Here is a 50,777-nt window from a genome sequence, read left to right on the forward strand (position 1 = left end):
AGACGCTCTGGAGTCGGAACGAGGGGGGGACCTCTCCGCCGCCGCCGCCGCCGCCGCCTGGCTCGGATGCTTCTGGCTTGTTTTTTTTTTTCCAGGGAGTGCAGCTTCTTTCCAAATTTCTAAACCTTTTTGTGAATCCTTCAGATGATTCGTGCATTCAGCAACAAGATCGTCTTGGTGGGGTTTTTTTTACACCTGACAGCTGCATCATCATCCTCATCATCTTCATCATCATCCTGGATTTATGAAGTTGAATCATTCATTTCCCTCTTTTATTATTCATGCATACAAATCTACAGTCTGTCCTCTTCGAGATCAGGCCAGAACCCGATGGAACGTTTGTCTCCTGCTCTGCATCCCAGTCACTGAAAGAACCTTGAGAACACGCTGGAGGCAGAGTTCAAGCTCCGATCCAAAAGCCGTGTAACTGAAAGCCCTGTCGTGTTTAACAAGCTCTGTTTTTTCCAACCTAAATCCTGGTTTCTATAAAGCCGGTGTGACGGCGCTGTGCTGGCCGGCTCTCCCTCCACAAAGCCCTCAGAATCTCAGGAGACTTCAATAAAGCAAATAAGAATGTGTTGATGTTCAGGCAGACACCAGCACGCTGGAACTACCAGCGCCGCGGCCTGGTGGCCTCAGAGCATTTTTACCCCCCACACACGCACACAAGACGACACGTCAAAGTGAATCAACCAAAAGGCGACAGCAGAGGATTTAGGATGTCATTGGCGTCCCTCTTGCATTGATGGAGACTGAAACAGCAGCAGAAAAGGTTTTACATCGGCGGCCTCCCGGGGTCCGACTGCCGTCTCAGCAGCCAATGAGACGCAGACGCACCGTTGGCTGCTTTTTAAGGCGTTGATACTTTTAGAGATTATATTTTAGTTGCAGGGCGTCACAGCGGCACCGGGACGCGCCAGGGGAGCGTCCAGCTGCCTCCAGACGCCGCACATATTCAGAGTTACAGTCACGTGGGAGGATTTGATGTCTGCAGGGAGCGTGATGTCGCTTCCTCCCCGATCTGGAATCCCCGTGGTTCATTTACAGACAGTTTTATTACATGAAACAACAATTATGGATCTCTGATATTAAAATGTAGCTCATCTTCTCTGACGAGGGTCTGGAAACACTGAAGTCTCTTTCATATACATTTTTGTTATCTGTTAGTCTTTATGTTGTGCGTGTGTGTGCTGACTCGCTCTCACTTTCTCTGTTTCCATGTGCAGTTCAATCAGTGTGTGTGTGTGTGTGTGTGTGTGTGTGTGTGTATATATACGGGCTTGTGTGTAAGGGATATCCTCTTGGCCTTGGGAAAAATCAGCATGCGACAGACTGACAGAAAACAGACTGCGGCATTGAGCTTCCTCTCGACTAATGAATTCCTGATCACATTCACTCACACACACACACACACACACACACACACACACACACACACACACACACACACACACACACACACACACACACACACCTTTTTCAGCCGAAAGCCCACTGACTTTAGTCAAGGAGAGTTTCTTTATGTTCAGATGTTGCTGATTTAAAGTAAAAGAGTGAACAATTAATTTATAAGTCGACTGCAGTACTGATTGATATTCATAATTGTAGACTTTTGAACACTCGGCTATGGTCTGATCAACATGTTCGACACGTTACCAACACGTTGCTACATTTAAAAAAACTGTCATAGCATCACACACACACACACACACACACACACACACACACACACACACACACGCTCTGTCTGCAGCACTAATGAGAGCGCTGGTCGTGGTGGGACATTAAAGGCCATGGAGACTCGGCTCATGCAGGGTTCACGGAGGTAATTAGATGAAGGATGCTGCTGGCTTCATGTGAGGATGCTATCAGAGGCAGCTGTGTGACGTGAAACAATGGCCGATCCATGTGCATGCGCCATCCTGACCAACAGGGGGCGGAGTACACCCCTTCTTCAGCCAGTACCAAGGGGCCTTTCATCCTGTGTCATGTTCTGGAGTCCTCAGTGGGTCTCTGAGTCCACCACAGGCCCCCTTTGGAGTGACTCTATATAGCAGGGGTCTGAGGCTGCAGGTTCCTCTCTCCAGCGTTTGGTCACACGCATGGTCTGAAGCTCAAACACTTTGGTTATTGTCTGCATGCGTTAAGCTGTCTATTCATTCATGATCGCTCATCTGTGTTGCTGTGTTTCTTTTCTTATTTTCAGACCTCCTCGTTTTTTTGCCGACGGTCTCTTGCCATTTTTTCAGCAAGCAAATTCAGTTTTGCTGCTTGTGAACTTTTATAGTTCTATTATGGTTCTGGAGTCGACAAAACACAAGAAAACTACAAACATTAATAACAACAACAACAACAACAACAACAACAATAATAATAATAATAAAAAAAATGAGTAAATCCCACTGTGCAGGACAAGTAAAAATGACAACAAATAAAAATGTAAAATGGAATATAAAAGTACAGTCAGTTTGACAACTCTTGGGCAGCCCAGGAGGTGGTGGGAGCCTGTCCCAGTTAAACGTGCCTGGCTAACACACAACCACCAACCCTGATTGTTGCCGTGAGTCCTTCTGAGGAGCGAGAGCATGACAAGCATCTCTGACGCCGTGAGGTGTTCCTGCAGCTCTTCTTTGTGCCAGGTACAAGTTTATTCACTTCTTTCTCAGATGCAGAAAATTATGCAACTGGACAACGCCGGAATACACTGGACCACCCGGTGGGTCCTGTTTAAAAAAAAAAAAAATAATAATTTTAAAAATATATATATATATATATATAAAATAAGCAGTAGCACATTTACCACATATTTGTCATTCTGATGAATTAAACTTCTCTTTTTCTTCCTCTCCCTTCTTCTGAAAATTTACTTAATGAATAAAAAAACCAAGAAGAGACATTGGTAAATTATTTAGAAAATACACAATTTTTGCCTAAAAAGTGTGAAAAGAAAGTAATATAATATAATATAATATAATTTCTCAGAGTCCTCAAGGCCCCTGCTGCTGCTTCTGTTCCCATGGCGACCACAGCCACCAATACTTCTCCTGTCACCAGGTAATCTATTACTAATACTGATATTAATAAATCATGGGCGCAACTTGAGCTCTCAGTACTAGTACTGGTCTACCTGAGTTATCAGTACTTCTCTCTCCCACTGCATCTACAACTCCTCTGAGCTGTCATGATTTCTTCAGGGTTGGAACAGGGAACTGCACAGGTATCAAAGTACTGCTACCTGACGTGATGATGTCACTCTAACTGATGCGAAGTAGGTCACACGCGTGTTGAGCAGCCGTCCAGTCTCTCTCCATGTCGGCGGTTCTTTATCTGGTCGCTTCCTCACAATGTCTCTTATCAAGCCAAGGAGGTCAAAGAAAACAGGGTACATGGAAATGTTCTGCTCATGTTCCATGTGTGGGTGGGACTCAGCTGTGCGGTGGAAAATGGAACCCTGAACTACACACTGATAGATGCTGCGACCCAGGAGCTCCAGGTGGGATCGGATCAGTGCCTGGTCCCGTCCACCTTGTTGGCTGGAGGGTTTTCAGTGCTGTGCGTTTGTCTCTCCGTCAGCAGGAGAACACAAGAACTACCAGAGCAGCTTTCATGACACCAGGTGAAGGATGGAGCACCAGAGGGGATCAGTTTCACGTCCGAGACATGGGTGGGGGTTCGTTCCCTCCTGGTCTCCTGGCTCATGCCGCCTCCCACCAGGGATTTCTAATACCACGCTGATTACTGCCCCCTACTTTCAATTAACCTTCATTTTCTCTTTTAAAATAAACTGAAAACATCTTGAAATAAAGAAAAAGAAAACTACTACACTGCTACTACAACTACTACTATTACTACCACTACTCCACTGAGAGCCTCCCCATCTCAGGTTCGTGTCATATTTTACAAGTACTAAATTCCCATTACATCTCCTCGTTATCGAGAACTTAGATCCCCACATTACTCAATGTTTTTAATCTTGAATAAGCCATGAAAAAGCCGCTGTGGGCGTTGTTGCCTGGGGTTTCTGGGTCGGCTCAGGTCTCGCTCCTGCTGAGCCGCTGCTGCTCTTCTGCCATACATCATTGAATGGTCAAATAGGCAGAACCTCAACAAGTGGAACCCAGTGAAGTCATCAGGTGAGGGTGTTGCCTGACAGACGTCTTTGCCTGACGGATGCTAAACTGGCAGGTTCCTGGTTTGCCCGGCGAGTGACTGAGCGGCTGTTCCTGAGCTGCTCACGCAAGAACTTTGCGAGACGTGTCACTATATTTGATCATCAGATCTACTGCTCTTTTTTCTGGTCCCACGTGTTCTGTCCTTGTCTCCCTGGTGGACTCTGGCTGGCAAGGTTGGGACGCCGGGGAGTTATAAGCCACCCACGCAGGCCAGGGTTTCATCAAAAGTTCTCTAAAGAATTCCGTTAGATCACTTGGGTCAATCTAGTGGAACCCCAGACAATCAGTAAGGCTTTAGTGTGGGGAACAGAGTCGCTGCCAGGTTCTGCAGGGGCCTGGAGGAACTAATAGTCTAGCGGAGCACAAAAGACTGGAGCTAAACTCAAAACAACACGGACTAACACAAACAACCTGAGACGCTGAGGAAGAACAAGGCGATGGCCACAGGAACAGAAAGTCTCAACCAGAAACAGGCGGGAGAACAGGAGGGTAGGGAGGGAGCGTAGCGAGGGGGGGGGGGCAGATAATGAGAGGAAGAACAGCAAGCTGACCTGAGAGGGGAGTGATTTCAAAATAAAACAGGAAGTGACTCGAAACATTGGAAAAACAGGAAACATGGGAAAACCATCCTGATGTGTGAGGCAGGTCAGGCTGTTCTCTCCTCTACAGAGGTGGGTTTCTGTTCCATGACATGTTCCATGTCAAATGTTGAATAAAAGAGTGTTACCCTGATCTGTTGGGTAAGGACATCAACTTTTCAGATTTCTACCTGTCAAAGTAAGAGCTGCATTACGTCAGATAAAATGCCTGATGATGATGAAGAGGAGGAGGAGGAGGAGGAGGAGGAGATGCATCGGCAGCTACACGTGCTATGCTAATAGTTAAGGAAAATTTAGCCTGCTCTAAAGATGTTGAAACGAACTTTTTTAGAGAGAACAGCACTCGCCTCTAGGTCTAGGAATTAGAGATAAATGTTAGAGATTATTAGATTTTGAGTCATCAGGGTGACGCGCCAGGACACGTCAGCGTCGCTGTTACACGTTAGCGGCGTAACACCCACACATTTCTGACTACTCAGATTATTAAGACCTAAATGACATGGAGGACGGCCCCAGGGGGGCTTGGGGACACAATCTAGAGACACAACAATGTGCTGCAGAGATCCAGACCCATACATGGCTGCTCAGTTTTTGGTGATGCAGACTGGGGCCTGTTTGAACCAAAAATTAGCTTTAGTTAGCAGCAACGGGGAAGGTCCTGGGACAAGGACACTCATGTCCTTGGTCTGTCCTGATGCATGAGTGTGGCAAACAGGTGTGCAGCATTGCAACTACTGTTGTGCTGCATTTTCCAACATTTTTACCTTGTATGTGTGTGTGTGATATCTCTGTGTGTCAACACCACCTCCACTCTGAAAGCAACTAATCTGAAGCCAGTTCTCATCTCCAAACACACAGTGTGGTGTGACGGTTCCTGTAAACTGTGCTGCACATTATGAAAGCTAGCGACGACCACCAGAGGCTAAGTGTGGCTGAAGTACGCACACAACTGCAGCTAGCGTCACGCTGAGGTTTGTCGCTGCCTCAAGCATCTTCCAACTTGACTTGTTGCTCCTCCGCGTGGGGACAGCTAAGCTAACTAGCATCCTCCAGCAGCTGTGACGGAGTGTACTAGCTAGAGCCACAAATTGAAAGTGTCATCTACATAAAATGGCCACAAATTAAATGTCTAAATATCTACATTGCTAAAATATCCTTGAAATGCACATAAACAGTAGTAGAACAAGTGCAGCACCAGTACTCCCCTCCTCTTCCCAGAAGAACCTGCAGGCCGACTGCCTCTCATGAGGGCTGAATCATCACCATGAACCGAGTGTCCAAACTAACATTAATGTTTGTCAATAAGTGAGCCAACAAAAGAGAGCCACTTCCTGTGAGGTGTGAACACAGCCCACTGCCCCTGGTCTGCCGCCAGTGCAGAGGCCCTGAGTTTTGCTTCTGTTTAGAGAACAAATCTCTCTTTTCATAAAAAGTCATGTCTGGCGTGTAATTAGCATTAGCCTGTTCACTCCAACCAGCAACTCTGCTCAAACGTCAACAGGCCAAAGGCAAAGCCGGGTCCGCCGACCGCCGACCAGCAGCTTCACGCTGGCACAAGAAGACGTGGAATCTTTTACTGTGGGTTTCTGGGACTCAACTGGATCAAACAGGGGTTTCATGCAGGGGCCTCAGACTTGAAAACACTTGAGAGGGTCTGTGTTAATGAAATAGTTTACAACAAAACTTAACTTTAAATGCATCTTAAAGAAACAGAGATTTGAAAGTACCTGAGATTATGTTTCTGTTTGAAGTTGCCTGACACACACAGTCCACATATACAGGCAAGAACACAAGACCGAGGCCACCACTGCGGTTTTATAACACACACACACACACACACACACACACACACACACACACACACACACACACACACTCACACACTCACACACACACACACACACACAGAGAATGTTTAGGGGGTAGGTTAGTAGCAGTGTTTCAGCTTTAATGGGGTACTTACCAGGACCGGTCACACAATAAATCCTGTGTTCCAAAGGTATTCCATTCAGCTACAGACGCTCAACAACACAATGTAGTAATTATTTACATTTTTTACAGTTTGCACATGTTTGGTTTTTGTCTTTTTTTTTTTTTTTTTAATTTTTACAATGAGTAAATCCTCAGAGGTCAAACTTCCTTCTGCTGTAACTGGTTGGTGTTCTAGTGGACTCAAACACACTTAGAGTAACAGGCCTGGTCTAAGGTAAAAGGTCCAGAGTCTCGACTCAGAGGCTGAAACGGGGTCCTCAGGTCATCAGGGTGCAGGAGGACTCAAGCCGTCCCCCAGTGCAGGGTTGCATCGTGCACCAGAGTCTGAACCCTGCACTGACAAGTTCAGATGGTCTCAGCCTTGCCGGAGGCTGTTGCCTAGCAACCTGAGAGCTACAGTTGACAACAGCAAGCCCTCTCTGGTCCACCTGCCCTTCAACCCACCTGAGCCCAAACATCATAAACACTTTTGGGAATTTGATACGTATAATTTCTGCCCTGCAGCCGTTTGTTGAGTGGTGTGATACCTCCACCTCCCGGCTGGAGCTGAACGTCAGCAAGACCAAGGAGATGGTGGTGATCTTCTCCGGAAGACAGAGGGAGCTGAGGCTGCTGCCGTCTCCACCGTTATCCATGTGACATTGGTGGAGACAGCAAATATCTGGGGACCACTTTGACGACCACCTGAGATTCTCCTCTAACATAGAGGAGATCCTGAAGAGGTGCCACCAGACAGTGTCCCTGCTGAGGAAACTGAACTCCTTCTCTGTCAGCACCAAGATCCTTCTGACCTTCTTCTACACATTCATTGAATCAGTCTTATCGTTCCCAGTGGTCTGCTGGTTCCACTCCATCAGCCTGAGGAGAGGAACCGCTTACATAGCATCGCCAAGGTGTGTTTCAGGATCATTGGACTTCCCATGTGCTCTCTGACGGCTGTGTATGAGCAGCAGGTTCGTGGCATGGCTGCCCAGATCCTGAAGGAACCCTCCCACGCTCTCTTCCTGGCATTCGAGAGGCTGACCTGTGGTCGCAGGCTACGGTGGCAGGACCCAGCAGAGGAGATCCACCCAGGCTGTCCTCCTCCTGAACTCTATAACTCCCTGCACTCTGACCCCCAGTACCACCCACAGGACTGCCACTTGTCATACACAGAGTGTACGCCTGTACTTCCTGTATATGCTGCAACTATATTGATATTCTATTCATGCTATCATTCATCCTGTACATACTGCAATATTTGTAAAGTACTTCTCTTTTATTAATGTAATTATGCTTCTTATCTACTGTGCACTACTACTTCTTCGGCAGTACTACCTCTACTACACTACTACTTCTATCATGCACTTTACAAAGCAACTGCTGCGAACCCTGGGAGGTGTAGACTTCCTTACCTTATGTATGTTATTGTGTTGTTGTTGTCGTTGTGTAACCAACTGTACCGCTCTCTGCTCCCTTAATTTCGCTCCTCGGGGATAAATAAAGTTTTCTGAATCTGAATCTGAATCTGAATCGATGCTGCAGGAGTTTGAGCCTCCAGTGTCCAACTCAGTAGTTTTCAATGTTGCTAATGAGAACCACTATCAACGCTTCTTAATATGGTCAATTTACTGCAAGTTTTATATTCGGACTGGGACCACTGCTGCCACACAGGTTCCGCCACACCTCGTGACCCTCCTCTCAGACGTAACATCTGATTATGAATCTTGACTCACACTCACGCCAATGTTTCCTGTTAGATGTTGTTTCTAACGGGCTAACATTCAGACGGTTATCTCGCTGTTCTTCGGTCATTTCTGATGGATCGTCAGTCGGGAGGAGGGTCACCAGAGGGAGGACATTCCTCTGATGCCTTGGACTCCTGCAGGTGAATCAAAGACCCTCTTATGCTTTGACAAAAGCAGCGTCTGTCCACCATGGTGCTTGTTTTATTTGTGGTTCTTATTATGTGCCTGTGCAGCCGCTGCCCCGCTTTAATGAACTCGGCAGACAAAGACACAGAAACCAGTCAGTCAGTCCCAAACATCTGTTAGAGTGCATCTACAGCTGGAGGTCTGCTGCTGAGCCACTGCACATAAACCCGTGCACAAACACATGCAGAGAGACGGGATGCATCAATTACATCTTGACCAAATTCAGTTAACCTTTTGTTTCTCGGGCCAGAGACACAGGGCCAGGGCCAGGGGCCAACCAGGACACAACAAACACACACACACACACACACACATACATACACAGCACAATGCACACACATGGGCTCTTTGGTACACGTTAAGTGAATTAACGATGGTCCAGATCCTAGTCTGGACATCGTCATGCAGGCATCTGGTCGGCACTGCTTCTCTCTGCGGATGTGCCTCTTATTTGTCTCTTGTTTACCCAGGCCTACATTCTCCAGATAAGCCTGTTATCTCACGTTAATGTACACCACATCTCTCAAAACAAGCTGAAAGGGTTTGGCTTGTGCTACTTCTGTCTGAGCGTATATGGATATTGTGTGTGTGTGTGTGTGTGTGTGTGTGTGTGTGTGTGTGTGTGTGTGTGTGTGTGTGTGTGTGCTGGGAAAATGTTATGATGAATGTATTATTATTAATTTAAACAATAAACAAGGAGGTACGGAACGCTTGTCACCTCCACCAGTGACCTCAGGGACTTTTTGTCATCTCAGCCACTAATTCAATCCGTCTGCATTCTAAAATAACAGGTAGGTCCTCCATGCTGTGTTAGCTACAGCTAGCAGTGATTGTACACAAGACTGAGATGCTTCACGTGTGACGTCCGCTGGGATGCATCAAAAAAAAAAAAAAAAAAAAAAGGAAACAAGGTACGTTTACTAGCAATGGGAACAGAATCAACCGGCTTTTATGAGGGGGTTGAGAAACCCACACGAGCTCGCCAAACCTACCATGTTTGTCAGCTAAGTTTTAGAAGTGAGACGTGTTTTGAATTCATCTGCCTCACTTGATTACTTGGTCTGGCGAGTGCTTGCCCGTGTTTGTTCGGCTGAACCTGCTTTGTCATCTGTGGCGTTTATTTCCAGCTTGTGTGGTTTCGTCGTGGAACAGTTACTCCTCCTTTGAGCTGCTTATCCACAAAACGGTACCTGAAACTGGAGTGCCTGCCACTTTCCACGCAATTGTCATGATTTATAAAAACAAACTTGGTGGGAGAACATGCATACTGGTATGTAAACTCTGAAGCAGGCGGACCCCGGAGCACTTCCGTTGTGGCGGCTGCATTTCCAGCGTTTCTACTCTTCATGTGTTTTGGCATTCTTAATTTTTAAATTTGCATGTTTTTCCTGTAAGGAGTGTTTCTGGTTGTTGCAGCGTGTTCTAATTCTTGGTTGTGTTATGTGTATTTGCAACACATTTCCTTTATGCTGGTGTTGGTTTCTTTGTTTGCTGGTGTTTTCTCTCTGTGTGTTTGGCCTCTCAAGCCGCAGCACGTTAGCACCTCTCAGCCACCGTACAACTGAAGTGCAGCAGAGCCTCTTCAGGAGTTTGATCGCTGGATCAGCACTTCACCACTCACTAGTCTTCTCCTCTGGGGAAGAGGAGATGAACATTGCCACTGTTGTACTTTGTACTGTTCAGGTGAGTTGTGTGTTAACAATATAACCTTCTGTTGGTTGTGTTATGACAATAAACTACAAGTTGCAGTTTTTTTCCCTTCTGTTTTGAAGCTGCTTTGAGTGGGAAAAAGCCAGAAGCTGAACGATCAAACTAAAGAGACATTAGAGACATTGTGGTAACTTGTGCATGTATGTGTACTGATACTGTCAAGATACCAACCCACATATCAAATATTTGAACGCTATGCATCCTCGTTATGTTTTTTTTTCTCCTATATTATACTCAGTGCCTCACGTTTGCTCGTAGAATACTTTGAAAATGAATTTGGAATATGACCAGACAAGGCATCAGCTCTTGGGGTCATTATAGTTGGGGTTCCCCATCTTCGTATTTATCTTCCCTTCCATGCTCCACTTATTGGTGAAAAGAAGAGTAGACTGGAAGAGAGCAATGATAGTCGAGTAAAGAGTCAGACACTCCTGGTCGGCTACGAGGCAGCAGCAGAGATGTTCTGCATGTGATGCGGTGAAAGAACTCGTAAAAATGAATGCAAGCAGCTGGTTGAATTAGGCGACATCTGCATGTGTGGACCTCATTTGTTGTTGCGGTTATGGGAAGTCAGATATTGTTATTGCCGAGCACCATCAAGTATTTTTAATGAGACACTGTTTCCAAGGATGCTTGATTGTTCTACAAATATGGCAGAGTCCTGAATGTGGTTGAGCTAAATATGGACAGGTTAAATTCAGGGACCACCGGCCAACCACAAGGTTTACACATTACTGTAAGTCTTAATATGGAGTGTCACTGTTGACGGGCGTGCATGTGTGGGCGTGCATGCGTGGGGGGATTCGGGGTCAAAATATTTTATGCACAAACTTTGTGCCAAAGTAAAAAACTGAGGTTGTGTGTAAGTTTATGTTTCTCTCTCTTTAGTGCGAACACACACACATACACACACACACACACACACACTGTGGCACAGTGGCAGCTTAAAGCGTTTAAGTGTGTATTTGTCTCAATGCCAGTTTCCTTCCATTAGAGAGACAAAGCCTCATATTCCCGCAGCACAGAGGACTCAGTCATCCGCGACCCGGTGAAACCTGCAGCATCAAACTCCATATAAGCTGGATCAGAGCGACTCGGAGCCCTGGATCCAGCTCGTCTGGCATCACTGCACTGGTACCCTGTACGGTTAGGACGGTGTAAGACTTCAGACGCTGCAGTGAAGTTAAATCGTGGATTTCATGGAAACTGCCGCCAGAACCCTTCCAGGCAGTGGGCTGGGATGTGCCGCTAACATTAATAGTTCATATTGAGGTCACGATGTGTGTAAGGCAGGGGAGCTGAAGACCTGAGCCATTTCACCAGCAGCCATTTGAACTGCCCCCTCAGTCGCTTCATCCTGCTGCCAACCGGGTAGAGATGAAAGTCTTTCAGTGTTGTGGGTGCGTGCGAGATAAACCCACAAGTGATAGCCTCATGCCTGGAATACTCCGGAACCATGCGGCATCAGCAGGGCGGGGCGGTTTCTTTTACATCCAGTTCTGTTTGTTCTGCCTGCACAGCAGCGCAAATGGAGCAGGATCTGTGGAGTTTCTGTCGTCAGATGCAGACTGAGTCGTCTCGCGATGAGGAAAACCAAAAACAGTTCATCCTCGGCTGCACGGTGGTGCAGTGGTCAGCACTGTGGCCTCACAGCAAGAAGGTTCCGGGTTCGAGTCCCGGCTCGGACACGGGATCTTTCTGTGTGGAGTCTCCATGTTCTCCCTGTTCCTGTGTGGGTTCTCTCCAGGTACTCTGGCTTCCTCCCATCATCCAAAGACATGCAATTGGGGACGAGGCTGATTGAGACTCTAAATTGACCGTAGGTATGAATGTGAGTGTGAATGGTTGTTTGTCTCTGTGTGTTGGCCCTGCGATGGACTGGCGACCTGTCCAGGGTGAACCCTGCCTCTCGCCTGTTGACGCTGGGATAGGCTCCACCCCCCCCCCCCACGACCCTTAATAGAAAGGAATAAGCGGAAGACCGTGAATGAATGAATGAGTTCATCCTCAAAATGACACGCGTCTCAGGTGATGGGACAGAGGTCGCAATGGTTAGCGACTGCGTTGCTGCCATTATGGCCCAGTGCATCTCAGCTTAGAGAGCAACATCTCCACTCATACAGTCTGGAGTTACGTCACATAATCAGCCCAAGTCATAGTCACCCTAGTAACAGAAGAGTCCTGCAACCCAAACCGTGCAGCTGTATAATGTAGGCTATGAGCTCCGACCCTCTGATGCAACACTCTTTTTTTTGGTCTGGTTGTTTAGATTAAGAGAAGAACGTGATTTGGGTTCTAATGGGCACTGATGAAAACAGGTCACCCACCACCTCCGTTGCAGCTGCACAGTATCACCGCCCCGTCAGCCACCACGAAGCACCCAGATATCTCCACGGAGCAGCTGCGGTTAACAAGCAGCGTCAAAACGTCACACACGCTTCTCTATCTGCTCATCCTCCGTTCCCTCCACCTCCGTATACGGGTTCCTTCACACTCATTTTGATGTAATGTGACTTCCTCTTTCTGGCCTCCAATCCACCTTGGCTTGGAGGTAGAGTGGCCATCTAGCAATCAAAGGTCATCATTGGTGCCCGGATTGGACTTCCTCCTTTTGTGTGACCACAATTAGTTTGGCCACTAGATGGCAGCAGGTATTCACTCATGAATATGGCTCGCCGTCACCTGGCAGGTGAACAGCCTGGAAGATTGATGTACTTCTACTTTGTCATCATTTCCTTTATTTGTTAATGGAGACAAACATCACTTTGTTTTGTTGGTTACGTCTCCGGAATGTACCATTGGCCTGTGGGGGTGGGGGTGGGGGGTTGCCTGCAATGTGTTATCCGGTTCTAACCACATTCAGGGTTCTGATGCAGGTCCTGCCGTCACCCAAAAAGCACATATGGCTTCAAATGTACGAATATATAAATATTATAACACCGTACTGAAAATATGACAATATTTTAGTATTGATTTAAAAAATTCAATAATCTGTAACAGGAAACATCCACCCACCAGGGTAGCAGCCACTGAGGAGGCTTCCTGGCTCTTTCTGGCTGATATTTTGAATGCAGCTGCTATCACAGCGTGTGTGTGCCTTTGCTGTTTTTTTGTAAGATCGGGGCAAAATCTAACAAGTGGTTTTATCAGGAAACAAGTGTGCATGTAGCTGAGCTGCTACTACTACTACAACTACTAGTACTACTACTAATACTACGCTACTTGTACCGATGTCCATCCATCCCTCCATCTTCCATCCCATCCATCAGGTCACCAGTCCATGGCAGGGCCAACACATAGAGACAGACAACCATTGGCTCTCCCAGCCACGCCTACGGTCAATTTAGAGTCTGGATTAACCTGGTCCCTCTTGATGTCTTTGGACTGTGGAGGAAGCTGGAGTACCAGAGAGAACCCACACAGGAACAGGGAGAACATGGAGACTCACCCAGAAAGACCCCGTGCTCCAGCCGGGGCTCCACCCACAACCTTCTTGCTGGGGGGCCACAGTGAGGACCACTGCACAGTATCAGGAAACATTTAATAAAAAACTACTTACATATACAGGGAATTCTCACTGTTATGGGCTTCTTTGTGTGTGTGTGTGTGTGTGTGTGTGTGTGTGTGTGTGTGCGCGCGCGTGCATGTGTGTGTGTGTGTGTGTGTGCGCGCGCGCGCGTGCATGTGTGTGTGTGTGTGTGTGTGCGCGCGCACAAGTATTTTTGTGTGTATGCACAATGGATAAGAAATGCTATCTTAACAAACTCTTTCCACAATGAGGTCACCAAGACACACAAGCTGTGTGTGTGTGTGTGTGTGTGTGTGTGTGTGTGTGTGTGTGTGTGTGTGTGTAGTGGAATTATTCAACACAGAGACCTGCAGTCTGGTTCCCATGGTATTAGTAGAGGTGTGTGTGTGTGTGTGTGTGTGTGTGTGTGTGTGAGATGGAGATAGGTGCCAGTGTTATCAGCAAAGCAGTAGGAAGGTTATGCTACACTAACAGGAATGTCTCTCGTCAGTCCTGACAGAGTCCAGCTGCCTGTCTTTCCCTCTCTCTTTACACACACACACACACACACACACACACACACAAACATTTCCAAGCATTTAACTGTTCACATACAAAAAGCTCACCAGCAATAAAGTTTTCACGATCATGATGCAGCTTGCCATCACGGCCCCATGACTACAGCACATACACAACTACATCCAACACACACACACACACACACACACACACCCGCTGTCCAGCCTGTGCCAGTATACCCTTCTATACCCTCCTATACCCACCCCTAAGGATGACATCATCAGTCCTCAAGACTCACAACCATTGAATGAAAGGAATCTTTTTCTCACCTGTGGTCTTTTAAAGTGCTGATGAGGACCAACTCCTGAAATACAGACGGCAGCTGCGTGTGACAAGTATCCATCAAATACTTGCGTGATTTAATACTACAAATATTTCAACATGTCAGCAAACACGCCTGAGCTGCTTCTCACACGTGTCAGTGGTGTGATCGTTCACCTCGAGGGTCACAAAATCACTGCTTTACTCAGAGTTTGTTGGATGATTGTCAAACTTGACCTGTTTAAATCGCAGTGAGAGCATCGTTTGAAGTTCATTTCAGATGAGGTACAGGGTATCGATCCCTATATCCTGCAGCGGTTTTCAAAGTGAGGTATGGGGGCCTCCAGGGGTCTCTGAACGTCTTCCAATGATCAATAAATTAGCAAAAAGTTGATAGACTACAAAAAAATACAATTTAGATGATTGGAAACCAACAAACAAAACGACGACTCAGACCGTCACCCTCAGATACGCACAAAAAAACAGGACAAAGTAAAACTTAAAGAATTGGATGTACTTGAATGTCTCACGCGCGATTCAAATTGTGCACTTAAAAATAATCAATACACGCTGACATGGATGACGTGTGAACGTAAGACAAAGAGAAGCAGAACTCAGAAGGTTGTCAATATTAAAAGTCTGGCCTGTTTGCTTCCACCCGACTGTCAGCCACGTATCAAAGTAATCAACTGAGTATTTTTGTATGGTCAGGAGCTCCGGCGGTACTGCAGGACCATCACGTCAGCCGTCTTCACGGGGGATTGATGCGACTCGTGGTGAGCGCCACGCCGCATCCCTCAAACCAACCATCATTCATGTCCAGCACTTTCATCTTGGACTACAAACGTGTCAGATCATTCCTGATTATTTGGAGAAATTTGGAACATCAAGTCTTATATTTTAGAGAAATACCATTTATTTCATCACAAGAGGAAGCCAGCGGACCAACTGCACTTAGCTAAGTGGGTGCATGTGTGCTGGGGGGTTGGTCGTGGTGGTGGAGGGGAATTAAAGGGGTAAAGGTTGGGAGGGGGCACACTTACCTGTTTTCGATCTATGAGGATGATGGCATCCATCAAACCAAACACAGGAAACTGATTTGGCTTAACAGCGTAATGACTGGCGCCAGCCGTGGCACCGAGGGCGCACGTCTGTGTCTTTGAGTGTGTGGCACCGTCAGTTAGCAGGCCAACTGACTGGGATGAAAATCAGTCTCTTTTAGCTACTTCACTCTAAAATATATATATATATATATATATATATATATATAATTTATCTAGTTTAATCAATTAGGACTGGCTTTGATGAGAAACACAGGTTAATGTGACACGGATACGATAGTTGTCAGGAAAATCCCCACAACAATCGAACAAATATTCCATTTCCAGAGAAAAACCTTCAAAGCAGGAGTGGTTCTACTCTCCGGTGTGGCTCAGGGCTGAGATGAACGGGAAAAGCCACCGTTTGTGAAGCTCAGACTTCATGTTGCCTTGTTTCCCCTGGAAAATAATTCCCCTGATCTACAGTCTCGATTATGCCCCTCCCGCGGTTGAGCCCGGTTCTGCTAAACCAGCCTTTGTCTGCTGTCATCTGGTCCTGCTGTGTTCCTAAATCAACATCTACGGTTCCGGTCCAGAGGAATAACATTAGTGGTGTTTGCTGAAGAGAAGTAATGTGCGTAATAAGTGCTTACCCCTAATATGGCGTCTCTGTGGGCAGCGTTTTAAGGTGTCATTAAGATGTCGCTCTTAGCAACCGCCTCTTTAGGGTGGGTCATGTGACCTGTTGTCATCCATTATCTAATAAGGGGCAAGATAACAGGCTTGTTTAGACTACAGAGAGAAAGAGACAGAGAGAGGAATGGACTGGTGTGTGAGTGTGTGTGTGTGCGTGCGTGCATGTATGCGTGTGCATATGTGTGCGTGTGCACACGCGCGCCTTTGATAATTTGCTGTGGCTCCAGTCTGACACCTTTAAATGGTTGTCATCAGAAACCATATGTTACACACACACACACACACACACTCACACACAGGGCAGTGTTTAGCTGTAATAGGCCTCTCAGCAGTAATATGTCTGCAGCTAAATCCTCTTCACTCTAAATAGCCGGGGACCCCAACCAGCCAGAAGCGACCTGTGTGTCTGTGTCATTCCGTCTATCTGGACGTTTAGAGGCCGGTTACTTTATTTACAAGACTCAACGTATGGAACGCGGCGCAATTTACCAAAACCATGAATTGGAACAGATTGACTTCGAATGCATGTAAAATGTGTGGTCTTTGACTGACGACCTGCTGTGATGCAAAGTGGGAGGGACCCTCAGAGAGAGACGGCAGCGCGATACGCAGCCTGGCGTGGAGGAATAAACACCAGGCTCCTCTGGCTCCAATGATGTCACTGGGTCCTCGGTGTGGCTACACCTGCTCCCTGGAGAGAGACTGCCTCTGCCGCCAGACATGTTGTTAAAAAAATCCTGCAGTCCAGGCCCTTCTGAAGTTGGTCTTCTCGGTTTGGATCTTGGAGGGTGTCTTGTTTTCTGAAGAGTCTTTTGTAGCCGAGGGGTTTCTCGCAAGGATGAGCTGACAGGGTGGAGTGAGCCATGACCCCTCAGTCGATGTGCGTCAGCGTGTCTCCCGTGCAGAGAGCAGCGGCGGCAGCCCTGAAGCTCAGCGTCGCACAGCTGGAAACTGTAGAGCCAAAGGAAAGAACTCTGGTATTAATATAGCACACAAGGATAACAGATATTGATTGTTCCAGTGTGTATTTAAGTGCAAAATTTGTTTTCTGTCATACTCCGTCCTCAGCAGGACAATGCTGAGCTACAGAGCGCCGCCGCTCCGCCTCTCTGACACGAAGACGCCCACACCCGTAAGACCCTTTCAATGACGACCTCAGCTGACCTCCTTCAGTCTGCAACATCCAGTAACATCCTTTTGTCTTTTTCTCATAGCTTACACATTAAAATGAATATGTTAAGTTATTGCAATCATCCCTCAAGCAAAGGTGCTCAAAGCACAACTTCTGTACAGTTTCAGTTCCGCAACACAGTTCCTGCACACCCCAACACACTGATTCAGAAAAGCAACCTGCCGTCGCTGGCAAAACACTCCTCTTCAAAATGAACGACTTGTCGTTCTCTCAGTGAACACCAGTCCGTCAGCGCCAGGAGGGAGCGAGTGACACTTGGGGCTCCTGGGGTGAATCCCAGCCTGCTGATGAGCTTCTGAGCTGCTGCAGTGTCCAGACTACAATCATGCTTGTGAGTTTGTGACATGGAAATGTAAAATATAGTCTTTCTGCAGCAAATGAATTGAAAAAATCTTAATAATATTAATAAATGCAGTGGAACACAAGTCCAATAAATGGTTTTGTCTGTACTGTGGTGCTGTTTTCTCTGATTTGGTTGCCATAGCGGCTAATGGACAGCTGTTGTGTTGGGAAGGCAGAGGGGAGCCACCCAGCCCTGGTCTTGAACCCGGGTCCAGGGGGAACCGAACATGCTCACAGACTTCAACACCAAAGAGCCAGGCTTGTTGCCATGGCAGCCAGAGAGCCACAACCGTGGAGACAACGCTCGTTGTCTCATTTCCTTAGAGAGAAATTCAAATAGTGTGTGTGTGTGTGTGTGAGTGTGTGTGTGTGTGTGTGTCTTCTTTTCTTGCAAAAAAATGACACCTTGAAAGGGGGTTGTTGTGTCAGTTCCAAGTGTTGCGCGTTATTAGACTTGTGTGTGTGATCAAAGAGTACGTCAGGGTGGGCACCGAACACCAGGCTGGTGTAAGCAGGCGGGTGCTGGAGTCCCAACTTTCACCACAACCTTCTCTGACCTTGACGCTGTTCTTCTGTGGTCAAACAGAACCAGACTTGTTTTCGAGAGGCTGTTGTCAGTAAATAATGATAAAATAATTAACAAATTTACAGTCGAGATATTCCGTAATTATAACTCGGTTATGCCATTTAATCACCGCGCTTGTCGCTGTAGATTTATTGATAGAAGTCTGTCCTCCCCCAGCCGCCGGAGTGGCCTGGCCTCTGAGGCTGGCGGCAGTCAGACTTTTTTCAATCTTACATTTGACAACTTGTTATTCCAACTTTGGAGAGGTCTTTTTTCTGTTTCTGTGTGTCTGTGTTGTGTTTACTCCCCTGGACTGTTTCTGTGTGTGTCTGTGGCTCTGCACTGACCTGTGCGAGGACACAGGTTTGCTCAGAGTGTCACCTTCAGTCAAACCCTTCTCCTCCCTCAGCAGCCGTGTCCCTCCACCTGCCCAGGGACTGCGGATGGAAACGATCTGACAGCTCAGTCTGGCACAAAGCAAACGGTGGTTTAAACTCAAGCCATGAAAGAAGAACCGGCATCTTCCCTTCAGCTGGGACTAAATAACGTCTCCTTGTCCGTCCAGCAGGTCAGCTTCTGGGGCCCGGGGCAAGATATCCTTGATGCCCCCCCGGCCCTCCTTTCCTCCCCTGTTCCTCTTGTCTCCTCTCTCTCTCTCTCTCTCTGTTTCATCCTCTCTGATGGAGCTACCAAACTCAACTGTTTTCGTCTTGTGTCAGGCTTTTATTCACACTAATGGACGTTGAAAAAGGGAAAACTTCAAAACATACAACTGCTTTAGTAAAGTTTCCAGTTGGTTGTTTGTGCATTCACGTTATTTACTTAATGAGTTTGATTGTTGCAGCTCGTTGCGGGGCTGGATTTAGGTATTTAATAGTAAAATTTACTAAAATTGGTATAATCCTAAAAGCTTATCTGCAACCGCATGTAAGTATCGGAGGCAGACATCCACCAGTTGACGTTGTCGGCTCTCCTGCCTGTGCTGGTCTGTGTATCGGTGCCTCTCATGTTTTCATGATCCCATCCTGCAGTGCTCTCAGAGAGGTGGAGCTCATCTCTGCTTGGCCCCAGTTTATCTGGGGCTGCAGCCCACAGGCAAGCCTATTAATAGACCTTAATAGGGAGGACCTTAATGGGCTGTAATGACCAGCAGTATTTAAATTTATGGAAAAGGTATCAGACAACCTACCTTTAACTTGGGTAAATTCCTTGGTGTGTAAATGTTTGGTCATTGCCAAGAAAAAGCCAAATGTCCTGCTATAAAAACACACCCATTAAAGTAGCAGCCAAAGCTCCTGGCCGGAGCTGCATGCCCTCAAACTTTTCTCCAATTCTTCCAATAACAAGAAGAATATTAACTTTGGGGTCCTGAGGGTGTGTGTGTGTGCGCCTGCGTGTGTGTGTGTGTGTGTGCGCCTGCGTGTGTGTGTGTGTGTGTGTGTTCAGAGGGTCACAGAGGCCACACAGGGTCAGAGTGTCAAAACAGACAGACAGAAAGTTTCTGATCTTTGACCCTGGCTTGTGCCAGGTCAGATCCTTCCTGCTGAACACACACACACACACACACACACACACACACACACACACACACTTCTTGTTAATGGCTATTTCGTGTGGTCTATTCCTGGGTTGTGTCTCTGGTATAAATAGATTCACCTTTGCCCCATGACAACATGGACAATCAAAGGAACTATTCAACATAGGCACAAAAAACACACACACACACACACACAATTTTATGCATCCATGTTCTTGGTATCGGAGGGACAGGAAACCTGATGATGTTTTGATTTAGCATGAAGACAAATGTGTGTTAGAAAACCCACTCTTACTATTCATTCTGGCGTTGCACAGCTGTGAAGACAATCTCGATGTGTATTACCTCACCACTAGGTGGCGCAATGACTCATTTGGAACTCTGCCCTGTAGACATCTTCAGGGTGGGACTCTCCAAACCTGATGATTTAGAAAAGGTCTGACCATGTGGGGTCCAATTACAACCGTATCCTGGTCTATGGGGAAATATCAAACATGGCGGCATCACCACGGTAACACTGTTTAACAAAAAGTCAAAGTCTTCACAAGTTCTTAAGGTGTTTCTGACCAAATTAAAGCTGGACCTGGCGGGAGGAGTACCGCCTAGTACATTACAAACTGACCAGAACACAGGGTACGAAAGCTGTAAGGGTCTTGGTCTGGGTCGGGGGATTCAGGTCTACATAGAACCTCTCCCTCCACTTCGCCACTGAACCGGGCCCTGGGCTGCACCAAGCCGCATAGTCCAACTCTTTTATATAGATGAGGGAGACCAGGCATCCCACGCGTTTCCCCCAGACGCCACAAACCCCTAACAACAGCTTCTAAAGGATCCCATGTATCTTACAAAGAGGGGGATCTACTGGATCCAAGCGCTAGTAGAGGCCCCTCAGGTAAGCATGACCCCAGACAGGAGCCACCAAAGGTGACTTGTTTAGCGAGTAAACCTGATTGTATCTTTTATTTTTTTCTTGCTCCGGGTAAAATAAAGTTGTTGAACGTTTGCTTCGATATTTCCATCAGACAAGAAAACTCGTGCTTCAAATCACAACTATCATATTAGATAAAAACCAAAATCCATCAGAGCTGCTGGGAGCAGAGCTGCTGGGAGCAGAGCTGCTGGGAGCAGAGCTGCTGGGAGCAGAGCTGCTGGGAGCAGAGCTGCTGGGAGCAGAGCTGCTGGGAGCAGAGCTGCTGGGAGCAGAGCTGCTGGGAGCAGAGCTGCTGGGAGCAGAGCTGCTGGGAGCAGAGCTGCAGCACACAGAGCTGACGGATGAGCACGGCAGAGAGGGAGAGGGGAAAGAGGAGATGGCCAGACAGATGTGGTGCCTGTCGGCTGGTGCAGAGATTACATCAACTACAGCCTCATTAGTGCAGACATCACCTGCTGTAGCCTCAAGCCTGCCCACACACACACACACACACACACACACACACACACACACACACACACACACACACACACACACACACACACACAAACTGATGAATATCTCACATGCTTGAGGGTAACACACTTTCACTTACTTAAGCTGCTGTTTGGAGTGATTCTGTCACAACATTCCCATCTCAAACGCCCTGACACGAAATGTATTTATGTATGATTCCCGACAGGTGAGTCAGTAGACTTTCCTGATTGCTGATTGGCCGTCAGGCTTTCAGATGCATTGATAATCACAGGTGCATCTCTTGACAAGTTAATTCTCACATTTTACTGCATCCATTTTTATGAAATTTTTTAAAAATATATTTTTTATTATACCTACTTGAGCAGAGTGGACTCTTGAGAGTGTGACATATATTCTGGAAACATACACACGCGGGTGCGCACACACACAAACACACACACATGCATACCCACACACAATATCAATGACCTGTGAACATTATAAACATTACAACAACAGCACCTCCTATTTTAATATTTGTTTGTTTTTATAAATTGCTAATATGCTTTGATCAAATCAATGAAACTGCCGGCGAAAATAAAACATGATGACATAAAACATTCCAAAAGAAAACTGCTCAGAATTCCGAGCGCATCGCAGAAATCTGTTCATCAAGTTGTCCTGACGAACTCCAACTGCTTTTTCTTTCATATCTTTTATTCATATTGCGGCACTAATTGGCTGTCATACATAAAAGCCCTCGTCTGCTTGCAGCTTAAGTGAAACACAGAAACTGCTGGGGGTGAAGTTACGAGGTTTTCACCTGGAAACGGTGAGACGTTGCATGTGATTGAACTAACAACCAAGAGACGGTCTTGACTCCTCCTCCTGTCTCTGACACTGCTGGCTTTCTGATGCATCAGCAACCAATAAACCTGCTTTTCTCCCTACAAAACATGCTTCTCACTGCACGAGTGTGTGTGTGTGATAAATTACCACCTGGATTCAGTATCCAGTGTTGTCAGACTCCCTTATGACAAAGACTTCCTGCTCCTAAACCAACTGATACACTCCCTATCTGTCACACACTCGCACACACACATTTATGCACCCGAGTTCACTCAGTGAATATACCGCAACTACACAATAAGTCCAGCAGACACACACTCAGTTACTGTGCTTCATGAAAACTGCACACACACCAGGACACATGCACACACATGTAGATCCCACAGTCGCACACACGAGCCTGTAAAGAAACACACATTTAGATGAAAGCAGTGTAACGCAGAGTTTTTATCTCCTTGTCTCGGTAGGAGGCAGGGGAATAGCTAGCATTGCACACGCACACACACACACTCACACACACACACACACACTCCTAGTGCAGTTGATGAGTTGTGTGGCAGATATATGGGCTGGAATGTGGCCATAAAAAATAGTGCAGAATCAACCAGAGCCTTTCCATGCACAGAAACTAGTTTGGTGTGTGTGTGTGTGTGTGTGTGTGTGTGTGTGTGTGTGTGTGTGTGTGTGTGTGTGTGTGTGTGTGTGTGTGTTGGGGGGTCTCAGGGAGCAGAGAAAACAGCAGATGGGGTGAAGGGAAACGGCCTGAGTGGGGTGTTGAAGACCTGTTAGGTTGGTGTGTTTTTATCTGTCGAAATTATGGGCTGGATTATAATCTCATCTCGTCCGGTTGGTGGTTCTGGTCACCAACTAACTAACCAATCTGGTCACCAGCTTGTTGTGGTTTCCTCAATTTGAAATGGAGCTTCATTTAACGCAGTTTTGTTTGCCTCTTCTATTTTAAACAAAGATTCTAAATGAAACTCTGCCAGAAAGTTAAGGTTTCTGTTGACTTTTTCTTGTCAGCTGTCTGCTACATACGAGGGTCGTATAACTTTGTCCAAACCAGCAGCTAAGCGTCAAGGGCTGAACCAGCTACTTCCTGTCCACTTCCTTTCCACTCAGATGATGTCACACTGTGACAGTTTTGTTTGGCTTTGCATTCCTTTTTTTTCTTTCTAGTTGGAGTGGAATAAGCATTCTGGCGACTGTCTCACAGCTCCTTTACGACAACAAAAGCACGTTGATATTCTTGTGTTACATACGTTAGCATGCTAGCTGTTGTAGGAGAACCAGGCTAGTTTCAGAGGAATGTTGATGCTTCACTCTCGGAAAATGCTTTCAGAGAGGAGATGCCTCGGTGATGTCGACAGCGATGCTCCTCAAGCACCACCCTCAGGACACCACGTCTTTGACAAGTGGAGGGGAGAAACTCTTAAATCAGCTGTTCAGGTCATATGGGAGAATGAAAGACGTTGCTGCTGCAGATTGTCATCATTCTTCCTGCGCTAAAGGTCAACTGGTGGATTAAATCCTAATCTGAAATGAAACGTTCTCGAAAATACAGCTGAGAACATCATTGGTCTTTCTGTTCCTGCCTCCAGGAATCCCAACACTACATTTGTCCTGTGTATGTGTGTGCGCGTATGTGCGTGCGTATGTGTTCGTTTGTGCGTGTGTGTGTTTTACAACAGACAAAAATATCACGGTAACAAACAAGAAAAGAAAATCTGTTGGTTATCATCTGTGGTTGTAAATGCTTCCTGTATGTCATCCTAATGCTATAAAGCTGGGCAAAGCTTCCACTTGCATGTGTGTGTGTGTGTGTGTGTGTGTGTGTGTGTGTGTCTGCTCTGCCTGGCTGCTGCTAGGTTGATTATCCAGACAGGATATAAAAGCTGGGTGGCCTTCTATTGGCCTGGTGTCTCCTCCACTCAAGATCATGGGCCTCAGTCACCTGATCCTCATAAAAACAAGTTTATTAGTTACTCTGAGGAGCAACTAGGTGTGTCTGTGCGCGCGTGCATGCCCGTACGCTTCTGCGGAGGAGCAAACCCGTCTGTCTTTTGAACATCGCAGCCCATTTATTATTATTACAGCCGACCCGCTCCTAGAGGAGGAGTCTTTTGATTTGGAGACCCTGCCCTGTATTTCCAGGCAATAATAATAACAATAATCACAATGTTGCCATGTGACTGCAATCAGTGAAGGACACGACGCTGAATTATTTCAACTCAAATGAAGAAAACATGCGATATTTGTTTGTTTTGGTGTAACTTGAAAGAAAAACGTAGATGCATATGAGAAAGATAAGAGGGTTAATATCAAAGAGGGGCTGTGACGTGGCCCACGCTCTCTGCTTTTATCACAGGCGATCACCTCGGTTTCACCAGATGATGACAAGTGCATGCGGGGCGGCTTCATCGGCTCATCTTGCATCAGTGACCTTAGCTTAGCCGCTGCAGAGGAATCCTCTCCTCTCAGGGCTGACAGCTGTCAGCAGGATCCACATTCACCCGTCTGCTCCTGATCTCATGTTTGAAACACTCTGATACGTGAAAATGTCTTTCTGCGCAGTAAGAAGTCTTCAGTGTTTGGTACAAGAATTAAATCAAAAAGAAGAAGTCCGTTTATTTCAATATTTGGTGATAAACTCTCCGAGAACAGTCTGTAAAACACTTTTTTTTTTGTCATCTGCAGTGACAAATTATCCATTAAAGACTTTGCAACCCAAATGGCGCAACAGTGGAAATCCCACTGTTTCCCACATCCATCCTCTTCACATTCACCCTTTCACCGTCTTCACTGGTCAAAGGTCACTGTGAGGATGACTCACCCCAGCACGAAGAGTTTGAACTGAACACATCCTGGATTGATTCCTTTAGGTGTCAAAACTGAATTTTTTCAGAACACAGTGAAAGTGTCAGTGATTACAATTAACCTGTAATGCGGGAGCTGGTACGAACGTGAAGATTCACCATGTATCCGCCGTGTGTTTGTGTTGCTGCCGTTTCTTTCTCACTCACACAGGCAGCTGGGAGGCGAACGAGGAAACTAGGAGCCGCGCAGCAGCAATCACACCAATACATGTCCTCCCTCGCTCACCGAGAGGCCAAAAACTGAAGAAACGATGTGAATGCAGCATGAATAAAAGAGAGACAGATGAAAGTAAATACGTGTGACGCAACACCGGCTCAGGCAAATTCCAGGAAGACTTATTTTGAAAGAGTCCTCCCGCCGACAGAAAGGAGCCTGAAACACGCTATGCTGCCGTGTCAGAAGACAAACTGATAGCTGACGTGTTCATTGCATCTAGACACACGCGTGTAGCAGTGACATAAATTACTCATCCAGCACAGACTTGTCAGGATTCCGGTGGAGCAGCGACTGTGTCGGTCTGATTTCCTTTCACACTCATCTCCGAGGGGCGGCTGCTCTCCACCAGCTCTTTTTTGTTTTTCCAAAACCAAAACTCCAATATTTTTTTTATGACTTGAGGCTGACACTCTTGCACAAAACACACAGATGCAGTCTCTGTGTGTCCAACAGTTGAGGATGGAATGTCTGATTTTGCAGGCAGTATAAATTTACCATTCGCAAATGTTTAAAAGCTTACAAACTGATCTTTAACAGTTAAAACTGCAAATATAAGCACCAGCGCTCGCAGGCTCCTACGACAGTGATTGAGAGTAAAGCATGTTGTCCACCAGCATTTGGGGCGTGTCACATCCTTTCAGGTCTGTTCAGGGATTAATAATCTGGACCAGCCCACAGTGCAAAGGTGCTGTCATCAGTATTTAAGAATCCCTGTAAAGCAGCAGTATTCATCATTTTTGAGTTGTATTAAGAATAATGTGTTTGTTAGGGGAGACATCCTCCCGTCCCAATGCTGCTGCCAATTACAAGCTTACATGTAGTTACATACCAGCAGCCAATCAGCGTCCTCAAACAGGACACCTGAGGGCCAGGTCAGTTATCACCCCAAGCAGAGTCCGTCAGGGGCGGAGTCGGGACATCCGATGTTATTGACAAGGACGAACGCTGGACTGAAGACGCAGGCCTCGTCTCCAAACATTCCAAAGAGGAGGGAGGATGGCAAAGATGCCAGAAACGTCTAAGACACCGTCAGCGTTGGACTCCCTCCCTGAGAGCACCTGCTCGGAACAATGGCGGCAGGTCTGATAGAGAGGCTCTTTGGCGCTCACACACGCAGCCTGCTGTTTGTTAGCAGCTGCCTCATGAAAGACGTTTCTGTTCCTCCACCTCAGCCTTGTTGTCGGAATCATTTTCCCCTTAAATCAGCTGCACTAATTCTCCTACTCATAGAGTGGAGAGAACCAGCGTCCTCCATGTTTACACCCAGACTCAGCAGACGCCGCGCTAAAGCTCAGAGAAACTTCTTCTTGGCTGGTTGTCATATCAGTATTCCGTTTGTGTGGTTTTTTATTGGGCACTACTGTCCCACAATGCACTGCACAAAGGAAATATAGGAGCTACTCACAGCTGGAAAAAATTAAAGCAGATTCCAGAGAGGGGCAAGACTCCTGCAGGAACAACGCCGAAATTAACATTTTTTAGACTTTGTTTTGTTTGTCTTCGTCCAGTCTAGACTCGGTCATCGGCAGCAGCTTTGAAGGAGAAGAAGAGACGTGAGGCGTGGTTTCTCCTGCCAGCACGGAACAACAAAGCGGACAGTTGCCTACCAGGGATGTGTAGAATCCACGGCCGGCAGTGTTTGCTTCCGTTCAGCAGGAATTTGGATGCATGAATACTTCATGGTGGAGGCAAAAGTAGCGAAAAGACAAGAAGAAACACAAAACAGGTTCCAACTGTTTATCACAAAAAGGAAAATTTGTTGCGTTGGATAAACGTTACAGAAAAGGTGCATCGTGGTGACGTGACTCCGGCCACACGTCCGCCGATGTGACCCCTATCTAGTCTGTTCACTAATACCTGCTGACACTAAGACGAGCTATTTCTGCGCCCTAATTGGCTGTTCAAACAGCCTGTTGTCCAGTCAGATTTAGGGGCGGGATGAGGGTGACACACAGACAAACTGGCAGGACAATTACAATAATAACACTACTACTACTACCGCTCCTTATGGTTCTTGTGTGTGTGTGTGTGTGTGTGTGTGTGTGTGTGCACGCGCGTGTGTGAGTGTGTGAATGTGTGTCAGCAGCTTTAAGCTATTACCAGGGTTTTGAGGATCTTTTTTCTTCTTTCTTTGAGACCCTGACCCGAGTGGTGTCTCCACACACACACACACACACACACACACACACACACACACACATCCTGTGTTTCTGAAAGTAACTGCAGCAAAGTCTATAAAAAGAAAACAGTCCATAGACAATGTGGATGTTTTATTCTCTGTGGTTTGACGTTGCCGTCTCCTCTTCCTCATTGTTCTCTTCTCTGACCTGCTACTTTACTTTTCTCACAAGACTCGGTAACGTTCTTCCCTTCACGGCCACTTTTAGATAAAAGAATTCCTCGTGCCTCGTTCCTTCTCATTTTCCTGTCTTTTTCTTCTTTTTTGTTGGTAAGAATAATTGAAGAACACCTTTCATGCAGATTTATGAAACGTTTTGTGACAGACGTGCAGGGTTGCATTTTGGCGGAGTCATTACACTCAAGGGCAACATTAGGAGCTGATGGAGGAAGTTGTGTGACGTTCGTGAAGAGCACGGAGAGTTAAAGGTTAATTCTACTATTTTCAAACCTGGGCCCCATTTTCCCATCTTTTGGGGTTTAAATGATTAATGGGGACAAAAAAAAGATTGCAAGCGGTGCAATATAGAGTGGGACTGCCAGCTCTAGCTGAAAAGTACCCCCACTAGTCCCCGTTTATCCCATGATCCAGTTTTTATGTGTTCTGATGAACCGACGCCAGTCTTCTAGTTTCGGTTAAATGGTGTTTTTTCCTCTGAATCCTGCGATATTCTCATGAGATACTGTTCAATGGATCAAATCAGTTTGGAAACAAAAGCACACACAAGAACACATCCATTCAAAGATCATTCTATTTTTATCTGGCAGAGAGGAACGCCCATGTTTCAAAATAAAAACAAAAATCCTGCTCCATGTCAGCTCCGCCACGGAGGTCATTGGCGGAGACAGGACTCTAACAGCATAATGAGCTGCTAAGCTCTCTGCCCAGTGCCCATCGCCCCCTCCCTCGCTGGAAGGAGGACTGGGGTGTCTGGATGTGCTCGGGAGCGAGGGAGTGGTGTGTGTGAGAGGCAGATTTGAACTGTTTTATCCGCCTCCAGGACCTCCAGGACTCGCAGCTCTGCTGCCTCCGCCTTAGTCTGAAGACGAGAACTCACTCTGGATTAATTCTGGAATCACTCTTAGATTAAAAAAAAATCACTCTTAGATTTTTAAAAAAATCACTCTTAGATTTTTTAAAAAAATCACTCTTAGATTTTTAAAAAAATCACTCTTAGATTTTTAAAAAATCACTCTTAGATTTAAAAAAAACACTCTTAGATTTAAAAACATCAGATTTAGCTCACACACGGTGTCAAATGAAAGCCACACTGAGGCTCGCATAAACACACACACACATTGTTTTCACCCGAGTGTGTGGCGCGAGCAACAGGTGAGTGCTGTGTCTCTGTGGATAGCGATGAAGGTTGCTTGACAACATTGTCATCTAGACTGAAATAACTGTCCACTTGAGCCAGCGTGAGACAGACAGACAGACACACTCACACACACACACGCACGCACACACACACACACACTTAATAATGCACAGGTCCTGGAAATGTATCCAGAAACACGCTGAAAACAACAAACAAACGCCCACTCGCCATGCTGGGGGACGTCCAAGCCTCCAGTTCAAATAATATCCAAGGTGTAAATGTTATGACGGTAATTTACAATTATTTTAGGCTCCTCTGAGCAGCACAGGTGAACGCCCACATCACCACAGGTGGGACTTAGGCCCCATCCACACAAAGACAAACCGAGGTCTAAACATAGTAAAAGTTTTTTGCCTGGCTCAATTAACCCCTGCACGCACGCACACACACACGCACGCACGCACACACATGCACGCACACAGACACACACGCACACACACACGCACGCACACACACACGCACGCAAGTGCTGATTAAAATCCACAAACCGAACTACATTTTTCTTTTTGACGAGCATCGTTAATTATAAAACAACAATGAAGAACGCAGCAGCGATGGCGAGTAACCTCATGAGGTGTGGATCCACAGACGCGCCCATCGATGGGACCGAACACAAGACATCAGATGAAAGCGATCAAAACACAACGGAAAACTTGAAGGAACTTCCTGACTGTAAAACCAAAAGAAAAAAAAAAGGTTTGACTTCCTGTTTCCTTGCAGCATCAGGAGTCAGCTGTCCTGGTTCTGCTGCGCCGCTGTCACATCCTCTTAGTCTTCACTAATACATTCGAGAGTACATGCCCTCAGTCACTGTAGTACTTTATGTACTGTATATCACTCCGCAGGAAACTGCTGCAGGTGTTTGTACTGCGCCGTGGCACGGCTGTGATACAGGTTGTCACCTTTTTCCTGTTGGCGGGAGTCTCGGATGTGATATCAAGGCTCTGCACAGTGTCCAGTTTCATAACGTCACTGTTGTTTACGTGAAGAACACGTGATAGGTAGTCAGCACATACATGTAGCTGATATGACATCACCTGGGGCTTCCTTTGTGGATACCAAAATAAACGCCCCGCACCTTAAAGCCTGGTGGGATGAGCGTCAGGAGAGAAGCTTGAGTGTGAAGTTGCTTGTAATAAGACACGTGAGAGCTTAGCTGATGTGCTGCAGGGCCGCAGGTGAGTGTGTACGAGTGTGTGTTTGGTTGCACAGAGGAACTAGAGCTCAAATTCAAGTCTGTGAGAGTCTGTCTGTGCGTCGACGGGGCAGTTGGTAACGCACTGACCCTCCCGAGGGACAGAGCCATGCACTTGTGTGTCTTTCTGTGTCTGCAGGCTACATGTTAATGACGAACACTAACGAAGAGAAATGATCCTTTTAGCTTCAAGCGCTCTGTGTGAGCGACACAAAGACACACACACTTGACATGCTCGTCAGTGTGTGAATGGCTTCTCAGTGACATTTTGGGTCTTTCTCTGTGGAGGACATAAGAGGCTCGGACACTAATCACTGCTGCAGTGCTGCCACACAGCACAATAGGCTGCAGTGTGTGTGTGTGCGATGGTGGTCTGGCGAATCTTTCATGGCTTAATGAGGTAAGCAACAACAAGCCTGAGGCCATACTGGAGACAGGACACACACACACACACACACACACACACACACACACACACACACACACACATACACAGAGTCACAGAAGCAAGTCTAAAGATAGTGTCTATTTGAGTTGTCAAACTTGGATGGAGTGAATAATAAGGTCAAGGGGAGTTGACCTCATCAGCTCAAGATGGCGAGCGAATGTTTACCAGTAGAACTCCTTGTTTACCTCACTTTGCTGAGAGCACCTGATGCCCACAGGACGCCACGTAGCCGTACAGCTGAGTGAGGAGCTCGCCGTTGTCCTGCTGCTGTCTGTCATCCTCCCCACCACAGAGGAAACATCTACAACCAGTGTAACTCATGTCAGAGTGCTGACTTTACACTGGGCCAGACTGGTCTAACTGGAGGGTGGAGCAGTGACAGAGGCGTCCCTGTCCGCCTTCTAAATGGTCTGATCCATTGGAACAGCATGCGCCTCCAAGCTTATCAGTGTCTGTTCCATATAAGAGCACTGAGAACGTGCTACTTCAGCATGAGGAACCCATTATTTATGCTCGCTGGGACCGTTGCTGTACGTCGGGGAACGTGCACGCCAACATTTCACCCCCCCAGCCTCCTGACATCAAGAGTCAGGTCGGAGCAGAGGGGAAGAGCCGCAGCTTCCTTTCAGTTCTAACAGCATTAGCGCCATGCAGCGGATTTATACTCGGACTGGAAAACGATAATGGAAATGAGTGTACGAATGTGATCTTGATGGTGAAAACCTGCGTTGGCCTGTTCAAGTCCCACGTCTCTTCAGTTGAGCTCCAGATTTATCGAAGTGAGGTACGAGGTCTTCCATTCACTGCTGTCACGATTAGGCTCTTCATTTCAGCAGTTTCTTTCAGAAAAGGAAATTTTATTCACCTCAATACAAAAATAATTATCTGTTTAGCACAAAGAGCTGAACATGTTCTGAATATTGTGGACTTAAAAACTTAAAATGAAACCAAACCTTTACTTTAAACGCAGCGCTGAGCTTTATTCTGCTGCAAAACGTCGTCGCTATGAACTGCTGATCTCGCCAACATTAAACCGGTTAAAATCAAAAGCGAAGGAGAGCTCGATCGATTCAAGTGGACACGAAGTTCAACCGCATCTAAACGAAGCGATCCAACAGGGAAACAAGACAAATTCAAGTCACCTCCAGGAGGAACAGTTCAACAAATATCAAGAACTACTGCGTTTGTTGAACACTTAAACATGTAACTCTCGTACATTCTTCACCCCCCACCCCCACTTACGCTCCGGTAGAAACAGTGTTTTAAAGCTGTGGTGCATTTGACACTTCCATGGCGTTGGGGGCTCCCCAGTGGCCAAGTGATGTATCATTCCTCGCACTACAAGAGGGCGCTTGCCAAGTTTGGTATGAATACATCAAAGTCTTGTCAAGATATTCTCCCACTTCCTGTTTGGCAGCTTTGCCGGACTGATTTGGCGAGGACCAGATGAAAGTCATCAGAGAGCTTTTGTGAAGCTCGAGCTGAGGTCCATGTTGGGACCCAAAGTGTCGGCCATGTTCCGTACGGCTCTGACTCAGTTACACTGACATGACAAGTGTCCAGCCTCAGACTTTCCTCGTTTACTGCTGCACTACGGTTACAAAAAGTAGTGCACCGTAGTTCGTACACAACTCACATAATCCAAACTCGAACTCTGTCCAGTCCCGAGCCAAAGGGCTTTGTGTGGCTAAAACAAACCAGACCAGGACTGCTGCAGGTGAAACCTGTGTTGGGACGTCTGGACTTGAACCCACGGCCCCGCGCATTAGAGGCAGGTGCAGTATCAAGGCGGAGGGCCTGTGTTGACGCGTTACATCACACAGCGTTTAACTGTACAGTTTTCAGGGCTGCCGCGGACACCCGGCCAGAAGAAGGAAACTCAGGATGCCCCCACAGCTTCGCTGCCTGCCCCCCAATTATGATTATTATGATAAAGCAATGGATTTTATGAGTTGTGGATGGAATCAATGCCTGTGACTCATGCAGTAAGAAAATATCAGCAGCACAGTAAACCCCTGCAGCACAGCGAGAAAACCAGCAGGCTTTACTGGTCAAACCACACACGCGTGCACACACACACACACAGGGAGGTCATTAGAGGTCATTAACTTGGCTGGCGCTGTCCTGTGCCACAGGGTCAGACTGCTAATTGCATTGGCCTTAACATGAGACAGTGCAACACACACGCACACACACACAGACCCCATACAGTAGCCCTATACAGCAGCATAGAATGGCTAATGTGATTGTGATAATGACTGGACATCAAACATGCAACATGACTCAATGGATGGGACCACCGTGGATGAGAGACAGAGCATCCAAGAAGGAGGGGACAGATGAGAGGGAGGAGGAAGACGAGGGGCTATACGTGTTTACCGCGCTTAAGAAGTATCCTTCCCTCTCACAAGTACACACGTTTATTGTCTCGAGCAGCTTGCCGAAAATTGTTTTTCTTAACGTAGTGAAAGTCCAGGACAGGAAGTTCAAATGAATCCAGATGTGCTTCTAACAACGCCACCACAAGAGAACAGCTTGATGCGTCCTATCTGCTCGCCGTGCTCCTGGTTGACGTGTTTACATTCTAACCTTTGCTATCATGGCCATTCAGGGCGTGGAGAAATCCCAACCCGGTCGGGAGATAAGAGGTCAAGGTTGATTTTGTTCATCCTCCAAGAAACATGGATGAAACACAAATGTTTGCGCCATTAATTAAACATTTACAGCCTCTGAGGAACATGAATGTCTGTTAAACATTTCACGGGTGGGAACAGTTTGATCCAAACAACCCAAGAAGAGCAGACAGGTGGAACCAAGAGCTCACCGGCTGGGTGCTGAGGAACCGAGGCTTATTTCCTCCACGGAGATGGAAAACGCAAACAGACAACCTGACATAGATTAAACTAATATGAGGACATCAGGAAGGAAGGGAGAGGTGGTAATAAAGGAAAACTAATGCGTTCGTTTCAAACTGAAAATACCGAGAAAACAAACGGACTTCAACATGAGTCACTGAGTCCAAAATATCCCTCCTAGTTGCCTCCAACCTTCTTCCTGGAGGTACGAGAGGTTTGGGGGTGAGACACATGATTAATGAACCCAACTCAACACTGGAGTTCTTATCCTGCCGAGACTTTGTTATGTTCTGGTTATGCAAGATCATCATTAAATCAGATAAGGCGTTATGGATCGGTTTCCAGGGGAGGTGGGTGGAAATTGGTTTGACTCATTGTTCTGTTTAATCAGCGCAGGATTTTAGCCAGAGGTCAACCTCCAGTCAGTGCTCCTGACTCACCGTGTGCAGGGACAAAGCCGGAGAGGTGCCCCCCACCCAGAGGCTCTGTCTGCTGACACATCTCCTCTCGGTCCGTCTCACTCTGTGAGTATCGATTCATCTGATGTTATTTCCAGGCACATATTTTCTATAAATTAGGATCAATATTCTCTCTTGATATGATTTTACTGTTCCTGTTTAACCTGAATGCCGTTTTCTTGCATTATTTTTAATTTGAATGTCTTCCTGTCGTCTTTAAATGGTAAATGTTCTGTTTTTAACTCTGGAGGTCCCGACAGAGGTTGCAGAGTTGTTGTTTTAGCCTGTCCTCCCACCCGTGACACCGATAAAAAACTGTTGGCTGTTGGTGGATCTGTGTCTTGCACATTTATTACAAGCATAATTTTCAAGATACGCTCATAAATGGAGGGTTGTAATTCAAATGTGGAAGACCGAAGAAAAGCCAACGGCTCCACCGTGGAGTGAGGAGGGCATCCTGCCTACTCTGGAATAAAAGGGAGCTCCAAGGGCAGCAGCCCCTTCCATTAATAGACCCGTCGCTCTGGAGACGTAGCCAGCCAGCACAGGCGGACCTCTGAACACTCCTGAAAAACAGAGGATCGGGTGGAGAGAGGGAGGGAAGGGGGGAGGGAAGGAGGGCCGTCACACATCAGGAAGGCTTACATTGGTTGGAAAAGCACATGACATAACTGATCTGTGTTTAAAGGGAAGTAGAGTTATTCCACTTCTGTCCTCTTGCTTCAGCAGTTACTGGCAGCTCACAGCCACTCAGGTTGCTCCTGAGCTGTTCCCGGATCCTGTGTGGCACACTGAGAGCACCTGGACACACCTGTGCTTGAGTCGAGCCCCAGACTCCACCGATGGGAATGGGCATGACAGCCAGCTGCTGATCATGTGACTCTGGACCGTCACACCCTCCGAGCAAACGGCTCAGGTGATGGTTCTGACAGGGTGCTCTGCTCTGATTTACAGACAAAGGGGAAGCTCACCAAGGCTCAGACTCTGTTTCACCAAACCGGTGCCTTTGAGGATTTTCGTAACCTTTACCAGACATCACGGACACAGAGTTACACCCTAACTGAGCTACGTCGACACCCACGTCCCAGTCGAAGTAACTAAAAAAAAAAAGAAAATGTTATTATGGAACTCACTCACCCAGGCTAGACAGATGAGACTGGAACAACTGAACTCCAGTTCCCAGTAGGACTCAATCAAACCCAGATTCATTCATCTCACACACGAATGACAAACCTGGCACTGGAAGCACTGGAAGCACTGGAAGCACTGCGAACGAGCTTAGTTAGCAAAGGCTCATTCCAAAGTTGGTGGAATATCAGATGAAGAAAAGCAACATGTTTTGTTGGCTCCTGCTGCAAACCTGATTTGGGGGTTTGGAACAAGTTGGTTTTGGTCAAGAATGCTGACCCAGAACAGTTGAGAGTTCGCTTCACGATCAGGGGCTTCCAGGAGTTCACCCTCTTTCTATGATAGCTGCAGATCTCAGGTCCAACACTGCTCAGAGTGGACCTCTGCCCCCATGGAGTGAAACGTTTGACCATGTTGGTTTATCGATGTAGCGCTGCCTCAGTCTGGAAACATGCCAGTAATCTGCATTTGCTTTAATATTCTACTAAATACTGGTGTTGCTTGCCAATTGAACTTAATCCCTGCCCTCCGATGTGTAGATCCCAAGGTTCTCCAGAGTCAGAACAGTTCTGGTGTGGAGTGCAAGTGTGCGTGAGCGTTTAGTGGTCCTGCTACCCAAAGATAGAGAGGGAGAGGAGAGCAGTCCTTACTAACCGTAGAGGACTGCAGTGATAAATCAGAGTGTCAGGCTGTTTATTGAAAAGACTGCTGCTGGAACAAGAATTATAAACACTGTGTCTGTACTGCGTGTTAACCACAGGGAAATAAATCAATTCCAATCTCTTCTATTCTGTTCTTCTCCATAGGCAGGAGATATAAGCAGTATGGATTTACGATAAACAAGCCTTTGACAGGAAAGGTTGAACTTCTGCCCCAAAGAGTCTTCACATTCTTTTAAATTTCACTTTTTCTCAACTTTCTCTGAGGGGAGTTTTTGGTTGTTGTTTTTTTTTTTCCTTTTCTCAAGAGATTTACAGTAAATATCCATCACCGCGGATATTTCATCCAGCTTCGCTTTCCCACTGAGCGCTTTTGAATTCCCCTCACATGTCATCATTAACCCAGTCATGTAGTGTTGATCACCACTCAGAAGGAGCAGCTTTTGTTCCTATTGAAGTATTTACCACTAACGTCACCGGTGTTATTGGAATATTGCTGCATCATGATACGCCGGCAGCAACCATGATTGGAACAGCAGTACAAAAAGCAGTTGGGTGCAGGTGCTCGAGTGGTCTTCTGGATCTGGTTTTCCTAAAGCGAGAGTTTATCAAGGCAGCAGACGACTCTCACGTCGTAGAATCCAGGGTCTCTCGCAGGCCCGAGAGTCTGAATTTCAAAAATAAAAACTTAAAACAGATGAGACGGTTTAAAGACCTGTCGGTAGGACGGCAAGGCGCGATGGGATCTCTTCAGTCGTGGTCACTAGCTTTAATTTTCTTATCTAAAAGTTTCAGAGGGTTGAAAGACTTTCTCCAATGCCTGGCTTGTCGCTCATAGCCACGGTGATGGTTGTTTTAGTTACTTCCTCATTATAAGTTAACCTATCCTGAAGTAGCATTATTCAAGCAAAGTGAAGTATTACTTTCAGTACCTGCACGGGATGTTGCAACTGCTTTAAAATACATCATTTTCGCTTCTTTGTGTTTTAAACCAAAGTGCTTTTGGCTGTCAGATGATTTGTTTTACTTTTTCGATTCACTAAAATTGACTTGAATGTTCTTTACTTTTCCTCACTTAGCACAGATCCGTACGTCCCCGCGGTTTTTAGGAAATAGCCTACAATTAGGCTCCTTTTCCTCATCGGCTCGATGTCCCAAAGATAATGGATGCATCTCCTGGATGTTAAACAGACGTGTGCGTGCTGACTTGCGTAAAAATAGTGGAGTGATTGTGTGTTGTGAACATGCACTCTCACTCCCTGTGTGTGTGTGTTGTAACCGGAGCCCCTGTGTTGCGGTAGCGCGGGTCCCTCCACAGCAAAATGGATGAGTTCAGTCTAAACTCCACCGAAATCTTTATTTGAGATGAAAACTTTGACTATCTAATTATGTTTACATAGCTAATGTTAGCAGGGTAGCTCATAGGCTAATGGTTTCATGACAGGGATTTAGGTCGGTCAGCAGATTTTTCCATGTGGGATGAAAAGACGTCTGCAATTTTAAACCAAAAGAAGCATCCAGCTGCAGAATCTCTACCTGTCTGGTTCCAGGAGTGAGGCTGACTTTATTCCTCTGTGCTAATCTTTGTGTATTCAGACCTCTTGCAGCCTTTGAGGCGCTGGTGCTCAAGTGCCGTACGGGGCCAGTCGATGTTGATCCCATGTGTAATCACCAGAATTTGGTCTCGTAAACTAAATGTTTCCCCAACTGTAGCACAGAGGAGGGAGGTTCTCTTCAGAACTCCCTCAAGGACTTACTCACGGTACCAGGGACCAGCGGTCCTGCCCCAACCCCCCAATGGAAGAACTCAATGAGGCCACCTGTGTTGAACTGGGCTTCAGGTAGTCTTCGCAGAATAATGGAGCTTCACACACGACTAGGACTTCATTCAAGATGGCCGTGCCAGATGTAAACAAAATGGAGATTAACACGGTGCAGCAAGCCGAGTCAGTGACGCTTCACACACCGGGGAAACAACAATCAGGCAGACAAACGAACGCGGATGGGGAGAAGCTCAGGAGGACGCTAACCCTACCCTACATGAGTTTGCCAGCGAAAACTGTTTTACCTGCCGGTGTGAACACCTGTTAGCTGTAGTGCCATTTATCAGCTGTTAGCTTGTTAGCCAGTGCTACTGTGATTCCACTCTGATTAATATCAAAGGTATTTGAAATAAAGTTAGACAACCTGATGGGTCTGCAAGCACATCAGGAGGCTGAGCATTGGACCTCATCATCTTGCGTTGGGAGACCCCACTTTTTCTGGGGGGGGGGGTCGAATCAGACCCCGTGTTATCCTGCGCGCCCTGTGGGATCCCCTCTCCAAAGTTACAACCCAAAGCCTGTAAGTGTGTTTCTTTGTTTCTTTCAATAGACTCGGACCCCCCCCCCCCCCCAACTTTCATGACATGCCGCCCCCTATTGGTTTGGAGTGTGAAGTAGTGCAGTGAGAAATGTGTTCAAAGATTTTAAGGCACAGAGTGATGAGAGTGGGACTAAATTCAAATTAAAAGCCCTTTTATTCGATTACTACACACCCTTGAGTACAGGATCAAACATCTGGATGATTTTTACAGGAACCGAAAAGCCTTGGATTACAAAAACATTTTTAAAAAAAAGTACTCTGTTTTCCACAAATATTTGGCAAATAAGTATATACCTGATGAACAGAGGGAAAAACAGGAAACACATTTTTCATCTCATGAGCCCTTTTAAAGAATTGGACTTTTGGACAGAGTTAAACGTCGGGCCGAAACTTTCTTGTTGCGGATGGTTTCTATAGTGGATGTCTTGGCCTATGACATCATCCGTCCGTTGAGGTTACTGAGCAATCAGCAGGCTTGTAGCTGTTTGCTGTTGTTCCTAATACTTCTGTCTTCTTGGATGTCAGTAGAATTTCAGGCTTTTTCTTTCTACTTCTGTTAGAGGAGGGATGAGATTTCCGTTTTGTTTTGTTTTTTTATAAACAAAAAAAACCCCAAACTTGTTTATGGTGAAGCAGCCCTCTGCCAAAATCTCTCACAATCACTCACCCACCTACCCGCACATGTATACACACATGCTCCTTTATCTGTGGCACTGCTTTAAAAATGGCTTCCTGTGGTTTGAGGAGAATGTAAACAGAGGAACGAGGGAGGGAGAGAGACAGTCGGAGGAACAGAGTGAGGATGAGGAGCTGTAGATGTTTCAGTCAAAAGAAGGAACTGAAGGCAGGACACAGGCACTGAGAAGGATAAATAAGAGAGGGTTTATTGAATGTGTTCACGGGCTGAAGCTGAAGATGGATGGGGGAGCCCATGGTGGCAGATGAAGGGGGGGTAGGTGGCAGGTGAAGCAGAGTGGGCAGGATGTGAAGGGAGCTGGTGTGCAAGCAGCCGTGAAATGATCCTGTGGCCCAGCGAGACAAGGATTGGCTCAACAATCAAATAAACAAGGAAAAAGCTCGGAACGTTCAGGTCTAAAGTCGCCCGACTGCCACACGGGCCGAGCCGTCACATGAGGTCTTACAAGGGGAGCAGGTCTAGAACCACACTCTTTATGAGGTCCAATCTAGCAGTTCCCTGCGCGCATCTGTGACCACCAAAGGTTGGTCTGCTGACGAGTGGTTGAAGAACCAGGTTGGAGGGTAGGTAGGGCAACCAGGGAACCGGGACAGTGAGAGGGGAGCCAACCGAGCCAGCCTCACTCTAGTGCACCTCCCCGCTCTGATGCAAGGGCACCGAGGCATTGTGGGAGCAAAGAATGTTCCACTGGTAAGCCAGAAGCGGAGATAGAACTGAAAAAAAGACACAGTTCTTCTTGAAAACACTGTCACATAATCCTGACCAGTGCCGCAGTGATGAGCTGACACTGGCCTCCGGTGCCGCTGGGGAGATCTCGGCAGCCGCCGGCACCCTTCGTCTGTGACGGACCCATCAATCACAACCATTGTGTACCTTTGTGTACCTGGTTTTTGCTCCCCATTTGAGACCTCTTTTGCTATAAACACTCACCTCATCAGGACCCCTCATCCTCATGGGTGTAGGTTTGGGTCAGGCATCAGTTGGTCAGGATTAGGGTTTGGGTTAGGCTGTCCACATGAATGGAAGTCGATGGAATGTCCTAAGGAGGATAGCTGGGCAAACCTCTGTGCGTGTGTGCGTGTGTGTGTGTGTGTGTGTGTGCTGGTCCTCAGGTTGTGGCATGCTGACACAGCTAGAAATTCCCTGTCTTCTTCGGCTAGTAGTATTTTACATTTTTAGAGGTTGTGAAGCTCTTTAAAATGTGGAATTACGGAGTCAAAGAAAATGTTCCATATTTCATTGAAAGTTTAACATTGAAAGGGCATCTCACCTGTCGAACAGCGACCACATATTCTGTTTTCTCTTAATTGCCGTGATTTTTCTCTGTCTTCGATTGCCAGCGCGCGGTCAGAGAGCCTGCGGTTTGGTTAGGATCTGTCTCTGCTTTCTACGTCTGACAGTGCAGAGGTTCCCCAACCTCTTTTTAAGACCAGATGTAATCTACTTTGCCAGGATTCTTCTCTGCAACCTTCCAGATAGGTCCCTTTACATTGCATTATATTTGGTTTCTTCTGATTGGTGTTTGGAAAGCAGCGCCCTTGTCAGGCTGGAGTGTGTCTGAGACGGACCAGCTAATACCGGAAACTCTGGAACAGATTTAAGGAGGTTTAACAACTCGAGTGCTCTCTTGATAATTATCATCTGTATTTTATGATCTGATATCATAGTCAATGTAGGTCTGCAACTAATGATTATATCACCTTTGATTAATTCAAATCATCTTTTTTTTTAAGTAATTTTTTACCTTATAAAACGTCAAGAAAATCTTCAAATAAACTCAAGAGTTTCTCATTGAAAGTGCTCAAATTACTTCTTTTTCCATCCAGCAAGACAAAACTCTCCGTTTTCTACAATAAATGACAGCAGCAGATCCTGGCATCTGACAGTCGGGAAGCAGAAAGTTCAGACGAATTCACATTTTTGTGTGTAGAAAAAGGAAACATTTATCGGAACAGTTTTTATTTTAAACCTTTTTGTTTTGTTTTGATCAATTTAGCAATAAATTCTTTAAGGCACTGACTGGATTATTGTAGTAAATTTATTTGCCTGACATCAGGGACATTTTTTAAAGATGGTGAACTTAAATCTCTTGATATTTACTGCCAGGGTCCAACAGTAAAACAGTACTTTTCTATCATGTTTCTTTAACATGAGTTATCATTATCTAAATATACACACACACACACACACACACACACACACATACATATATATATATATATATATATTTGAGTATATTATATACAGCAGGATAATTTGTGTTGACAGACCCCTGGAGTCCAGGACTGTAGTATCCTCCTCCAGGAAATACTGCTGCTGCTGTTGTACTTCTACTGTTTAAGTGCATTTTAAGTATCTTTTTGACAAGAGCGCTGCTGCTCCAGCTTTTAAGTCTGAGGTTGTTTTATCAGGATAAACTTACCATTTGCCAGCCAAAGATGTTGGCCACAGACGGTGAGCGCTGAGCAGCCATGGCTGCTGACGCGTGTCGGGGCATGCTGAGTCAGCGCTCCCAGCAGCTCGTGTTGATCCAGTACCGAGCCGTTCAAACCAGTGGCAAACCTCAACTGGATGTGACCACGTGAAGGTCTGTTCTGCTCCATAGCTGCAGTCTCAGCTGCCGCAGTGCCCTTCCACCCCAGCCCAGCCCGCCCTGGCCTGCGTCACCTAACCAGCGAACGCCTCTGTGGCGGTTACACCAGCTCTGGTGCACTGGACTGAAATGTGGGGACAAGTGACAATCAGACCGGTGATTGGTGGGAACACAGATTAACAGAGAACGGAGAGGTCGGGAGCAGCACATTGATCCAAGCGAACCGCAAGTTCTCATTCATTTCTCTGCAGATGCAACAGTGACGAACACCTGAACTCTGGGTGACGCATTCGGTCTCCGCAGCTCTGTTTTCCATTTATTTGTTTTGAAAATGCATTGATTTCACCATCATGGACACTTCGCCCCCCCTCCCACCATGCAGAGGTCAGCAAGACCTCAAAGAATCACAAGCTTTCACACAACTTTATCCAGGTTCTCCTCCAGAGTTATTCCCATTGAAACTGACTTTGTCTTTCCCAGTGTTCCGTCCCATGGACGAGTGCTGGGTCTCTTTAAACTCTATTGAACAGTACAGTCTGGACCCGCTCTATACGACCCAGAGGTAACTTTTGTGATGATTGGTCAGGATATAAATAAGAATGACGACTACAGAATGGGACCAGTTCGACTGTTTGAAACTTGGAGACAGGCTCATGAACACAGCCAGCTGTGATTACTCCCCAGCCACTTGCACCGGCTGAAGTGTGTAGAAAGGGTGCTCGAACTCCTCAGCACCCAGACACAAGGGCCTTCTTATAACAACGGCCTCTTAAAATCATCTCAACGACAGCGAGAACACAAGAACAGCGTTTCAAACTCTCAGGCACACGTGTGAGCGCCTGCAGGGACGTCGCACCCCTCCGCCTCCTGTGCGTCCCGCACCAGCAGCTACCCTCCACTTGTGGATGTTGTTTACAGAGTCAACAGCTTTCAATCCTGTTGGTTCTGCATCCTCTCGGCCTGATGACCGCAGCCCAAGCAGTGTTCTTTGTTCTCTTAGGAACATATCAGAGAACACAAGGAGGTTCTTTGGACAGAGTTTATCTAGCATGTCAGGGGACACACACACACACACACACACACACAATATCATGGCAGATGTATTTAAATAGATGTTTGGCTGATAACTGACACCAATGTTCATCTGTGTTTGTTTTTCCCGTCACCTTTTTTTTGCCTGGTAAAGAAAGAAGTCCTTTTAAATACGTGGAATATTTTAAAATCATTCAACCCTTTATGACGTCAAAGGAGCTCAGCCATTCAACTTTACCAAATAACTTTTAATAGGCTACAAAAACTTCTGTCACAATTAGTTTGACTTTTAAAGGTGAATTCTAAATTCCTTTCAGCCTGCTCCACATTATGGATGTGTCATTATTTCCGGTGTTATTCCGGTGTTATTTCAAGTGTTCATTAAATATTAAAAAAATTGAGAATTATGTGACTATTTGTGACTTGCTGACAGGTTTGTGGCACGTTCAGTAAGAGAACTGCTGCTTTCTGAACGAGGCCTGTAGAGAATTTACTGAAAAACGCTTCTCATCGCAAACTTAAACACTTACAACCAATCTTTCTGTTTGTGCTGTAAGACATCGGTACGAAGGCGGCACGGTGGTGCAGTGGTCAGCACTGGAAGCAAGCACAGCCAGAAGGTTACCGGTTTGAGCCCCGGCTGGAGCACGGGGTCTTTCTGGGTGAGTCTCCATGTTCTCCCTGTTCCTGCTGGGTTCTCTCTGGTACTCCAGCTTCCTCCACAGTCCAAAGACATCAAGAGGGACCAGGTTAATCCAGACTCTAAATTGACCGTAGGCGTGGCTGGGAGAGCCAATGGTTGTCTGTCTCTATGTGTTGGCCCTGCCATGGACTGGTGACCTGTCCAGGGGGAAGGCTGCTGGGATAGGCTCCACCCCCACCACCCTGAACAGGAGAAGAGGGAGAAGATGGAGGGATGGATGGATGGAAATCTGTACAAGTAGCATAGTAGTAGGAGTAGCAGCTCAGCTACATGCTAACCAGCACTTGTTTCCTGATAAAACCACTTGTTAGATTTTGCCCCGATCTTACAAAAAAACAGCAAAGGCACACACACGCTGTGATAGCAGCTGCATTCAGAATATCAGCCAGAAAGAGCTGGACGCTACGGAGGATCTTTCTGAAGTGCTGCTCACGTCTGTGTGGCTGCACAGCAGATTAGAGGGCACCGGTGGAAGCCTCCTCAGTGGCTGCTACGCTGGTGCACCTCAGCTGTGACTGCTGTTCAGTCGTTTTGAGCAATACTGGCCTTCTGGCCCCTCCTCTCTAATAAAGTAAATCGTGCCCATTTCTTTTTGCCTGGCGATGATGCAATAGTGTTGATTAAATAGTAAATAGTGAGATCCGGTGTACAAATCAAGGGAATACGTTCATCTCTGCACATTCATTTGTTTGCTTTTTTTTTTTTTGTCCTCCCCACTTCCTCCTCCCCTACAATGACCTGATTTCTGAGCTTGCCATGGTTGTCGCTTTACCCACTCTGCCATTGTGAGGAGGCCTGAAGATCCCCAACCTTCGCTCGGCACATGTGGAGTCACCAGGGCCCAGCAGTGAGAAAGTTCCTCAGCGTGTGGCAAGGTTTCACCAGCTCTCCCAGTTCCCCTCCCACCAGGGCAATCCCCTCGAGCCACCACTAGCGCAGCAACCAGGACACAAACTCTCATCGGGTTTCCCACCGTCCAGACGACCAGCCCAGCAGGAGGTAACACGGGTTCAAGCTGGTGACCCCGAGTTGCTAGTTCTCACCTTCAACTGCAACCCTCCAATTTTATCATTTATGTTTTTGGGTCATGCATTTTGTCTCCAAAACTGAGTTGTAAACAGATTTTTGTCATTACAACACATGTAATTCCTGGCACACACACACACACACACACACACACACACTCACTCTCTCTCTCTCTCTTTTCCCCTCTCACACACTCATCTGATCTACAGTGTCTGCAAGTGTGTGTGGAGTAGAGAATTTCTGGCCGTCTCAAAGGAAAAGCTGCAGTGAAACATAAACACTATGAAGTGTTTTAGATAGAGCTTTAGGTCAAACACCAGCACATTTAACAAGGAAATGAGAAACATCAAATATCCAGCGTTTATTTAATTATATGTTGGCTTATAGACAATTTACAGAGCACAGTAGTGCTTCGTGGTGCAGCTCTTGAACGGTATTCAGGACATTTCCCTTCAAGACCCCTGCATCTTAATTTAGCAGAAGTAAGTGCATATAAACAATGTCAATTATTTCGTAAACTAGTTTTAAATTATTACACAAAGGAAGAGCAGATTTCAAGTAACTGTAAGGTTGTTTTCACCTCCTGGCCAGCAGGTGTCTCCCTCACACCTGCTGGACTAACCTAGTCTGCTGGTTACCAGTTTGACTCAACTAACCACATCTGGTCAGAGTTGAAAACGCAGTCATAAGACAGATAGCGTGTCAAGCCAGGTATCTTTTGTGATGATGTCATACTCCAACAGCAATAATACGAGCCAGTCACAGTCTAACGTTGCTAACTTGTGCTATTGCTACAGTTCGTTAGCAACCATTAGCTTAGCTTTCCGTCAGAAAAGTGGCCACCTCAGCATGGCTGCTCAGCTCCCTCTGGTCCTCCAGCTTGGAGCTGCTGACCCTCGTCTTGCTCCTTTGTCAGTCCAATAATATTTGAGTTGAATCACGGAATGAAGCCTCACGTTTCGCAGACGTTTCTCCGGTTAATCAACACCTGGCAGCTCCTGAGCTCCTGCGGTCGGTGACGACACGTTCCTCCTGCGGTTTATCCTTTACATAACCACTGCAGTATCTTAGTAACTGCACGCAATTAAACCATCATAGACTAAAACGGCCAAAGGCCACACAGAGCACATTCACTCTGGTTTGGTCTCCACCGACCACAGAGAACACACACACACACACACACACACACACACACACACACACACACACACACATATTCAAATGAGAAAACCAATAATGTTTGTTTTCCATAAGTGGCTTTTACAAAGTGTGTATTGTGTTGTTGGAAATGTTGCGAGGTGCAGGTTCGTGGAAGCGAACAAGGCGTCTCTTCTTTTGTCTTTTTTAGGTTGGAGTGGAAACTATGCAAGAGTTTTGCCATCAGGACAAATGACCACAGAGGATGTTAGGAGCACACTGTCAAATACTCTTGGTGCACAAGAATGTGTGTGTGTGTGTGTGTGTGTGTGTGTGTGTGTGTGTGTGTGTGTGTGTGTGTGTATGTGTGTGCAATTTTCCTGTCCTGCTGCCAAATACCCACTAAAGCCTGGTCATCAATTTCACCCTGTAAAACAGATAGAGAGGCAGATCAGAGGCTGATTCACTCTGGACTTCCACTGAGCCGGTGTTTGGTGTTTGATTGGCGTTCGGAGGGAACTCATCTTCTGCGGCTAACAGTCACACTGATGACACAAGTTACTACAACAGGTGATATTACTGTATAAATGCTAATGGCACTAATTTGAATTAGTACGTCTGACAGTCTCTAAACAAGCTACTTCTAAATTCACCTTTTACTCACATTTGATTAAGTTCCATATAAAACACACTGGCACCGATTATATGTTATATATAATGAAATGACTGGATCGTTATAATTCCAGAGATGGCGTGTAAACAAGGAATATATTTCCTTTATCAAGAACAATCCGGAGTTAGATTTCGTGCGTGGGGTGGTTTTGAACATAGTTTTATTTATCTGTTAGAGAACTCCTGCAGGAGTGACTGAGGGAAAATAACCTAAATGCAACAAAGCAATAGCTTGTTACTGGCAACTACCACACACACACACACACACAAACACACACACATATCCAGGTGAAGGTGTCAGTTATTCCAACTGTTGGAGTTTATAAATGCTGCCATATGGAGACCAGGAAACATTCTGATGACCTGGCCCCCCCACCCAACACACGCACACACACACACACACACACACACACACACACACACACACACACACACACACTTTGTCAGCGTGTTAATGATGTGAAGATGACATACTTTTTTTAATGGAAAATAAACTTGAATCCATTCAGGTGTGCAGGCTTCATGACTGATATGTTGTTTTTAGGCAAATGTAGTAAAAGAGTGTGTGTGTGTGTGTGTGTGTGAGAGAGAGAGAGAGAGAGAGAGAAACGATCGGTTTATGGAAACTCAAAGCTTAGTTTGGACTACCTCTTAATGAGCACATAATTACCTACACACACACACGCGCGCGCGCGTGGCTGATGTGATCCATTAATCATTGCGTTGTTGAGGTTTTTCTTAACAACAGCTGTTTTGTAGCCATGGTGACTTCATCAGTCCTGCTGTCTGTTACTGATAGAAAACCTCGACGATATTCCGCCATCGTAATAATGATAAATGGAATCATCTCCAGCTCATGACTAAAATATGGAGGTTCACCCAACAGCCAGCGATGAAATTATTCGAGCACACCACCAGTTGAGCAGTCTAGCAGACCGCCTGCGCTGCAGTGTGAAGGTCCGCTATCCTGCTCCCACCACCGCCAGGACCCACGATAAAGTATCGATGAGCTCACTGGATGTTTCCTGTAACCGAACCCTACGACGTGTCCGACAGGCTTCCGCTCCATCAGAATCCACCACTGCCGCAGCAAAAAGGAATTTTCGCCCAACACCAGAGGCACCGGCCTCCGGCCTTCTGCACTGCTGTCAGTGGGCCCGGTCTGTTTCTCTCATGTGGTGAGTGGTGCCCACTTCCACGCCCACTTTGTTCACCCTGTTAAATTCCTTTCTCTCTTTTCCATCAACAAAAACCTGCTGGTCTGGCACTGCTGCCTGCTCAGAGTTCAATCGACACCAACAATTAAAAAAAAAAGATTTCTTTTCCTTGAGCTCGGGAGCCACCATGGAAACTCATTCCACTGCAATGTATCAGCTCAGTACAGCTCAAAGTAGAAGAGAACTAACAACGCCATCAACAACTGCAGCAGGTCAGGTGGGCAGTCAGGAGTCGGTTAAACATGTCCTGGTTAGGGCTGTAGCGATACACTAATCTCGCGATACGATACGTTATATATATCACGATATTCAGCTCACGATACGATACGTTATATATCACGATATTCAGCTCACGATACGATGCGTTATATATCACGATATTCAGCTCATGATACGATATGATACACTTACATCATTTTCTGAAAGGTTTAAAGGGATGAAGTGATTTTGGTGACATCTTGTGAGTTCCATTGACTTTGATTGAATTAATTGAACTGAAACCATCAACTAAACAACATAAGGCTCTGACTGGCAGCTTGCAAAAGCTGGACAAAATGAATCAAAGATGTGGAGGGAAAATTCTTTTCATTTTTGGAAACTGAGTGCAAATTGTAGCTTGCAAGCTTTTGAGAAGTCAAGTGAACGTTGGGGAGTTAAAGTGCCGCCAGTGGCCTTCTTTGGCAGCTTTTTAGCTTGAAACTGAATATATGAGGTGGCTACTAGCCGGTCTAGCCACCAGCTTCACTGAAAATAAACCATGGCAGCCAATAATTCAATTCGCGGGTGACAATAGCATAGCCGGGCTCCATCACGTTCACCATGCGCCTAAAGCCGGTGTTTTCCACCAGCCAATAAGGTCTCAAATCCTGACAAATAAAGTAGGCAATGGACTCCGTAATTTTCTGCGACCTCGGTGAAGAAGATGGGAACTTGTGGCAACACCGTCATCCCTTTCCAGTGTGGTTTGTTTGGGGACGCGCTGCAGCTTCTTTGGCTGGGTCTCACTTAGCATTACCTTTTTTGGGTGGCGACGTTGTTGGAGGGCTCGCAGGTTGGTGGATTTTCCAGAGCACTTAACGTTTGTGTGACGCAGTTTGAAAACCGCCATACTTTTGTCCAAATCGTTGCTTTCCTTTTTGTTTTTGAACCCTAAAGGCTCCCACACGTCTGCTTCTCAGTGTGCAGGCGCTGTATTTATGTTTGCCGCCATTCTCCTGAATCTCTCAGTTCTAACCTGATGAGGAAGGCGTGGGCGTCTGGGTAACTAGAAATGCTCTACAGCGACACCAGTGGCTGGCAGACCGAATTGCTCCTCCTGCAAACTGCGGGACACGGGGGATTGGAATGGGGCTCAATGTATCGATACTCACAGCTGAAAAATCGATACTCTCTGGGGAGACAAAATATTGATATCGCAGAATCGATAAAACTGCTCAGCCCTAGTCCTGGTAATCACGCCTCCTCTACCTGGCACTAGCGGCTCTTGACTCTAAAACAGAACAGCACCAGAATGTTGGTGCCTCTTCCCCTGAATCAGTTCTTTGGTCGTAGTATCTGATAGCACACGTTGCAGAGTCGACTCATAATAACGGCCGTCTGAGTTAACAAAGTGTGTCTCTAATGTTGCCGTTAATGGACACCGTTGAAAAGCTGCTACAGCACAAGTCAAAGATGCAAAAAAGGTACCAGAAGCCAGCTTCGTGTCTCCAGGTGAGGCTCAGTAATAGCGATATATGACGGGCTCTGACGAGAACCAGTAACTGGGAGAAGACCAGTCCAACCACAGGGAAAAGTGGTGTTTGTGGTTGGACTGGCTGTTACTGCGGTTCCATATCAAGATCTTCTTGTCTTTTATTGAATTTCTCTTCTCTAACGCTCAGCAAAGATACGTCAGTTTAACGTGTTTGTCGTGGTACTGCTGATGAGAATATTAATTAAGAGTTCATGCATATTTATAGTTATAAATATATTTAACCAGGCGAGCGTGGTTAAATATATTTATAATTATAAATATATTTAACCAGGTGAGCGTGGCTTGAGGTGGCATGTTCCCATTGCAGTTTAATGCATCAAGACTTTGATGTGTGACACAGATGTAGAGGTCGTGATATTAAGTCGATCTCCAGATCTTCTCATCTTACCCACATTCTTTTCCTTTAAAGCACCAGGAAATAAGGAGGGATGAAAGAATGGAAGTCAATAAATACGAGGTTGATTTAGAAATTGAAACGTGAGGACATGTTCAGTGAGTCACAGACGTCACGCCCTCCCCCTGGGAACTGACTACAGGTGCACCTCAGATCTTTGTCAGTCGGTCCGTCCTGAGTTCAGCCTCCAAGGCCTGTTGAGCCACTTAAAAACAAACCTGTGTGGTGTGTGTGTGTGTGTGTGTGTGTGTGTGTGTGTGTGTGTGTGTGTGTGTGTGTGTGTGTGTGTGTGTGTGTGTGTGTGTGTTGGCCAAGTGAGACTGTGACATGTGTCCTTTGGTGTTAAATGTGTTGGATTCTCACACAGTGTGAATGTCCCCTCACCTTTCATATCACTCAGGTTTCATCCACCGTCCTTCTCAAAATTTCACTCAGAGCTCTCTGTTTTGCAAAGACTCTAATCCCTCAGATTAACTGTCCTTTTGGTCTCCAGGGGGGCTAGAAACCCCCCCCCCCTTCCCCCTGACTGGAGGGTGGAGCAGGATGGCACTGACCAGATGGAGAGGTCCTGGGGAAAGCAGTTTGGGTCATATTCTCTGGTTGAAACACGACCCTGCGCTGACATGGGAATAACCAGCATGAAAGCCTGCCATGATGCTAAGATCTTGTGTTCCATCCAAGTTCATTTTACACCCTGGATGTGAAAACTACAAATCAATAGGAGGACAAGAATCCCAAAATAGCAACAAAAAAACAAAAAAAAGTGAGCTTGAATGGGAAACGAGTCAGTGTGAAAGAGGCAGAGCAGGACACACACATTCATATTTGCTGAATATTTTACTGAATATATATATTATTTATATTATGATATATATATATTACTGAATATATTTGTAATTAGTTTTAATTTTATATTCAGCTGCTAACAGCTTCAGAAACCTTTAAAAACAGGGCAAAAGGTTCATCCTGAGATGTTCGGATGGTGTCTCACGTGCAGGCATAAGAACTCCAGCCCAAACCCGTCGCGTGTTCCAACATGTTGATACCACACACATTTAGCTTGTTAAGGTTAGGGTTAGGCACAAAAACACTTGGTTAGGTTGGGGAAAAGATCATAGTTTTGGTTTCAAATGAGTCCTGTTGTGATGGGCCCAGGGAGACAACACTCACCACCGCAACACAACATCAGCCTCCAGCTCCCGCCGCAACTGCACGGTGTTATGGACGGCGCACTGTGACGTCCCTGCGCGGTCCTCCTTCTCCCTCACCTGCTTCTGCCGGCCCCCGGAGCCAGCCCTGCGCCCTGATTGGCCTCCTCCCCAGCCAATCCAATCTCCTCCACAGGAGGAGTTAAACGGAGAGCGGGGCCAGACGCCGGGCAGGACTCTGCGCGGTGGCGGACGCCGTCCCTCGCGTAGCTCCATTAGACAATCGAGCAGTAGCTTAATGTGATC

The 50,777-nt window shown here is 46.4% G+C and overlaps 1 long non-coding RNA gene across 1 annotated transcript; it reads left to right on the top strand.

Moving 5' to 3' along the window:
* Positions 1-2,813: 2,813 nt before the first annotated feature.
* Positions 2,814-7,421, top strand: LOC147256830 (uncharacterized). Its single transcript, XR_015117420.1, has 3 exons — positions 2,814-2,899; positions 2,983-3,054; positions 7,268-7,421. It is a non-coding gene; the product is annotated as an uncharacterized LOC147256830 (long non-coding RNA).
* Positions 7,422-50,777: the final 43,356 nt, after the last annotated feature.

This window comes from Aulostomus chinensis, chromosome 8 (assembly GCF_037954235.1).
Source record: "Aulostomus chinensis isolate RoL2024-O1b breed Wild chromosome 8, RoL_Achi_v1.0, whole genome shotgun sequence".
In the NCBI taxonomy this organism is placed as follows: Eukaryota; Metazoa; Chordata; class Actinopteri; order Syngnathiformes; family Aulostomidae; genus Aulostomus; species Aulostomus chinensis.